Source organism: Symphodus melops, assembly GCF_947650265.1.
Source record: "Symphodus melops genome assembly, chromosome: 9".
Classification (NCBI taxonomy): Eukaryota; Metazoa; Chordata; class Actinopteri; order Labriformes; family Labridae; genus Symphodus; species Symphodus melops.
Genome location: NC_136699.1, coordinates 19,417,488 through 19,478,435, shown reverse-complemented (window position 1 = coordinate 19,478,435; position 60,948 = coordinate 19,417,488). Strand labels below are relative to the sequence as shown.

Below are 60,948 nucleotides of genomic sequence, written 5' to 3'. Positions count from 1 at the left end.
TTTATTTTAACTAAGAATTGTGTTCATGCTCAAACAAGTGTCTCCAAGTCTTGATTTCACAGGACTGTTGGATGTCAGGCATATTTGATGTCATACGCATTTAGAGGCTGCAAATACCCCCCCCCCCCCCCCCCCCCACTCCCACGCACGCACACACACACACACACACAATAGAAGTGTAAAAATACTGCAGTGCATGCTGCACATATTTCCTTATTTTTGTGATGTTGACTCTGTTGTTCAACACCAGAAGAACCCTGTGGCAAAGACGCACACACTCATAGACACACAGATAGGGAGAGAAAGGGACCTACACATACACAGAAAAACATGCAGTCACACAGTAGCTCGGTGGGGGGAAGGTTTTAATAAACCCACAGTAACATAGATCTATGGGGGCGTCTCGGGACCGAGCCAGGAAACCAGATGAACGTACCTGCCCGGGGGCACAGAGAGAAACTGTGAGGGTGGGGAGGGGAGGGGAGTGGAGTGTGTGTGTGTGTGTGTGTGTGTGTGTGTGTGTGTGTGTGGGGGGGGGGGGGTGCCGAGAAGCCACAGGCACATTATGTCTCCCATTGCCCTGACTTTTTTCTCTCTCCTGCCATCAGTCTCTTCACTCGCCCACTCTGTCCGTCTCTGCTCACATCATCAGCCTCATGAAAGCAGCCGTACCAACAAACAACTGATGTGTTTGTCAGGGAAAATGCCCAATCACTTTAATAACATTTCATGCCATCTCTGCTTTCACAGAGGACTTGGAGTTTGTCCCTCAGTTAGCTAAATGCAGACTGTAATTTCAGACAAACGCAATGGAAATGCAGAGTGCAGCCAATCAGATTTAATCACGTATGAAGAAATGTAATTTTGGAGGACACCAGGGCAGAGCGGGTTGATACGGGTATTAGTTACTATGCAAAAAGGCGTGTCCACACTCCCCGAATATGAATTTATGAAGCCTGTCTGTGATTTCAATCTGACTAATGTATCAGAACCAACCCATCTGTGCACCACTGACCCCTGAGGTGAGGGGGGGGGGGTTTTCGGGGGGGTAAGTAGTGTGAGTGTAGGCGGCTGGTTTATACTCCCACCATGAAGCAAGGTGGTCAGTGAGATAGCAAATGAAATCTTTTACCCACATTTAAAGCTTAAAGGAAGAACAAAGAAAGAAGAAATAAATAAAAACATCTCTCCAAAACATATTCCATGGGAAAAATTTTATTTATCAATATGCGGTAGTTTCCAAACTGGTGGAACGTTATTTCCATTGTAGCTGGTGCCAATAGGTTACGCTGAGAAGCGGCGAGAAAGTGAGTGGCAAAAAGAAAAAAAAAGAAAAAAACTTGACAGTTATGATTCAAACAAAGGGAAACAAATTCAACAGGTTTTGCTTACACATGCACACTGAAAAATAATACTGTGGCTTTGAACAATAGTAGAAATCAACCTACAGTGAGGCTCAATGCTATGAGCCAACCTCTTTGAGCTAAATTAGGAAAGGAGGGAGAGAATAACTTTAAAACAAAAGACCGCCTGGGAGATAATGAGTGTTGTAAACCGGATGATTTATTGGCGAGCGCAGAACGGTCACACTCTCATTTGCGGGCTCTTTTCTCTCTCACTCTCCGTCTAGCCCGATAGACTTATTAAAACTGAGAAAAGATTAATCTTTCCGGACCAAAAACGTTTTTTGTTGCATTTAATAATGGAGTGAAAAGTGTAGGTAACTCAAAGGCAGTGGAATAACACAGTCTTTATATGCAGAGTTAAGTGCTGTCTCCAACAGGGACGTGGTCTTATCATTCATAGTTTCAATGACCTATCCATTTCAAAGCTGTGCGCTGACAAAGCTTCAATCCTGAACAGTTTCTGAGCAACTAGAATCCTGTTGAATGGCGATGTAAAAACTCTGAACCCCATTTATTTAAACATGTGTGGTAACAAAGACTTTTTTTTTGACAATACTGGACGCTGCGAAAAAAAAGACAGCTCATGTGTCCGTTGCAATATTTAGTTGAACTCTAAAAGAAAAAGAAAATAAAAACGTATTGCAAACAGAGACAAAAATGCAAGGAGTCATACAAAACACACTTTAAAAAGACAGCTATTTACAAACATCCTCCATTACAAAAATCTATTCTTAAATTTTTCTTATGAGCAGTGTTCAGGTGAAATTACATCTTAAATCGGGCTCTATCCATATATTTACATTTCTCTCATTTTAATTTTTTCTTCAAAAAAAATTGAATAACATTAAGTGGTCACAAGAATGAATAAAAATGAGATATGGTTGGTGGTAATTTGGTAATGACTCCCTTGGCTGGTGTAGGTGAATGGATGCGCACCGATCCGAAACAAAAACATTTGATGTAGATGTGTTTCACAGAGGGCCACTGAGGGCTGCATGCTGAGTTAAAACACAGGACCACAAAAAGCACGAGCAGCTGTTTAGGCTGTTAACTCTAAGGTTAACGACACGCAAAAGCCACTGGAGTCTTCCCCGAGTCTTCAAGCTGGGCCGCCTTTTAACTCAGCAGTGTGTCTCCGTGGATGGCAATAGTATGTGGCAGCGGATGATAGGTTTCTGCCGGTGAGAAAACATCGACTGGCAGTCTGACCGTTTGACTGGAGATAAACCTGGACCCGTCAGTCTCGGTGTGTCTGTGCGTGTGTGCACATGTGCGTCAAACGTCAGCTCGTGTCTGTGTGCTGAGGAATAGCTGTCCTTATCTGCTCCCCCTCTCCTCTCACACATCATTAACTGGGACTGCAGCGCTCCATACTTTGGCAGCCACACTGTTTGGAGCACCTAGTTCCAATCCCAAAACAAGACTGTTTGTCTGCCCGACCACAGAAGCATTCACAAACACACACGCACATACACAGAAAAAGTTGCAAATATAAGCACAAATGAGCATTCACACATAGATGTACCAACATGTGCACACAGACAGATTTGAACACCATCAGCACCTGAAAGCCAGCTTTGGCATACACACACATGTGCACACACCCAGCTGCTGTAAATCCTGTCATGGTGCTGCTGCCCTGGGCTGTGTGATAGCTGAGCTGCAGTGTCCTCTTCGCTGGCTGAACACCTTGACTGTGGAATATCCTGCACAGCATTTTTATTCACAGCACAACTGGTGAGAGGATGGAAAATTAATGCTTAACTACCACTGCCCAACACATCACCCATCACCCCCTCTTATCCCCATCAACACCACCATGTTCCTCTCAGGTTAAAGTCACAGGAACATGTTCTCTCTCGCTCTCTCTCTCCGGCTGGTGGAGTGTGGGCACTGAGATGGCACATAGATTAGTCACACGCCGGCGAAGCCACGACTGCGCACTCCACCGAGTCATCTACAGATGGCAGCCAATTGGCATCTGACAATACTGTAACCCACCCGTAGCTCTCGCCATCCAACTTATATTTAGGGCATCCTACCTATGTAGGCCAGCCAATCAGCACCAACCTACGCCCACCTAGCCCAGGCAGCAGGCACCAAGCTAACTGTTTGATGCTAACACCATAGCACCAGAAGCCAGAACAAACACATTTGAACCTGCCTGCTGTCTTAAAAACCAGCTCCCAGAATGCTCATCAGACACATAAAACCATTGATGGGTGCCAACTGGGGCACTGGAAGGGTGTTTAAGATCTGGGGCTTGTCAGCCTGTCTTGTTTTTGTAGCGATACAGTAACTCAGTGTGCTACCACTAAGCTAATAAGTCTGCCCAGATACAAACTAGTCCTGACATGCCCAACATGCACACACTGAGGGCACACCCTGAAATACACACAAGTCATAAATACCAGAGTAATGGTAAAACTCATATCAGACCAGAGGAGAAGGGAGAACTCCACGCAAACACATACACACCTAGATATCAACAGTCCAGGTCAAGGTACGTGATGAGAGAGGGGGGGGGGAAAAAAGAAGGATGATATGGGTGGTGAAATATGGAGTAATATTGATGATCTATTCAACTCTATACATTGTGCACTTGTAGGAAAAGTCTAACAAAATACAACTGCTTTGTGAACTGAATCAGGGTTCGAGGAAATCCTCCATCAAAAATAGTAAGTAAGGCAAACATCAGAGGTGCGAAGGGAGAGGAACACATCATTTCACACACTGTGTCTGATACCTGAGCTATCTGGAGAGTTCCCTGGCCCAGCACGGAGCCCTGACTAACACACACACACATACACACATTTTATGCTTGCACACAAACTGCAGGCTGAGTGGCATTTGGGGCCTGTGTTTGCCTGCTCCTGGCTAGTGTGCTCTGATGGTGTGTTTAATTGGGTGTAGCACAGACTGTACTTCAGGGAACTGAGATAAGTTATATCCTGCCCGTTATAGGGGACAGTGAACCAGGAAGCTAGAGTTCCATCTGTTGGTTCAATTCAGCCCCGCCCCCCCTTTCAGAGCGCATCGAGGAGGTGTAGAAGGTGGGAAGTGAGGGAAGGAGGAGGGGTGGGGGTGGGGATTGTCAAACAACCCAAACAAACAGAATAAACCTCTCTCAACAGTCAGCTCACAACCCCGCTGGTTACTGGTCAGTGCGTGTCTCTCCAGATTTGTGCAGCAGGTGGTAGAAATAACAAGGGCTGGAAGAAGCTTCAAGTCCCATAAAATGCAAAGGAAAGTGTCCTTCCCAAGAACATAAATCAAGCGCTCCTCTCATCCTCTCATCCTCTCTCCTGACGGGGTGGCTGGCTGTGCGGAGCATGTCAGACTTTGTAGTAAATGTTGGCAGGGCTCTGCGGGGGCATCTCTTGGACAATGTAGACAGGGTGGCCATAGTCGCCGCTCACCTTCTCATAGTGAGGGCAGTAGTTGTTCTCTGTCCGCAGCGGAATGATGATGTCACTGGGCTCCGTGCCAGCTGTGCCCCCGGGCAATTTAGGATTGGACAGCGTGCTGAGTGACAGCGCTGAGGGGCGGGGCTGCGAGTGAGCATTTTTCCTTGAACGCTTACGCATCTTAATGAGCAGGATGACAAGAAGGAGGATGAGAAGGAGGAAAATGATGCAGCCGGCACCAATGAAGGAAAACACGGCCACTTTGGAGCCGAGGATACCGTCCGAGCTTGCAGAGGAACCAGACTGGTCCTGATTCATGTGGTCTGGAGAGAAGAAAAAAAAAAGAGACAGAGAGTTGGCTTAGAGGCTGCGCAAAAATTATGAGACAGGGTCAAAAAGGGTAAGGATAAAAGAAAAATACAGTGATTTTTTTATTTTTTTTATATCTGTGAGATTTATAATATGAAAAGAGATAATAAGGACCATCAAACAGAGGTTTTCATAGAGGTGCTTTTTTGTTGCTTAGCATATGATGAAAGCTCAGTTCCAGGTTGACACATCTGGTGATTATAGTTACAGTTCAATTAGCTACTCATTGTTCATAAATAGAGAGCAGCTGTGATTTCACAATTATCATAGGACAGAAATAAAACCTTGCAAAACTTAATATAGCGTTGTTTTCTAAACATAGCAGAAGGGTCCAGAGAAAATGTTTATAACATTAAGGAGGACCTTCTTTGCTTATTTGTAGAAATATTTGGCAACGCTCCCCACCCGAATAATTTTCCGACATCCCCTTGGAGACTGCACCAACAAAGATGCAGAAACAGTAAGCCAGTCCTGACCTGTCACGAGGAAATCTTACTGTTCTGTGCCTAAATCAACTCTGAACACAACCCCGTTTGTTGTTTGCTTTACATGACTAACAGCCCCATTGATGTAATCTAATTGAATTAGATCCATCAAAATAGCCCACTAATGAAATCCGCAGCCATCACTCAACACAGCAAAGATTCCCGCCCTGATATGATTGAGCCCGGTAACTTGTATGACATATCGAGGCCATGTTTCTATGGCAAAGGCCAAGTGAGATATGAAAAAAAGTAAGGGGGGCATATGTGAACATCTGATTTTATTTTATCCTTTTGTCAAGGGGGCAGGAAGGGTTGGGGGGGGGGGGGGGGGGGGGGCTGTTACTGGATGAGAGAGAGAGAATGACTGCCTCCTCCAGTAACTGAAATCCGAGAAGAACCAAATCTGTTTTCCATGTATGCATGCAGCTGCTGCCAAAGAGCAGCACTCCTCCCACCACCACCACCACCACCTCTTCACTGTCCACCCCCCCACACACACACTTTACACACACACACACACACACAGACTAACAAAGGCCTCATACCTCCGGAGACTGCCATCCCCACTAATGACTGTGTCTCCGCACTCTGCTGACCATTCTGCACTTAACCATTTATTGAGCAGGGGGGAAAACTGCTCCTTACGTCTTATCACGTCTAAATGACATCACTGAAAGCTACTGATTTGAGCATTATCAGTGAAATCAGACGCGCAAGGAATGTAGTACATTCTGGGCAGTGGGAAGAGCCGGAGAAGTGCTGTCAGAAATTTCATTCCAGAAATATCAGCCCCTCAAACCACAATGACACGTCCTTCATTCCACCCTCCACTTCTTCTTCACTTGACATAATCACTGATCTAACAATGGCAGACAGGTAAAAGCCGGGGTTTAGGGAAAAGTGACATTAGGAAATCTTTTTATAGAGCAACTAATGTCAAATAAGCAACTATTAAATGAGGACGGCTTATCACATCAGGACAGGCAGAACAGCTTGTACTTGGAGGAAGTTTGTGGCAAAGTTGTGGAGTAAGTCAAAAAGTTGACGAGTGTTGCCTCCTGTGGAAAGCAGCTATGAAATGTGCTGTGAACACAGGAAACAGGGAGGGCCCAGAGCGTCCATGCAGGCTCGAGTGACTGCTTCAATTATCTCCACTTTTAATCTTCATTTATTTGCAATTCTAATGAAGTTTAGAAAGATATATCATAAAGAGCTGTGTCTTTGAGTCTCCTTGGGCGCAGCACAGCCTTTGTGCTCAGTATGAAAGAGGAGAGTGACTCAGGTTGAGCTGCATGCATTTAAGGTGGGGTTTTCTTTTTGTTTCAAAGCAAGCGGCTTTTTGTGACTATTTATTTTACACCTTTTAACCATGTTGACCCCCAAGAAATCAAAGGGAATGCCTGCGGCATGAAAAATCCCTATAAGAGACTGCTTACATAGGAAAACTCAACCGTGATTTTTATTTTCACTTCTCAGGCTAATTGTGATTAATTATTAGAGGAACCCTTGGGGCTGTGAATATTCTGTTTTTACATTTCAAAAGTCTTTATTTTACTAAAATATTTGCACTCTAGAGAGTGGAAACGCATTATTCTAAGAGTCTGAAGCTGCAGTTTATGTGTATAGGGTTACTCTATCAATCTGCTCACCAGGGTTTCCTGGCATTGCAGGTCCAATTCGATCCTGGTCAGGCGGACTGGGACTGGATTCCGGTATGGCATTGTCTTCTGGAGGCTCCGGCTCTGCAGGGTTTGCGGCGTTTGGGACTGCAGGAAACAAAACAAGAAACACTCAGCAACTCAGATTTGGCGAGACATGTGTGCTGAATGACAATCACTTGTTCCTCTGCATCCAGGATTACTTTGTATTATCTTTTGATATGTCTTATACACACAGAGAAGGTTATCTTTGCATGTGTCTCTTGAAGTGGAGATGAAAGCACAAAGAGAGGAAGGACAAGCTAGCGAACGTCTGTGAAACACACCAGTATCCCTGTCCTGTCGTAAAAAACGAGCTCACATCGACATCAGCAGCTCCTTCAGCAAACACTCAGACAGGCATTTCCAACACTGACACATTCATGAGAGCAGAGCGCACACACAAACACACACACACATGCACACATATAAACCCACACCTTGGATATTCTTACAATACACTTAGGCATGGCAGAATGAGGGTAAAGTAGTTATATATTAACTTTTTATTGTTTTACATTATTCATCACGTTAAAAGGCCATAATATGCCTTATTTATTGCCCTGGCTTTAACTCTGCCTGAAAGAGGCACACTTCTGAAGAGGAGCACAGGAAGGAGCAGGGGGAGACAAGGAGAAGAGGGGAAGAGGAGAAGGGAGGGAGCCGCATATGCTCTGAGGGGAACGCAAAGGAAACAGACAGTTTATCTGTCTGTCTGTTGTGATTTCAGCACACACACTTTGAAGTCTTTGAGCGGTAAACACTGGTGGGTCCGCGGCGTGGCTTTTACGAGTGCAAGACCGGCAGTTATAAACTATTACCGAAGCCGGTCTGATGGATTCCACAGTTCCCTATCAGATGCCTCTCCTCTATCTGGCCTTATCTGCATCTGCCCGAAGGCCTGCTCAAGGGGTGTATGTGAGAAATGGAGTGGAGGGTGTGCGGGGAGGCAATTTACATTTTAGTCCCTCTTGGCTCGCATGTGGCCGCGCATAACTGTGAGTGTGTGTGTGTGTCATTTAAAAAAGGACCTGACAGTCGAGCAGACTACTTTCTATTTCCAACACAGTTTGAGCGAGACTGGGGTAGAGGAATGATTTTGGTGTGTGATGTCTGGGAGACATGAAGGCAGAAAAAAAAAAAAAAAGGAAACAAGGAAAGAGGGAGACAAAGAGGGCCATAAATTAATGTGCCGCATTTTTCTTTCGGCGTTTGGCAAACATAAGCACACTATTAACAAATTGATCCCCTCTCCTCCTCTTTCTTCCCCATGTCCAGACAGCTGCAAAGCTCCACACTGATTGCAGCAGTGGTGAACTTAGCCGTGAGCTGTTTTGCACCGTCAATAATTGATGAGAAAAGACAGGAGTGAGAAGTGGCAACATTCACGCGTGGCAGGGGATACGAGAGGACACAGTGATCTGATTCACTGCCGTGCATGCAGCCCCAACAGTGTGTGTCACTGAGCATGTGCAGAGAGCGTTCTAATGTTCTGACCCATTTTTCTGTGTACTGCTGACATTTCCCTTAGCTATGCAGACAGCAACTACCTCAGAACTGCCAAACCGCCAGAAGGAGGTAGAAGGCGTTGGGGGTGGGAGGAGGGGGAGGAGGAGTGATAGAAAAGAGAGGGAGACGATGAGCGAAAAAAGAGGGAGAGAAACGTGTTGGGATAGGTAGAGGGAGAGAAAACAAGAGGGGGGGGGGGGGGGGGGGGGGTATGAGAGGCGGTGAGTCAACATATTTTTAATGAGCATTGTGACACGATGTGGTGGAGGGGAAAAGAGAGTGCAGAACAGCGATGGATGTATAAAATATGGCCTCACTGTACTTCCCCTTCAATCAATTTCACTTCCTCTCTTACTTTATATTTTTCATAAAGACAAAAGACGGAACACGAGGCATTCAAAGTACAATTAGATATCGACGTGTCGGAGTGCATCATTTCCCCGAACAGATGATTCAACGTGATTGCGTTTGGGAGTGTCGCCACAAAAAATGTAACAGCACAAGAATGTGCACATTTTACACTCTGTGAAAGTGAGTCACCAAAATAAAATCCATAGAGCAAAGTGCAGAGAAGCGCGGGTGGACATATGGGGAGATGTTGGGGGACTTGGCCACAGGAAGTGTTGGCATTTAGCTGCAAAGACGGAGGAAATGTGGCTTAAACACAATAGCAGCTGGGGTCAAAGCCAAGCAAAGGCCGGATTCTTTTTGTGCTTGTTAAAACAACACCTAGTGTGACTGCAGGTAGATTTATAGTCCTTTAAAAAACCACTGTGCTCAGCTCTGATTCATCTTTGAAGGGTTGTCATGAGAACTGTGATTTAGCTATTGGACTTTAAACAAGAGAGACCCCGGTATCATGTTTAAATGACAGTCATAAAAGTTCACAAGCCAAATATATTATATGTTTGATTGAAAAAAAATGCAGAACAAAAAACGCATATTTAAATTTTTTTTAAGATAGAATCAAAACATATTTTATACTTTGTTGCTTGATCAAAAACATTTTTTTAAGAGAATTACACATTAATGATGGTATACATTGAATATTATGGCTGTTTGCATGAGCAGTGGTCTGATGATATTTTCCTTGAGCAAAGGAAGTAATTCCACAGTTTAAAAAAAACAACCTCGGTAAAAGCAAAAACCAGGTCTGTATGAATTCACTTTTATGTTGGACTACAATTGGCATGTTCCAGTATTTCCTGACACAGAAAGATTTATTGATTAATTCATACAATAATCTGTCCCAGCAGATGAATAAATCGTTCATCAAATCATTATGTGCAGCCCCAAGGGTAACGCGTTCCCTTTTATGGGAAAACAATCACTTCAAGTGTGTACACAGCAGCTCAATCTAAGTTTCCATCGATGCTCTAATTCATCGTGTCCTCTCCTCTTATAGTTACTGGGTTGGATGGTCAAATTATGCATCAAAAATTCCTCTCACAGAAATAGAATTAAAAGTAGTAGCAGCTAGGACGACAGCATCTTTTCTATCAAGGTTTATAGGGCGCACTGATTGTGAGTGACAGCTTCGGACTGCTTTTGGAAATGAGCGCACAGCTTTGGCGAAGTTGAGGAACAGCCGGCAGCCACAGAAACAGTGTCAAACTGAGAGGAAACTTTCCTAGAACTTTCCTCGAATAAAACATTTTCCTTTCAACTCTCATTACTGTGAGTTCAGGGATTTGTTTCTCTCGGAGTTAATAGTTTTGTGTTAAAGCCTGCATCGATGCAGCTGTGTTGTCATTTGGCGCGGGTGTTGCAACCCGAGGATGTCGGAAGCTCAAATTGACCTACATGTGGAGATAATGCAATGCCTGTCTGTTTGTGAGATAGCTGTGGGTATTTTTCACTGTATCTGCTGAAATTGTTCCGACTCAGACCTTGCTAGCATCAGCAGCTTGTTAGCTTCTATTCTTACACTGACTGCCAGGATGCAGTGCTGTCATCCAGCCAGCCAGCATTCAAATATCAGTACACAAATGTGAACACACTGACGATTTCTCAGCTCGTCTCATTTTTATTTCTGACATGTTGATATCCACTCTTAAGGTGGAATCAGATCATGGTGGTGAGCAGATGTTCCTCTCGGATGACCGTTAGTGTCTTTTTTTTTTCACCCGGTCAAAACAACCACAGTTAAAAGATGGGGGGGAATGTTTACAGAGTAACACATCTGTGTACTGTACTCTGTCAAATGCAGGATATGGACGTCCACATACTGAGTAAAACTCCGTCTAAAAGTCAAATGCATGATGCAAACCAAATGTTTTGTCCAAGGATATCTAAACAAAGCTTGCTTGTTTACTTTCAGCATTTTTAGACGACTTACCCGGACCATTCACTGACAAACTGAATTCAAACAACCTTCATTCTGTGACGACTGAAAAACAATCAGGCTGAGAAACAGCTGAGGAACATCAGAGCCCTCGTTACAATATGGAAGTGAACCCATGACTTATTTGGATGTTATTTCTTAATGATCTCACTCTGTGCGCAAACTGTTTACGTGTGTTAAAAGGTTTATTCAGCACTACTGTAAGAGATTAATAGTAATGTTTAGTTGATGGTTAAGTATTGCTATATATATTGTGATTTTTAACGGAAAATGAATTCAGAGACTGATTGCACGCAGAGCACACAGATGGGTCAGGAGTGTTTTACAAAAGGAAGACGTATTCTTCGTTAAATACCTAACAAATCAAGGAGCTTCATAACAATTGGGCAAGAAAGCTGTAAATCCAGTGCTGCAGTCCATTAAACAGTCCAGCTCGTTGATTTGTGACATTGTTTGTGATCACATTAAACAACCGAGTTTACTCAGAATTAAATCTTAAAAAAACCTTTGAAGTTCAAACGTTTTAACAAGTGATTCGTGATTCTCTGTTGTGAGCATTTTTATTCTTTGTGACAGTTTTTTTGAACAAATTATTTTTCATTCCTTTTTGGGTTTCTACGGAGCCCCTGAAGTTAGAAAAAGTAAAAAAAAAAAATTAAAAAAAACATCTGATGTGCACAAGGCAGTTGTTAGTTTTCTTACAGTTTTCTCTAAGTTTTAACATCATGACAGTTTTTAACAAGCTTAGCTAAACCTAAAAGAAGCATCCACTGCTAATATATATTTTATAAAACACTGTTGGGATTTGTTCCTGTGTGTAATTATATGTCTTTAAATATGATTACAGCGGAGCTTCAGTATATCACTCTGTGCTGTGATTCGTTCATTAAAGTGAATTCTTGCCACGTTTTATATGAATCTTGATTGATCTTGATGATAAATGTCAATCAATTGATGCAATAAATTGCTCATTTAATGCTACATAGTAAAGTGTAATATGCTAATAAAGCTCTTTGAAATGACATGATCTAAAATGGCACTATGTTTCTGAGGGCATCCATATTGTGTTAAATGTGTAAAACCTAATTGTGCAATCTGACCATGGGTTTAGTATATATTTATTTTTTATCTAATAATTCAATAGCTGAGAGAACGGACTGACATATTTCTCTCTTAATCTAAACTTAACAGAAATCCAGATTTATAAATAAGACGTAATTATAAAGCTTAAGATTTAAAGGAATACATGTTATAAATTGTTGTGTATTTGACCAATCAGAACTCTTTTTTGTGTTTTTTAATCATACTTTGAAAAGGAATAATTATTTGAACTGCATATTTTTTTAATGATAGAAGAATAAAAGATTTATGTTTGACATGCAACACCACTTCAAACAAATCAAAAAAAGTGTCATCCATGGCAACAAGGAAGTAAGTCATCGGGGAAAAAAATCTGTTGTCACTGGCGTCCAATTCATTTTACAACTTTTCCATTGTAGTAAAGAAGCGGTCCTGTCAGAGGCCGGTGGCGGACAAAGTCACGCTCGGCACACATGGCGATAAATGAGAATGTCACACCAAAGTGAAACATGGCTTTAAGGCAGCAGCCATGTATTGTATTCTACATGTGAGGTGAGCACACATTTACCTTGTCCGACTTTCATGATGACTTTCATGGCTCGGCTCTTGCACACGCCTCCCTCCCGGTTCTCCAGGCCCTCGACCGTACCGTTGGAGGTTGCTGCAGGAGGGAAAGAGAAAGGGATTGAAGGAGGAGAAAAGGGAGGAAAAGGAGGAGGAGGAGAGAAGATGACACACTGGTTAATGAGCACGTCCATAACGCACCGAGCCAATCAATATTTACGACAAGCACTGATTAGCTGTTCCAGTGATTAGCCGTTCTCACCCTCAATCAAGCGCCAGCTCCTCTCTACGGTATCTCTCATTAACACAATAAAGTGAAGTCAAATAAATGGAACAACATTAGAACCTACAGAGAGGGAGGCTGGGCGCTGAGGTGAAGACAAGCAGCATGGCCAGACCTGTGTGTGTTTGCATGTGTTCTGTCTGAACATAGTTAACTAGTGAGACATGCCAGTGAGAGTTCCAGCTGCTTGCCAAGTCCCGGAGCAGCTTACTCCCTCAGAGCCACATGTGTCATTACTTGCTGCTAGTGTTGAAAGCTAAATGCCTCCTTAATGTTCGTGTGTGCAAGTGTGTGTCCATTTTTATGATAAAGCATTTATTTGTGTGTGTGTGTGTGTGTCCGCCTCTCTCCATTTGTCTCAAAGTGTATGTTCAGCTCGGACTTGAGCAAGTAGCTGAGGGTCGAGGGTTGTTTATTCAATGTCACATTCACTTCAGACGCGGTGACACAATTGGCTGTCTATTTTAGGGCCCATGATAATGACCTAGGGAGACAGCGTGACTCTGACCTTAACATTGAGCAGCAACGCATAAGGCAGCCCTGAGTGTGCGTGTGTGTGTGTGTGTGTGTCTGTGTGTCTGTGTCTGTGTCTGTGTCTGTGTGTGTGTGTGTGTGTGTGTGTGTGTGTGTGTGTGTGTGTGTGTGTGTGTGTGTGTGTGTATGTGTGCGCCTTCCCTGTGTGGGCGCATGCGATGGCAGCTCTAATTTTGGAATTCCCCAAATGATCTCCATCTCCGCTTAGTCTGCTGTTTCAACTTACTCCCTTCCTCCGATATGCTTTTGTTTCTCTTCCTGCTCTGCCCTTCTTAGTCTCTCTCTATGCTCTCGCTCTCTGTTTTTTTTTCTTCGCTCACTTCATTTAGTTTTTATCTGCGGTATCTAGCTATACCCCTCCCCTTCCCTCCCTCTTAACTCAATGACCATCTCCCTGGGTGATTGCTTCAGATGGCACCCTCATTATGATGAGATAGTCTTAGAGAGGGTGCTTATCTAATGATGACACAAAGGGAGGCAGACTAAGCTACAGGCTGTAAGTGCGGGGTGGGGTGGTGGGGGTTTTTTGGTCGGGTCTGAACAATGTTTCACAAACATTGTATCGCTCAGCCGTGCTAGCATGATGTTTCAATGTTTCTACACGCATTTATAGACTGATGGTGCATCAAGCGGTGTTGAAATCTGGCTCCGCAGCGACGGAAAAGCTCATCTAGTTGATTCATGCCTTGTCATTCCTTCGTGTTATTAATGTTGACATTTGTTGCCCTGTGGGAATTCAGCTTTGAGCTTCGGCGAAATTGAAGAAAACTAAATAATGAACTGCACTAATATTTTGTTTCATTATCAGATCATACTCGGGCTCTAAATTTCAAGCAGTACCACAACATTTTGTTAGTGTGGATGGAGCAACGTGATAATTTGTGAGCAGGATTATGATAACATTGTGTCAGGAGCTCTTTGGCGAATTCCCCCCGCGCTGTAGACTCAACACAACTGAGTGAACCGGACGCTGAAAGACATACGAGGGAGGGGGAGGACAGAAGAGCCGAGAGGGAACAAAAAAGATTCCAAATTTACGTGGAACTTTAATGTAAATGAACACTCACGGGCTAAGTGAGTCTTGTGATTAATGTTAATCTTTTCAGGGAGCGTGCCTCTTCTGAAGGGAACATTCAAAGACGGTGAGGTGAACAGGCCCGTTCCACTCTTAAAGGCACACACTGTCTCGCAGCGCTGAAAGGCCCAGATGCTACAAGTGCTGACCTCATCGTGCCATTTCCCCCCAATTTCTCCTCTTCTTTTAATTTTTTAAACTTCCAGGGCAAGGTTAGGCAAAAAATGAACCCTTTGAAGATCGAGCTCAAAGGCGCTAGAATAATCTGACTAAGAGTGAGTGTCTTGCTATGAATTTTATATTCACTCCGGGAGAGAAAATCTTCCGAGTGTTAACTTCCTTCTGTCATCTAAATTAACTATTCCTTCAGGCTGGCTGAATGGGCCCCGGCATCACTGATGTGGCATGGAGATAAGTTGGCCCTTCTAGGCTTCTCTTTAGGCAGACAACTGAAAATGAGCTGGATTTATAAAGAAATTATCACTTTATATGTTGTTTGTGTTCAGGCCCTTTACATGTCAAATAAATCAAGGACTTTACTGAACTGCTGGAAATGTGTAATCCGATTAATCATGTCCAGTTTTAACTACATTTCCTTCTGTGAATACATCTTTCAAACGCTATTCAAGATGGAAATCATCTTGAGAGTGCATTAGAGACCCAAACAAAATGTAAAGCACAACACTCCTGTTGTAATCAATTCTACCGCTGACTGCTGTCTGTGTATTTACATCTGTCATGTCACAGTTCACTCTAATACAAATGATGCCAGCCAGGTTTCTCAGACAGTCTAACCCCACTAGACAACAAGGACACAGTGCCAGCTTGTTTATTTTAATCTGAAAGCCTCTCACTCCCTCCGCTTCTCCTCTCTCTCTTGCTCTCTCGCTCTCTTGCTCTCTCTCTCTCTCTCATATTTCATCCCTGCGTTCTGACGTTAATCCAAATCTGGATTTCCAGATATTAAAAGGCCGACGGTCATGGCATGTTTTGGAAAGAGGAAACTGGGGAATTGGGTCTTCCTGTGTGTCTCGATGGAGATAAAAACACGAGGGGATAAAGCAGCGACAGGGCGAAGAACAAAGAAACTCCCATTCTGCTGGTAATGATTTGGTGGAACAAACCGGTTCAGCATTCGCGGTCCAGAATACCAAAAGAACTGGTCATTGCATGAAGGAATGTTGATTTTTTATTTTTTTTTAAATAAAGTGGTCGGCTCCAGAGTTTGCTTTTTGTATGATTTAAGGCTCTCGTTGTGGGTGTGGAAGCATTGGCCACAGAGAGACTTGAGGGAGAACAAAAGATCTACAGCTGCTGAAGTCATAAGAGAAACCAGGTGCCAAAAGTTGATGTTGGGAAACATCTACAGTACAAATGTATCAGCCAAGAGAGCCTTACAGGGGAAATAACTGACCTTCAAGACAGGCTCCTGTTCCAATACCACACATATATCACCACTGCTAGCATATTAACATGCATGCTTATATGCACACGCTTGCATTTACCCAAATACACAGATTTCACAAAGACATTTGGGGTGGAGCTGAGGGACTGCTCCCGTGGGTGCCCCAAAGGGAAGCATTGAAGATGTGTGAAAGATTCAGAGCTGCCTGGTTGAGACCACAGCAGCTTAAGCTATAGTCGAATGTGGTGGTCTATATTTATTCTCAGGTCTGCTAAATGAGGTCACTCAGGTGGTCCTGCTGAATACATTCCCCATCTCCATCATGAATCATCTGCTGCTTATTATTCCTGTCCAGCCCAGGGGGGGCTCACTTTCATACAGCATGATGGGCTTTGTGTGTGTGCGTGCATGTGCTCCCCTGTCTATGCAAGCCCAAAGCGGCGATACAGCCCATGTGACAGACAGAGAGCAGGTTGTTTAATGAGAACGTGGATGAGAGGTGACATTCATTGGCTACCTTTCACACACCACCCCTCGTCCTCCGCAGCATTCACACTTCCACTTAGACGAGTTGAGCAAGCGGCGGGTAGTCACTGTAACCACAGGCAATGACGTCTACATTTCCACAAAAATATAAAAAGCTAAATGCATAAACAGGCACAAGCACGATCTGATCACTCACACTTAGCATCAAGGAAAAAACAGCAGCACACAGAGCTGTTTCATCCATTTGAGGCAAAGCAGGGAGCTAAACACAGTCGTGTCAGCCGTGTCTGAGTCTGTATCAAACAGAGCGGCACAACTGTATTGGCTATTTCTCATACCTGAGATATTCCCTCTCCATTTTTGTTTACATTTGTGAACCAGACTCAAAGTGGGGGAGAAGGAAAAGAGAGGCTATTTGCAAAAATATTTCACTCCTGAATGAGCACAGAGAGGGTTAGATTAGGTTTATGGGCCTGATTCCAGAGATAACCCTCCCCAGCAGATCTGGCTTGCATGCAAGCATGCATGTGCACACACACACACACCCATACAAACACAGAGTGAGGTTGGCAGACTGGAATAATACTGGGGGATCTAGATGTTTGCACTTTGAACCTTTTCTAATCCAGAGTATTAGGACATGGCTAAAGCCTGATTATGGCAGAATGAAATGGATCTAAATAGATGTCCCAGCCCATCAGCCTCCCATTTCTTTGTCCTCGAAATAAAAATGGAAATCAGTAATCAACCTCCAACCCCTCACCCGCTGTCTCTCCCACATAGCCTCGTGTACAGGGTTGGCTTCAGCGAAGAAAATTCATTCAGACTATCATATCATCTCGGATGAATTAAGTGCGCTCAGCTAGGCCAATGTTTTCTTCTCCTGTTTCTTTTGAATAATAAAATCTGGCAGACAATATAAAAGAGTCATAAATATGACATTACAGCTGGATTTTCAAAATCCAATATTGAATGTAGGTTAGTATAAATGTGGTTTTGAATAATGTGCATAGACACAGCTGATTTTCTCATCGTCATGTTCAACAACAGTGCTCTTTTCCATTTAGCTTTTTGGAAAAGCATCACCTTGTAGCAGCTCTAAGACGTGCTGCCTGTTCCCAGGAGCCGCTTTGTGCGTGTATGCCGAGCAGGTAGCAGCATTAGTGTCAGGGTTTAAGGTGGTTAGTGGCCCACTGCACACAACTGTTGCTCAGCTCACTGCTTCCATATACAGCCAGAGGGGGAGCTCCTCTCCTGATTACACTGCTCTCTCTCTCTCTCTCTCTCTCATGCACACACGCCAACAGACGTGCAAGCACAAAAGCATGCACGGCTGCACACACACTAATAAGAGCACACTTGAAAAGGTTGCGAAAAAATGTACAGACATGTAAGCATCTGGGCCAACAGCAGCGAGCACACACTGTGATGTGCGTGCGCACACATATACATATTCACACACGCAAACACACACTGGCTGCCTGTGTAGCCAGAAGATCAGCCAGGACTTAAGAGCTCCTTAGGCACCAAAATTACAGGGTACCTCTAAATCCTTCCAGCAGAGAGCACTATGGGATAGCATGGGGGGGGGGGGGGGGGGGGGGGGGGGGGGGGTGTTGCTATGGGTGGGTGAGGGAGGGAGGTGAAGTGGAGAGGTGTGTGTGTGTGTGTGTGTGTGTGTGTGTGTGTGTGTGTGTGTGTGTGTGTGTGTGTGTGTGTGTGTGTGTGTAGGGGTGAGGTGTTCAGAGAGGGGTTGGAGAGAGCAGTGCAGGGTGAGGGAGGGCAGGAGAGGAAGCAGGAGATTCTTTTTTTTTTTTTTTTTCGAGGAGGGGAGAGTGTGCGAGCTGGGGAGGAGTGAGACTTGATCTGTCTGAAGTGTAGTTGCATGCAAGTGTGTTCCAGTTTGTGTATTTGTCTATGCGCTGCACTGGATGGGGGTGACTGTGCGTGCCTGCATATGTCAGTGAGGGAATATGGAAGGAGGAGATGAAGTGAGGAGTTGAAATAAGGAGGAGGAGAACTCAGTTTGGAGAGAAGAAGAAGTGGGAGGTGATCTCTCGCTGTGAAGCAGAGGAAGCATATGCGCGTGTGTTTATGTATAAGTATATGTGCATGTGTGTGTGTGTGTGTGTGTGTGTGTGTGTGTGTGTGTGTGTGTGCGTGTGTTGCCAGCTTGCTTCTGCCTCGCTTACACACACTTTTTCTTTAGCACGCTCCTTGGTGTGTCTCGTTGTGTGACTGTGTTTTGGCCTGTGTGCATGTTGGGGCTGATATGTGCACGATCATTCGCTTATATTTCTGCATGTCTGTGTTCAAATGTGGTGTTTTTGCGTATGTGTGTGTTTGCGTGCGTGCGTGTGGTCCTTTGCACATCAGTCAGTCCCAGATTACGGAGCCAAAGGTTGGGCATTATGGTCTTTCGTGTCCAGCACCACTGGGCTTGTGCTTCAGAACTACTTATGACAGCTTTTAACCTCTGCAGAGGACCTGTCAGCGCCTCCCAAAGTGTCTGTGTGTGTGTGTCTCAAAGTGTGTCTGTTCAGAATCACAGCCTGCAGACAGAGAGAGCTTCTGCATCATTTAGCCGCAGGTGTCTTTGTGTCACCTCTCCCGCGAATCCAGCAGAGCAGATTTTTTACACCGCTGCACTTTCCACTCTCCATTTCCCATCTCAGCATGCTGCGAAACCCCCAGCTCCTGAACACAGCACAAAACTTCCCATAATGTCCGTACGCGCACACACACACACACACACACACACACACACACACACACACACACACACACACACACACACACAGAACATATATTGCCCTATATGTGCCAGCAAAAGGAAACACCAAAAGACAGGCCACATTTTCCTTTAACCCAACCACGCCAACACACAAACAACCAAGAGTACACACCGGGCGCAGGCCGTCTGTCGGATCAGGAGGAGATAAAGGACGCAGAATAACAGGCAGACCTTGGGGAGCGGAGCAAGTCATCTGTCTCAAACATGAACAGACTGAGCACACTCCGACATGACAGATGCAGACAGACTCATCTTAGAGCACATTGCATCCTCAACCTTTTCTCCTGCACTATTGCTTCCCCTACCACCCCCTTTCCACAAACACACACACAGACACACAGACACACAGACACACACACACACACACACACACACACACACACACACACACACACACACACACACACACACACACACACACACACACACACACACACACACACACACACACACACACACACACACACACACACACACACACACACACACACACTGATGGAGTGGAGCCGTTCAAAATGTGTGAGCTAGCTCTTGAGCCAAAACCTCACATAATCTGACAGGTGTGCACCGAGGGAGTTCAGATCATAGAACTTTGTAAGCGGTCGATTGGCACAATAAAACAGAGTAACCTGGGGGAGGTAGACTTACAGGGTATAATACCATAAGCTGTTGCATATAGTATTAAAGTTATGAGAAGCAGCGACAGCAGCTGAGGCATCCAATAATAATTTCATAACCACACTGCCTGTAAAATTCAAGCCTACCTCGACTCTCCCTCTTTCAAACATGGAACATTTTTAGATATGAGCTATTTCAACTTTACCAGCTATTTCAGCGATAATGTATTCTGTTGTGTGGAGAAGTTGCCAGTAGCCCACACAACCCTCCCTAATGACAGAGTAGCTAATTGGCTATAATGGCTCTTTTCACCGATATCATCGAGCTGCAGCCGCAGAAAACCTCAGCAGTTTTACACAAATCATGAGAAGAGGAAGAAAACAGCCGGAGCATTGACTTACAGTAACTCTTTTTTTCTTCAAATGACCAGCAGTTTTATACTACTAAAAAGCACATTAATGTAACCATAAAAGGAGAAATACCAGTCCAGGCGATGGAGACTGTTAGTTTCCTTTATTTGTAGTGAACGTCACTTCTTATCCACTAGATGATTATTTAAAAATAAAAAAAACTGGCACAGCCCTGGTGGGCACACACATTAACACATAAATACACAGCACTAGCAGGTGAACAAACACGCTCTTAGAGCTACAGTACACACACAGACCACACAAACAACACACACAAACCCCCCCCCTCCACCCCCGCATACACACACACACACACACATGCATCGCAGACAGTGCATCATTTGACTAATAGCAACTGAAATGTTGCGTGTTCAGAGAAATAAGCAGAAGGGAAAATAGGTCAGAGAGAATAGACCAGCATTTCACCTTCCTATTGGTTCAAGCTAAAGGTTAGAAGACATGCAACACATACTGAGACACACACACGCACACACGCACACGCACACACACACACACACACACACACACACACACACACACACACACACACACACACACACACACACACACACACACACACACACACACAAACTCCAAAAGCTAAAGGTTAATATTGTTCATGTGGGAGTTGGTGAGTTACTGTTTATCTCATTCTAAACCAATGTGTGTGTGCTTAAGGCTTGTTTGTGTGCGTGTGTGTGTAGCTGTCAATGAGTACACAGAGTTTCATTCTTACTAAAGACAGAGGGGGGTTCCACTTTAGTGTTTCATTAATACCCTCATAAGCACAGTGTTTCCCTTATCACAGGTATTAGCTGGCAAGATGCCTTTTCCTCTCAAACTAATGCCCACTAATCCACATCAACAATCAGTCCACATGACTTCCTCTCCTGCTCTTTTTTTTTTCTTTTTTTCCTTGTAGTGCTAGTTTTTTGATCCTCCATTACTTGTCATTCTTCAGTGAGCTGACTGATCACTTCATGCTGCCACTTCAGATGAAAAGCTGCACACCTCAGCCTTATCCTTTGGCCTTGTCTGAGGTTAAGAGCATTCTGGGAAGTTATGCTCAAAGAAGTGGAGCACAGTATCCAGTTTTCATTCTCCATTAACCATCATGGAGAGTTGGGCAATATGCCAAGAGAAATGGTGGACAAAAGAGACGAAGTATGTGTATTGACAATATAAAAAGAAACTGTCCTGAACGAAGTGGCTGTAATAAATATGTCCTTAAGTTTAACAAATAAAGACATATTCAATGAATGCAATATGTGCCTCTATAATCATAATTCTCCTGAAAACAAATAGATCTTCCAACTTTGGGTTTATTCAGAATTTAAAGGTTCCCTCTATCCAATGTATTCATTCAATTCAATAATATAAACTTTAAAAGAAAAAACATAGGTGCAGTAGTCTAAGCACCTTTTTTTATTGTGGGTAAAACGCAGATTTAAAAGCAGAAAGAGTGAGTACTGGTTTATTAAAAGTCCTCTGTATTAATCCTAGCTAATTGTGAATCCAAGAAGAAGCTATGTTCTCTTCACATGCAGTAACATCCCCGTCAGTGGGTGGTATTGCTATCGTCGGGTTACACATGTGTAATCAGCTGACACGTGCACACAGAAGGTCTCATGGTGAGCTTGTTACTCAGCAGGAGGCTCATTGAAGTTTTCGTTTTGCTTCATTTGCACTGATAATCACACGAGGTGAACCATGGTTCACTCGCTAAATCCTACCAGATGATAAAACTGATCCTCCGAGTCTTCTCTTTGGCCTTTGTGCTCGTCTACAAAGGTGATTTGGGACCCTGGACTCTGGAGAGGAGTCGCCTGCCTCGAGCCGAGGGTCCACGAGCCACAAATCAGCCTGACCGGGCTGATAAAAGAAGCGCTGGGATGGATCGGAATGTGGTGGGAGATAGTGGTGGCATGTCAAAGGCCAGAAGGCAACTAAAATCTACACGGACTAAAAAGTTAAACACACACACACACACACACACACACACACACACACACACACACACCCGGAGGAAATCAGAGCTGAAACCCTGGAACAAGCTAACCAACATGAACGCGTAGGACTACATTTCCTCTGAGAACTCGCTGCCTGTGCTGGTGCCTGTAAAAACTTGAGCTTGCAGCAGCCCAGAATATTTCTGTGCACATTTATGTAAATGTGTTTTGATGCCTGAGTGTGTCTGTGTGTGAGGCTCATTTATGTTTGTGTGCGACGCTTCCAGACTATGTCCATTCATTCTCTTTGGAGAGGGTGGCATCATTTTCACTGACCTTTTCAATCTGGCCTCCAGAAGAGAGTTATGACAACTGAGCCAGCCGTGTGTTCCTCCGCACAATAACACACATCAAAGATGGGGAAACAAACAAATAAACAAACAATCACTCTTACCGCAGGCTGAGCACTGCCGATTGCAAATAGGCGACGCAAAATGAACTCAGTGAGATATTCGGAGCAAGGGGAACGATGCAGTGATGCAACGTGCAAGGAAAGACAAGCTGAATGTAATGGCTCAGGTAAAAAAAGAAAAGTGCCATCAGGGTAATGAGGCTGCCAGGGCGATGAACAGGTCAGAGAAACACAGTAGGGGAAAGATTTAGAGCTGAAACTCACTATTTTTCCCCAAGTAGAGTATTTCTTGTGGATTCATGGATTTCTGTGGCCAATAACGTGCCAGAGAACAGTGAAAAATGGCGACCACAATCACAAGGTCGTGATTCACAAACGGTACTTCGTCCAGCCAACGGTCCAAAAACAAAAAGATGCTCAATTTACAATAATAAAAACAGTAAAGGCCAGCGTGTCCTCACAGATGAGAGGCTATAGAGAGAGTGAATGTTTGGAGGGTTTTTGTGCTTGATGAATGACTGAATGGAAAAGCGGACAAATCATTTCAGAGCAGCGGAGATTACAGCGCTGCAGCGAGGCAGGAAGGACAGCGAGATGGACAGAGAGAGAGAGAGAGAGAGCGAGAGAGAGAGAGAGAGAGAGATGTCAGAGACAGAGTGAGTGACAGGCAGACAGACAGACAGACAGTGTACTTGTTATTATAGAGAGAGTCGATGTCAGCCCATCTGCTGTCCGCAAAGGGAAAATCTGCAAGAGGCAGAACAAAGGCAGAGAGAGAGAGAGAGAGAGAGAGAGAGAGAGAGAGGGGAGAGAGAGAGAGAGGGAGAGAGAGAGCGAGGGAAAGAGGACAGTGCACATGTGTGGGCGTGAATGTGTCCCTGTGACTGTGTATGTGTGAGCCTGCCTGTGTGCCTAAAAACCCTGGGGGAATCTCCTGTACCTGCTAACATGGAGGTGAGTGAACAAAGCTGACTGCAGCCAACATGGGACCCCAGTCAAAGCAGTTCGATCCCACACAGACACACACACACACACACAGATGTACACCAGGTGGCAAAGAGGGAGGCAGATCTATAATAGAAAGAAATAACTGACGTGTAAAGCGCCAGAGCTCCAAGCGCAGCTCCAAACCACAGCAAGGCTTCTCCAGCTCAGAGGCCATGCAGGCTGCAACTAAGAAAACAAGAACAGAATCGCACTCTTCCTCGCTTCCCCTGTTTATCGCCAAAACCCCAATCAGAGAGCACAGCCAACCACAGAGAAAAATGCTGCTGATTACATCCTAATACACACAAAGCCAGCAGCTGACGCACAAATACAAAAACACACAACACACACACTGATTACATCCTCTCTGGTGCTCCTCGCTCCTCATCCTTGGTATTGGTTACATGGTAAAGCCGTGTCGATCATGGATCAGTGTTTTTTGGCGTAGGGCAGTGAAGGAGTTTGGGAGCTTAACCTCTCGACTGAGAGCGGGGAGAAAACTGAGGCTCCGGACCCCCTGTACCCCCCCCCCCCCCAGCACAAATAAACAGCTACAAGACAAAAATGTCTGGTAGACTCGAAACAATTTCCTGAAGGATCTGTCACTGTGCAGGCGAGGAGGAAGAGAGGGGGGTTTTTTTTAGATCTGAGACGGGGGGGAAAAAAATAGGTGGAATGGCAAGCGGGAGAGGGAGAAAGATTGAGTTGCAGAAGAAAAAAGGAGAGAGGATACAAACGAGAGAGGGAGAAATTGGACCCGTGTTTGGAAGGTAGAAATTGTTCCCTAGCCGTCTACAAAATCATCATCTCACTGTGGCGGCCTCAATACCCAAACACATCACGCTTCTTTTTTGAAGACGTGGTTCTTTTTTTCTTTTTTTTTCCCCAGCATCTATCCATACATCCATCATGGTATGTTTGCACAAACATTGACAGCACACACACTGACACCCATGGGACGGCTGACTGGAAATACCTTATGCTCAGCGAGGATCCAGTGAATTGAATGTGCAACAAATGTGCAATGGATTCAGCAGCTTCTACTATGCAAGCAAATGGGTGCAGATAGAAGGAGGATGGACGTTTGAGAGTGCATTGTGTTTTTCTGTGTGAGCATCTATTTGCATGCTAGTGCGAGCTTATGAGAGTATATATATTTGAATTTGCCTATGTGGCTTTGTGCTTATTTGTGCCTGTGTGTTTGCGCGCACACACACGCCTCTTGTGTGTTTGTCGGCTTCTGTTGCTGTGTTTGTGCGCCTGTGGTTGCGCTGGAATGGAACATGGACGTTTTGCCACCGAGCTGAATTCAGAGAAACGGGCTTGGTCCCGGCCTGCAGAGCAGTATTTAGACTGTGTATTTATGCGTTGGACAACCACAGCAATCTCTATCACCGCCACGTGATTCATGTTTTGTTTGCTTTGCTTTGCTGATTCGTTTCCATCAAGAAGATCTTCTTTCTCCCTCCCCCTCCCCCAAACCCCCACCCAACACTGTTTTTTTTGCAGAAATGTTTCACGCCATCCACGGTCAGAGTTTCATCAGCCGCCGTTCGTCTTCGTAGCTGACCAAGCATTCAGTGGTTTCCATAGCAAGGATGCGACATTAAAACTAACAACCTCTATAATTACACATCAATATTTCTCCGATGAGTTTGTGTAAACAAGCCCAGGCTCCAGCTCGGGGAGGCGGACTTCTTGGCAGGCCCAGGCTGAGGGTGCAACTGAATGGCTGTCGGAAAACAAAGCCATTTCAGAGTGTGCCTTGGAAAAGAGAAACCACTGTTCTGGAGATGGTGGAGAGGGAGAGCAAGCTCCTTCTGAGAGACAGAGAGCTGTGATTTGAGCTTAGCTTTTGGCCGGAGAAGAAAGACACTGAGAATATGTGTTGTTGGCAAAGCAGAGGGCAAACAACCTCAGACATCTCAGATGGAAAGGGAAATGTGCTTTTCCAGAGTGTTTTAGATTATAGGTTGTCTTTGTTTTATCTTGTACTTGTGTTTTTGAGCTCAAAAATGCAGCATTGTCCGATACAATTTGCCTCATGGACAACGCTGCTCCCTCCTCCCGTCCCACATTTACTCTTCCTAATCACCATCGACTCCACTCCAAACATGTATCCCTACAGGAGTCTAAAGAAGCTTCCTTTGCTTTCGCCTGAAGCCGTTTAAGGGTTGCAAAATCACAGAGATTGTGTCTGCATTTTGAATGGATTGGAAAAAAAAAAACCAGAAAGCTACTTTTAATAACCAAAAGTGGTTCTTAGAGAAAAGAATCGGATTGCAGTTGAGTTAGTGTTAGTTGAGAGGGGGGAAAAAAGCGGGTTTTTTGCTGGGAGTTAGTTCTGTGGTTTCTTTGTGGTTTGTGTGCTGAAAGGAAATCTAAGATATCAGTTAACAAATATGAGTTGAACCCAGACTTCCCCCAGCACCTCTATACACACACACACACACACACACACACACACACACACACAGAACAACTTCTGAACATGAGAGCGGCACAATGGAAGAAGAAAAGGATAGTTGAGGAGTGGGAGCGAGGGATGACAAAGTAAGAGGTTTCACAGGATAAAATATTCTAATAAGATAAGCACGGAGCACCGCCGAGGAGGGATGAGTGTCTGCATTTGAAGATGCACGAAGCGGACTAATTGAGATGAATACATGAATATATCAGCTTCATCTAGCAGAGTTCAGCCCGTATCCAATGGTTACCATTCACTTGTACAGCCACGTGAGCAGCCCTCCCTCTAAAAGAAAGTCCTTATGCCCCCCCCCCTCCCCTTCAAAACACCCCCACTCTAAACAAACTCCTCTGTAATAAACGAAAGGCAATAACCAGCGACAATAACGCTGTGCCTGCTAACCCTCTCTGAATGAAATATCCAAAGGAGAAGTAGCAGAGGCAGCCTCGATAGATTTGCAAAGCAAGCACAAAGTCATATATTACACTGGCACTCTAATAAACACTGGGCTATATTCCCTCACAGGGGGGGTTAAATCTCCTTATCCCAGGCCATGCTGCTCCACCGGTGCTAACCTGACCTGTTAGCAGGGATGACTTTGAAAATGGAATCCTTTCAAGCTTACTGCTTAAAACTCTAATCTGCAACATCAATGACATTACTTGAAGCTGATTTTCTCGGTAAAAATCTTAAAGCATCATGCTATTCAATGCATTCTGCTAATTGAAAAACACATCTTACACAGGAAAACAGTAATTACATTTAAAAAAAAAAAAAACAGCTAGTAGAACTCACTTTGAGACAGTATCTTCAAGACACATGATACAAAAATAACATAGCAAGAGCGTTTTTCCGTCCACTTTGAGAGTTTATATGTTTCGTCTGTTTCGTTTCCCGACAAAACAAATCATTATTTCAGGTTTTGTGTGTGCTGCACTCTGCTAAATATGCAACAAAGCAATTCTTTGTTCTTGACTAACATGTATTTGAGAGAGTCCACAAAATCCTGCAGTGTCTCTTGCTTGTAATTAAAATATTTCAGGGTGAATTTACTGAGGGAGGTTACCAGATGTTAACAGTTATCGTTTCTCAACAGAGAAATGCGTTTAATTGCGAGCTGGAAATGTGTGAGTTATTCGGATCCCTATGATCTGACAATCAAAATGCCTTTGTCTTTCTCAAAAGCACTGCGCTGACAAATGCAGCCGCCTTTTTTTACAAATAGCTGTGATTTGATTATGGTAATTTTATGTTAACTCAAGCAGATGACATTTAACACTATTTTTTTTTTGTTCTAATTATTGTTATTACACTGCAAAACATTGTGGCATACACCTGCAACTGCTTAAATGTAACAGTCTCTGTGTAAGCTTTCATTCGTATGTATTTCATGTATAACTAATGTGAGTTCCTCCATGGAATCGCACATGGAGTGTTTACGTCTTCTCAAATGTAGGGCAGGCGAGGATCTTATGATTCACTTTAGCCGGGCCAGGGATTTCAACCTTGACCTTCAACTCTCCCAAGGGCAAATAAAAGGAGGAGAAATGCAGGAGAATACTGCACTGCATGTATACTATCCAACAGAGTAGGATTCCTCTGGGGGTATCTAGATATAGGGGTGCATAATGTGTAGGTTGGCAAGCAAATAGCATCTATACAGAGGAGAGCCCACGCAAAAGAGAATGAATATTAGAGATATGCAACGTGCCTCCTCACCCTAAGCCTTTCAGGTGAGAGCCTGCAGGATGATTATCCCACAGCTGCACATGCAGTTTGTCAGATATATGCTTTGTTTCTCAAAAACTTGGTCAGCACCTATGTTTAAATGTGTCAGGAAAAAGATCTTTTCCATTATAGATTTATCCTCTAATAAAAATCACTTTGTGTGTGCTTTCAGCCTGAAAAAAAAAAACACCTGAGAAATAGGACTGAGTTTTCTTGAAATGTCAAATAAACGAGGTGACAAGAATGAAAACAACCTTGCTGTTTGCCGCAAGTGGGCATTATATATGTCACTGAAGCAATCTTCAGGAGGCGAGATAGTAGCCCTCTCCACGGCTGCAGTATTCTGGTGGAGAAGTCTGTGTGTCGGAGAGCACGATAGAACACTGAGATGGAGAGTGACAGCTGTCAGTAGGGATCAGGCTTACCCTGCCCACTACACAGAAAATAAAGGCAGAAGACGAGTGCATGACGACAGGCTGCTTCTGTTTACTGCCTCATGGCCTTCCCCTTATATAGAACAGGGACACACTGGCCCAAGTACCCACTGAAAATATATCACCCAGCAGTCATGGTACATTATTGCAATGAGGAGCGAATGGTAGACAAAATGGGGGGACTTTTTTTTGGCTCCACTGGGGTCATATAAAGACTGAATATATGAGTTTGTATGTGTGTGTGTGTGTGTGTGTGTGTGTGTGTGTGTGTGTGTGTGTGTGTGTGTGTGTGTGTGTGTGTGTGTGGGTACATATGCTTGTCCCTTCCTTCTCTTCCCGCTCTGTTGCTCATTTTCTCCATTATATTTCCTTCGACTTAAAAGCCTCCTGTCTAAAATCACTTCTCTCCTGACTCTAACCTCTAAACACAGTGCGGCCATTTTTCTTCACAAACAGCTCATTCCATATCCTGTGTTTAGACAACGCAATGAAATACAACCAGTTTGTTCGCTCATACACTTGGGGGGGGGGGGGGGGGGGGGAGGAGGTGTATGCCTGTGTGAGTATGTGTGTGTACATAGGGGGTGGGAGTGCTGATGGACAGCACAGGCTGGTGCCGGCCTGCGCTTTAGATCAGTGCAGGGTTATCATTACGGAGCCCCTGCTGTGTTTCCGCGACCCCTTGTCCGTGAATTCTGACCTTTAACCCCCCCACGACTCCTGTCAGCTCGGCTGGGATAGACGGGACCGAGTGGACGGGATCCCCTGCAGTGACACCAAGGCAAAGGACACCCACAAATATATACACACACGCACCATTTGTTGCTTACTTTACCCACACCTTTTGTTGCTTATTCAACCCCATGGATGGGACAGAAGTAATGGTGGGGGAGGGGTTGGGGGGTGATCAAGGAAAAGACAACAGAGCCACAGAGTCAAACTAGGAGACCTGGTGTGGACAAGAAAAAAAAAAGACTGCCAGAAGATTCAGTGGAATGTCCACTCCCAAGGCGTCTTCATCTCAAACAGCGGCTGCCACGTTTGACCGTTAATCAGGCCAGATAAGCCGGGTCTTTATAGGCCGAGCAGATTTACACCACTCTGCTGGCCTGTTAGACCGCATTCCCGGCAGAGACGGTGGGATAACGCACTAACATCTTCTAGGTGGGGATAAGCTGGCCTAAAGGGGGCCTCCAGGCACACACATGAACACATGTACACACACAGGACTCTACTGTACAGGACGAGCAGGAAAAGTGTGCTCAGAGCAGGTGTGAGCTGTCTCCCTCGTCCTCTCTTAAGAAAACACACATATATTAAAAGCCCATACAGAAAACCAAGCATGGTCATTATTTTAATGATAGATGAAGTGTGTCATGGTGTATGCGCAAGCTGCAGTGAAATAAATAACACAAGCTCTTCCTGCAGCAAAGGACAACAACATTAACATAATACCAAGACAAATAGTACTGTCGATTACTGCTGACGCGAAAACGTTACTGCATATGAGCCTAATGATGATCCACAATCAGGCTGAGTCCAGAATCCAGACTCCCCTGTGACGGATTTATAACTGGCTCTGGTTGTGAGTGCACAGTCTGAAACAGTATGGAGCTCATTTTAAGTATTTTTTTTTAATGCTTGCATGATAGCATAAGAGAGCGTCGTTTAAAAGCTAATTCAAACTGAGGCAAAGTAGATGTTTTCTCCTTGATGCTGGTTCTCACTTTAGTCAGGCATGCCCACGCACATGACACTAATAGAGTTAGTTCAAATATTTATGATGTAATCAGGAGACAATATGTGAAGAGGCACCGCAAACAGGCGGCGAGGGAAAAAGTTGGAGCAGACGCCCAAACTGCCCAAGGTGTTTTCTAAAGACACGTGGGTGTAATAAGGCACACGGAAATATGTCTTAAAGTCCACTTGATGTGTAGTTACAGGAATACCCCCCCTCACTAAAACTGTCGCTTGATAACACCACAGGCTCCATGGCTCCCTGCATTCAGGCTTTGAGGGTGAGCTCACAAATATCGATTGAACTGCTGCAGATCAAAAGAAACACATGTGAGATTTAATTAAGCATGGATTCTTTTTGCTTCAGTGGGGGACAATATAAAGAAGAGCTATTTTTAATCTAAGAATAAATCATAGCTTGGGTTTCTTTTCTTCATATAAGGGAGATTTTATTGTTTATCTTTTAAAGTATTTTAAAACTTTTCAATCTTAAATAAGTGGTTCAAATAAGCACCATATATATAGATATTCATTAAAAATGATGTGATCATAAATGTAAAAATAATGATGGATTTTTAGGAGGGTTCATTATTTCCAACTTCTCTGTATCATGCTGTCCCTGGAAAACCTCAGCTAATTCATGCGGGATGATTGGTGCAGAATTGATTCCTTATTTCCCACAATGCCTCTGGGGACCTCCTGCCAGAAGTTCTCTGGAACAATGAGCTTGTTGCATGTTAAGCGGAGACATTGTCTCCTGTAATGTCACAGTCATCTCTGATCATTCAACTATTTCAATGAGGAATCAATCAGAGAATTGGCAGCGCAACACACTGACAGCATCGTCAGGCAAGAACAACCACAACACATGTAACGACTTAAAAAAAACAAGTAGCTCCAGGAAATGTAGGAAAAGACTAGCTAAAGGAAAAAAACAGATAAGTAACATCCCAGAAAATAATAACAATAATGTTAATAATAATTATACTTGAGATTATGTGCTTCTGCTCCTACTGAGCTGCCAAGATGGGGAAACAGCGTCTAGACTTCCTCATACATCATCCCATCAGATTAAGTTGCTTTGGCTTTGCCAACATGTGACTTGATTCATTAGGAATGCTTTATCGCATAACTTTCTTGCGGTCAAACAAAACATGAGACTATTTCATCTACTCCTCGCGTAGTGGTCCTTTTGAGCGCCTTAACCTTTGGGGACAAGTTACAAATCATTTTACAACTCGTGCAATCAATTCTGAAAAAAAACAAAAAAAAACAGCTGACAGCTGGATTAAATTATCAATTTTTCTAGCTGTTTAAAAGTCTGCTTTTTATAGTGTATTTAAGGAACACAAACATTATACACAGAATTGACTGATAACAAACTACAGCTGGTGTCACTGATAAGCATAGTAAAGAAGCATGTAACATAGTGGATGTGCTTTATGAGTTTTTAGGGACAACAATGAAGGTTTGTGTCAAGGGGTATACGATATATTGTGCTTTGACTTTTCTGTAAAATGTGTATTGCGAGGATCAATGTATTGCTGTCTTAAATCCTTTCATGGGATTTGTTGACAATAAAATATAAAATGTCAACAGCCCTACCCTTTACAGTAATATAAAGAAGCTTGCAGAGGATTTAATTGAACTGTCCACATGTAACTAATGATGCCTCCAGGCAACATCAAATGAATGTATGGAGACCAAATCTTTTATAAATACACTATTATGTATGCAGCATTACACAGCAGTGTCTGCTTATAGGTTTTATACTTTACTTCAACGTGTCAGAAATGTTACATAATATAAGGAGCTCTGTTCTAGAATTAACAAGAATTCCATTCCACAGTTTATTCATCTTCATCCAGATGTCACTCCGTCCAGTTCTACCTGAAGGACTGACTACTTTTGAGTTTACTCTTCAAAGGTACACTTTTTGTTGTTTTGATGTGTCTGTGTTGTGATATGAAGAAAAAAAAATACAATGACCGGCCTTGGAGACGTTTCAGGACTCGACGCACAAATAAAGGTTGGTCAGAGGCTTTCACATTTTCAATTCAAGTCTGGAGCTTTATGCACTTTAGAGATTCACAATAAGGTATCTGAGAAAACATGCAGGAGCATGACTGAAGGGAAGCGTCAGATTTAGAGACTTTAGCTCAGTGAAAATAATAACACCATAAAGAGGAAACATGTATTTACAAGTAAATATGCTGCAAGTACAACAGAAGAGTGGTCAGCATTATGGGTCTGTAGCATTATAAGTTCTCATCAGGTAGGCTACCACACTTTTAGATTTTTCTTCATTCTTGGTCCTAAAAAAAAAGTATTTATGGTACTAATTACAGAAGGAGTGGAAATTAGGCCCATAAGTAAAGCAACTGTGCAAGTCCCTTACCACTGGGAAATAAGAGTCGCGTACACAGAGTATTCACTGCAGCCTCCTGAGAGCACCTTGAATTGTGCATGGCAAAAGCTGAAGCTAACTTTCTGAACTCAAGGTTGAATTCACAAAGGATGTTACGCTTATGATGTTCCAGCACAAACAGGCCCATAAAGTTTTGCAGCTCAGCGCAATTTACTCTTGTTATGCATCTGACTGTAGAATGGAGCCATCAGCACCTCTGCTCTCACGCCGACAGAGTTTCTTTACGCGTATACAGACGATGAGTTGAGAGGGGAGAGGGGCTGCTCTTGTTCCGCTTTCTTGTGAATCCCAGAATGGACAGTAAGGATACTATGTTCACCTTCTATAACACACACATCTTCCTGGAGTAAGGAATCAACAGCAGCTGTCCCGCTGAGTGTGTCCACACGACGTCAGAATATTAAAGACAAAGTGTGTTTATAGTTACATAAATGTTTCAATAAGGCGTCATTATTGTAAAGACCTCTACCTGACACCTTTATAAACAAATCACAGTAGTTACATCCAAGTATCAATTTTCAGCACTTCAGCAGTGCATGGCTGTGAGCCCTGGTGTTTGTTTTCTAATTGGATGTTTTTGATCAATAAAGCCAAAGGTGACATTGTATCCTCAAATTCAGACAAGAAAACAGCCATGGAGCACAAAAAAGCCATGCTCTGCAGTTAAGTCTGGGAAACGTAGTACCCTTTGCAGCTGCTTTTAAAACGAGATGTTTTCCTTTAACGCCTTTGAACAGGTTCAGTGACCACAAAGACTTCACAGCTTTATGTCCAGCTGACCTGCTTTCGCTTTTGTATCGCACAAATTTATTAAGTTAAGAAGCACTTGACTTGACTAATATGAATTAAAGTTTGGGTTTGTATCTTGACCCACAAGTCCACTGTGCCGTACACAAATCGCGCCACCTCCAGCTGTTTTCGATGGAGCCACTGCAGCAGACATTAATATACAGTGTTTAGTAGGAAACTCCCAAGTGTGACTGTGTGTAACTGAGTGTGAAACAGACATTATTACCCAGATTGTTCAGCCAGGCTTCTCTGGTAAATGAAGGTTAGAAAGCTAAATATGAACAATAAATCATCTTTTGTGTCAGACTTACAGGTGATGTAGTAGTTGACGTTCCTCTTGAACTCCAGGCCCATGTAGTTTGGACTGAACTCCTGGAATTTGATGGTGAACTTGATGTCCTTCTCTGGCTTGTTGCAGTTGACCAGGACATTAGGATCCAGGACTGTACTGCAGCTCTCGGCCTGCTCCCTTTTCACCAGATACAGTTTGAAGAACTCATAGTCTCTGCCCTGGTCTGCTTTGGGGCAGATGATGTCCAGTTTGTCCCCGATGTCTGGGTAGATTACTAGGCCCTTTCCAGCCAGAAACCTGAGGGGGAGAGGGGGGAAAAGGACACCATGTTACGATCACATAAGAAGGGAAGTCTTGAAAAGCACCTACATAATTCAACAACAGTTTATACAGCCGTAATACTTTGAGCTGTAAGAGTTATGGGTTTAGATTTGTCTGGCATGGGCTTTAGGCAAAGTGGAGTTAATTTGGCCCCACTAAAAACACTGCATGTAGCAACTTGACAGCATTCAGCAACTGTCTACAGACCGTTTCACACAAATCCTTGAAAGTTTCTTTTGATTCTTGGATCTGAATCAAAGCATACCACAAGAGTGCAAGGAGGGAAACAAAATGGCCAAACACAAAATGGCTGCCACAGAAACGACTACAAATGGGATTACATCCAAAGTATGCCACAGATTATTTTTTCATATTTTTTGGAGTTCCAAATAAGTCTGGTTTCTCCACATAATACCTTTGCTCCTACTTCAGAGGGCTACATTTTGGGAAGAAAATATTTCTCAGGGGTCAGACGCGAGGTTAAGGCTTCCGGGTTCATCTTCCCCTCTGCCATGATCATCGAGTGGAGGATTAAGATAATCCATCTGGCCTTACTGTACCTCTCCACCTCGCTCTCTGCTGCCAACTCAATCAGATCAGCGCTTGTTCTCTTTTATTCACAAAAGGTGGGGAACAGGAGGAGACCCACTGTGTGTGTGTAAGTGTGTGTGAAAACAGGGGGCGGGGGTATCTGAGTACTTGCAGTGTGTTTGGGCAGTGGTGTGTATGTTTATGCCCATCTGTGTGTATGTGTGCGAGTCGGTCAGCAAAATGGGCTGAGGTTGCGGTCTGATGGGGGGGCAGACGGGCTGAATCATTGTTCTGGACTTGTTTGAGGCTTAAAATGTCAACATGGTTCAGCTCTGCTGTCCCAGTTAGCCAAGCATTAACCCAGACAGCCGGACTGACCACGGGTGTGTTGATGTACTTGTGTGTGTGTGTTTGTGTGCGCATGTGTGTGTATGTGTGTGTGTTGTGGTCGCAGACAGCGAGCACAGCAGCGGGGCTATCTGCTAGATCTGCCCATGCCAGCGGATTTAAGCAGGATTTAGCAGCGCGCAATGCATGTGTTGTTCTTTCTGATCCCTTGCGTTTTAACAAGACATCAGGGGCCGGGCCCCTCTCTGTCTATCCCTTCTTTTTCTTTCAGAGAGCAATCTCACCTTATCTACAGCCCCTCATTTCATCATCACACACATCATTTCACCACTAAATAACTGACTCTCCAGACATGCCGGGGAAGGGAGGACTGTGAGGCCTCCTGTAAGAGACTGATAGAGGAGTGTGTGTGTGTGTGTGTGTGTGTGTGTGTGTGTGTGTGGGGGGGGGGGGGGGGGGGGGGGGGGGGGGGGAGGGGGATTACAATCGCCATCCTTCCTCATCTAATGTTAAACACTGGCTAACGGCCAGCCATTGTAAGAAACGATCATTTAAAAAGTCCCATTTTCTGAATAAATACCCCCCATGAAAATGAACATGATTGGATTAACGTTCAAGGCCATTCTTCTTGGACAGGGACATTACCAACTAAATTACTTCATTCACAAAAGAGATAAATGCAACATGAAATTTGCAAAACGGTCAAAATCCCATCCGTCAGGGACCCCATTTTTCGCCCAAATATGATGTCATGATAGCAAGCGTGGATAGGGTCTCTAATACCAGGCTTGGGAGCGGGTGAGACGTTATTTCCACGCTATTGTCTGATGATCATGGGGTGATGAGGGGGCCAGGGGTGAGAGGAGGGGTTGCGCTAATTCAAGGGCTGATAAGAGAGAGAACGCCGGGTATCCTTTGTCCGGGCCACCCTAACAATTTGCTGCCTTTCAGGAGCAACACTCTGCATATGCCTGTGTGTGTGTGTGTGTGTGTGTGTGTGTGTGTGTGTGTGTGTGTGTGTGTGTGTGTGTGTGTGTGTGTGTGTGCGTGTTTGTGTATATCCATAGGCCTACATATGTTTTCATGCATGCGTTTGTGTGCGTGCCTGTGTGTATTTGTGCACCGTGCCAGGGTGCACGTGCATGTGTCTATGAAGACACAGACACAATCAGTCTCTAATTGGATCTACAAGATGCATCAGTGAGGCATAAACAAGTTTCCATAGCAACATTAGGCTTTGTTGCTGACCACCCCCTCTCCTCCCCATTTTCTCTCTATTCCTCTCTCAATCCCCCCCAATCTCAGCCCCCTCTATTTCAACTCTCCAATCTCATTCCCTCTAGCTTTATCCTTCCCTCTCATTCACCTCCTCAACATCTCCCTCATTCTGTCGTCTCTCACCCGCCTCTCCATCCTCCCCCTCACCTCCCCCCCCCCCCCCCACCTCTACACATGAAAAACACCTACAGAAAAACAAGCATCAAACATGAGAAGAGGGAAGAAAGACCAGGCAACAATCACAATGAGATGTTGTTTTGCTTCACTCTACAAGTTGGGGCTTTTCTTTTTATGTGTGAGTGTTGGCAACTTTTTCTCTCAAATGTTAGAAATTGCTTTAAAACCCATTGCTCAAATAAAACATTGAGCCTTACACCCCCATTTCTTGTTTTACAATCCATTTATTCATTATCAAAGAAAGCCATAACAATTTAGATGAATAATTAAGATTTCCAAAATCATAATATCCTAATATCCCTGAAGGATTTAATCACAAGCCGGCCCCTGTCATTGATTCAATTTTCTGAGCAGGCCTCCTACTTGGCGGTTAGATAGCTATCCTAAGTGAATTCTCTGCTTCTGTTTCCCAGCCTTTGTTAACTGTCTGCTATAATGAGGCTCTGGCTGCTGTGGAGGTCTGGAAGCGCCATCGCAGATGGGAAAGAAGCAACATAAAAGAAATAGGGCAGCAATTAGTGTTTAGCCCAGTTTAAAAGCCCTCCACTTGGCAAGCTGCAACCCAGCTCCAGTCCAGGATGTGAAACTAAACTGGTGGGTTGGGACTTTGTCTCCCGTTTGTCTCTCTGTTGGCTTAATCAGCGCCACTCCGGTGTTACACACAGCCACGCAATGGAGAGGAGGAGACGAGTGACTGAAGATTATTGTACTTTTGAGAAGGTCGAAAGGGAAAAAGCGGGGAAAAGGGAGGTTGAATTGCGTCTTTCATTCATGTTGTCTGGAGACCTGTTGATGAAAGAAGTTTGAGTGCACAGAGGAAGAGCCGTTCAGATACAAACGATGTTTCTGGGAAATGACCCTGAACGGAGAGCGCCTTTATTCCCCTCATGTCAAACGAGGTGGATCTGCCTGGACCAAACAAAATAAAGAGAATCATTTTCAAAACAACCAAATGAGGTTGGTTTTGTTTCATCTGGATGGCTCCTCAGCGTGCTCAATCCTGTAAAGAGCTTATACAAACAGGACTCTGCTACAGCACAGCAGAGAGAGAACAGAAAACAACCAAGCGGAGGAAAAAGAGAGGAGAACCCCCCCTTCTCTTTTTACATTCCACTGGTGAATATGAGCACATGATCTCACATATGCTACCGCCCCCCACCGCCGCCGCCGCCACCACCTCCCCATACACATACACGGATGTGAGAGCACACAAAAGCACTGTGGGGTGCATCCTGGACCTTCCCAGCACAACTTCCCAGCCACCCCTATTCAGACGCCCTGCCCTCACCAACTTTCATATAAAACGCCGCCTACACTCAGGCCCACTCAAAGCCCCTTACAGAGCCTCAAACCGGCCCTTCCCCCAGTGCTCTCCACCCCCGTCCAGTCAACTCAGGCCTCTGCCCCTTGCCTAGCACTGGCAGGCTGCCTCGGCCGCTGAATGAATGGACCCGAGACACAGGAACTGTGAAAGAAAGAGGCAGAAACAGCTCATATCCTCACAATTGTGTCAAATTGATTTGTTCCTCCTGAGCAACAGCATGAAATGCCATCATAAAAATTGAAATCAATTATCCTGGACTACATATCGAGATCCTCATCCATACAAGAGGAACTTGCAAGCACACAGGATGCAGGTATACCTCTTTACATTTCTAGATTTCAGCAGCCCAGCTCTTAATCTTTCTCTATGGTCTTTAAAACACATAAGTGCATCAACAGGTACGCTATTCCCCGAGCTCTCAACACATAATTATCACAACAGGAAAAGTGTTCCCTCACCAATTATCATTTCTCTATTACATTATGCACAAAATCACTGAGGCCACTTCCCCCCCCCAACCCCCAACCCCCTATTATTACAGAAGACACTTTCCATACAGCACCCATATTTTAAGCACTTTCCATCAGTATTCCATATGATAGATTTTATGGCTCCTTTGGAAGTATGACAGTAATTCAACCACATGACAGGTTAACAGTTGAGTCTGTAAAGAGCACAAAGCCGTTTTATGCAAAGAGCATTGTCGTTGAGCCGTTGGGTAATATATATAATGGTGGGGATTTGCCACCAATTCACTAGCCTTAGGCCGTCTGTGTTGTGTGTAATCACAGGGTACAAATACATCCTGTTCTCGTTCAAGTCAATCAATATTAAATAATTGTCTGCAAGCAGGGACTGTTTCAGTCTTAAACCGCTTTCAGATCCATCAAGATAGCGCCGCACGCTGGCTGGGCCTCACAATGGAAACATTCAAGCAGCAGCTTCTGAAATGGTTTCCCTCTTGATGTGTGGTTAAGATCCTCCGAGAGATGTTGACACAGTGTGATCATTTCATTGTAGGGAGAAAAGCATGTATCATCAAACTGTCAGTGTGTTTGCATGGCTCCAGAGACATTCGCCACATTTATAGTAAAGCTGTAAGGTCCTGTGAGGTGTCGACTGTATGACTAACAGATCTGAAACCAGTTTGACCAGTCTTCTTGTTGGATTTTAAAAGGCACTGCGGGAAGGAGAGCCGGTCATAGTTCTGCTCTCGTAGCCCGGGGCTCGACCCTTGTGCTTGTATACATAGCTGGCTTCTGTCAGGCTGTCGCAGGGGAAGATGTTCTTAGGAAGGCCTGACTGTAAACACACACACATAAACACACGCCCCGCAGTGTACACAAACCGATTTCCTCACATGTCAAACACGGTAAACAAGTCGCCTCAATGCTGGTGCAGGCCCCACACACACACATAGCCACACAAACACACAAGGAACCTGAAATTAAGCAAAACAAGGCCCATCTGGCTCCAGAATTGTTTAGCAAAGCAGGAAGGATTTGACCCCTATTATAGAAAAGCAGGACAAGCTCGCCAACGTGTAGTTGTATTGGATAAACTATAAACTCAATCCAAGTTGCATTTAAACTCCAGACTTGGCAACGGTGACTTGCTGGAAAGCAGAAAGCTCGGTATTTTCCCTCCATGCTGTCCCTATTAGGGGCGCATAAATGAAGATGTCAGAGGAAAAAAGACAGACAGAATATCCTGAATTCCACCCCGCAGAGAACAGCTTTTGTACGTGTGAACACAGACACCCTCTCTCTCTCACAGACACAGACAAACACTCTCTAGCTTCAGTTAGCTCAGTCAACATGCTGGCATGCAGAGCAAATCACATTCAGCGTGACTCATAACAGTTGCACACAGGCGAGTTATATCACACACACACACACACACACACACACACACACGAGTGAGGCAGACACACACCTCTCATACTCAGTTCACCAAACAAGCTCTGTATGCTCGCCCTCAATCACTGTCACATGAGGGACTTGCATCACACCGTCAGTGTCAGTAATAAGCTAACAAGATGACGCCCAGATGGCCCCGCCACGAGGAGGACAGAAGTGGACGTCGTTGCTAGAGGAACAGGCTGAAGAGGACTGTTGAGCGAAAGGAGTGTCAGAAGTCATTAGGGAGGAGAAAGAGCATAATCTGTTTCTTCTTATGGCCGCTGTGGTTTCTGTCCATGCTGAGCCCATCCCTCTCTAAGAGCAGGGGAGTTAAACGAGCATGGGTGTATGCGGTTGTGATTGAACGTCATCCACGGTATCACTGACAGCGAGAGAAGGCCCAGACTGTTGCTCTCTGAATCTCCACTTATTCATCCAGGAGCCCAGGGACTGAGCTCTTCCAGCTGGAGGGATGGGGGGGGGGGGGGGGGGGTATTTGCCTCCACAAGACAAGAGACTTTGGGTCACTTTAAGTCTGAGTTTAGCCCTCATTCTGGGGTTGTTCTGCGACACAAATACACATAAAGCCTCTTTCCTCCTTTGCTAGTTCCTTCACTGGCCACCACACAACATACACATGCACATACGTACACAAACACACACACACACACAGACACAGCCAGCTGCCTCCCATCACTGAGGAGCAGCCACAGATGGGCTCTGCATGCTCCGTAAAGATCTCTCCACAGGTCCAGTCTACAGTCGCTGCCAAACCCGCCTGGCCCGAACCCACTGTATGTGTGAGCGTGTTTGTGTGACTCTGTGTGCAGATATACGTGTGGTCATATGTGCTGGAGTGGGTGAGAGTGTGTGTGCGTGTGTGATAGCGTGCCAGATACCCAAAACATGCCAGAGTTTGTATGAGTGCGCGTATGGTTGGGGGGCTGGACAGCAGTTCAGAGAGGAATCCCCCAGGACGAGGAGCTGCAGTGCACAGAGTCAAGAGCTGGACCAGGATGCAAGGTTGTAATCAGCACAGAGCAGAGCTGGAGACGAGAGCAGGCGAACCACCCAGATGAACAATAGCATCTCTCAAACTCACCCAATTGTGTTTTACTCCCACTTGGGGGAGAGAAGGAGCAACTAAAGAGAAACAGAATCCGAACCATAATCAAACCCACACAGCTTGACCGGCTTGTGAGCTGGTGGACATTTTCTACTCTGTTTCTCTCCCCTCATCATCGATAAGTCCTCAGAAAACTACCCTTTAATGTTGCTACTTAATCAGCAATTACATATGCGGATACAAACGCAAACAAAAACAAAGCTAAACCAGTTATTTAATTTCAGTTTGGCTCCTATTCAGCCAGTCATGGTTAAATTCATTTTTTATTAATTGCCCTCTTCTCTCAGCATGGTTAAAAATTACTCGAGGGATTGAGGCTTCAGACTTAATAATGGAGCAATGTGAAAAGCTCACTGAGGATGAGAGTCAGGCTATGGTTTGAAGCTAAAGTTAGCTAATTTTTCAAACTAGTGCTGAGAATGATTTGGCTCTTTGACAGACACCAGGGGGGAGAAGGTTTAATTCCATGCTCAGCTGTATTTTGGCACCAACACATCGAGGAATAAAATGTGAAGTGATCAAACACAAGACATCTCCCAAACAAACCTGGCGTCCATTACTAATGTGGGTGTCCCACACACATTTTGGGATCTATTGCCTTTCTTGCCCAAAGAGGGACAAGAAAAGTGGATACTGATCTCATATCTGTGCAAAATAAATGAACTTGGACCAGAAGCTTGTTAGCTTAGCATAAAAACTAGAAAAATAATAAAGGGGAACAGCTTGCCTGGCTCTGCAAGAATGTAATAAAGTCTGACCAGCACCACCTGTAGCACTGTTAAGGGCCCGTTTTACACTTAGGTTTTTTGCCAAATGAAACAAATGGGATAGTATGTTAATTAGTAAGCCTCAAAGATGCAGGGAGAAAGGGGATAGAGCCAGACTCGCCGTTTCTGCTGTTGAAAGATATTCAGACAGGGATGGCTGGCATGAATGGGCTAGCAGGGCTAAGCCCTCCCTTTCTTCTTGTACAATAAAGATGTGAAAATACTCTTCAAATTAATCCAACAGATTGTTTTAAATGTTGTTGGATCTGAACGTTGTAGCAGAGCCTAACAGTTACAAGAAAAACTGAAGTTATCTCTCCATGGGCTCTTTTTTTTTTTTTTTTTTCACAGCCCAGGCACTGAAGCCTCCTCTTCCATTCTTTTCTGTCAATGGGTTACAGGTGTTGTGGCTCAACCCCTTTGATGCACTACTCATTTGGACTGAATTCATTCAGCCAACACGACAACCATTTTTGACTGTTGACTCAACTATAGCGTTCCTGGACGTAGAGATCATATGAAACTAACGTAGCATTTCTTAACCATCTATTTTACTTAAAAATGTTGGTAAAATAGATTAGTTAGTAGATTAGATTGTTTCTGAAGTAAAAACCCTACGACTGAGAGCCTTTCTAGTGGCTGTTTCTGCTAGTTTTCTAGTGTTAAAGTAGCTGTAGCTTGAGAGACTTAAAATGTAGGGAAATCTATCATTTCACAGTGGGTAAGACAGCAAAAAAAGGGTATTTCTCAAAATACTGAACTATTTCCTTTGCAGTAATAACATGATACTTGATCCTTGAATTAGTTTTACTAAAGGCAGACGTGGGGTGGACTACTTTTTCAGATACAGATTAAACTGCTTGCAGTCTGAATTTTATAGCAACACTTTATGCTTAAGGGGGAACTGAATCGATAGTTTATGTGTCTGTATGGTGTTAAAAGGTGTTAATACAACACAGCTACGGAGAGTCTGGAACACTGGAGCTAAACCAAAGCCTTCCTGAGAGAACAAAGGGAAGACATGGTACACAGCAAGCAAATCAATCAATCTCTGCCAGAACACGTCTGGCTTTGACAGCATGGTTCTGAACCCCGAAGTAAAAGATAGCATGCAGCAAAGTTCAAAATACTTCCATTGTTCATCTGTCAGTGAGGAAGACAATTGCACGAGAGAGGGAGGGAAAATACTAACACAATATTTATCTTGTGTCCCCTTCCCTCCTGACTCACTCTTTTTTTTTTAATGTATTCCTGCTATTGTGAGGAGTGCTGGGAGATGGATGGGTAGGGGAGTCCGGTAGGTGATATGTGTCTGCTACAAGCACAGTGCAGTCACTCACACATTTCCCCTGTCTGCAATCTCGAGCAAATGCAATAATTCAGTCACCAACAAACAGCGATGGGTTCTCGTTTTTCATGTGGCATTTCAATTGTGGTGGTTGGTGGTTTTTCTTCTGCATTGTTCTCGAAACTGCTTCCCTGGGAAACTGGGAAAGTCAAACAGCTGACGAGATGTCACCTCATGAACTCTCTCCTAGGTTTCACACACTCACAAACAGCCACGTTGGCGATCTGACACACACTCTCCTTCTGAAGCATTCTCTTTTTTTCTCCTTAGACACACACTCACACACATCCACACACACACACACACACACAATTGGAAGGATCTCTCATCAACTGCTTGTCAAGCTCAACGGCACATAGGGCTGTCGAAACAGGCCGCGAGCTGCAACTTTGCACTGACTGTTGCCTTCCAACGCTGGTGACTCTTGATCAAATCATGTTGGACTTGTGGGTCTTCTGATGGCTTTTGCCAAGTCACGGTACATCACGGTAATCTAAGGGATTTCCGTGCGGACACATTCCTCTTAACTTAGTTTTTCATTTGCCCTTCAGCGTCCCAAGGTTTAGAGAGTGTGTGTGGTGCAATAAAACTCAGCTTTAACAGTCATTTCCCTGTGGCAATACTTGTTCTCTGTGCATGCCCGTACCTGGGCCCCACACATGCCTGTTGTGACTGGTCATGCGGTGCTATATGGGGAGCATGTATGAACTGAGGAATTATCCTGTGTTCCAACAGGGACATATGCATGCATGAGTGCACATACACACATTCCTGCATGTGCATGTATATTACATACACGTACATTCTGTAAAAGCCAACAGTAGCGAAACAAGAGAAGATAGGCCTCTCTGTGTGCAACTGACAGAGTGAATTACACGCTGAGCTAAAACACTAGCTTCCTGTCTCACACAACTGTGCTGGATGGCTTTCAGATGGATTTTTGCTGAATCTTGAACAAACAGTGAGTCAATAATGGGGTAATGGCAAATCGTTGAGGAGGAACATTTTAGGAGTGATTTGCAGAGAAGATGTGTGTTTAGGGCACTTTGCACCCCGGTCTGTCACACAGCCATAACAAGGGTGTTCTGCCAATGGGTTCCATTTGCAGGGCTTGACACCAGAGATGCATTCAGGCACCTGAATATTCCTGAGCCTTTACTATGTGACTCGATATATACCTCATCACAGACAGGCCTCGGAGAAGGAAAATTCCACTGATGGAAAGCTGATAGTTCTGTCGCTAACGATTCTAGCAAGCAATGAAATCAATGACAAATTTGTGTTATGAGCAAACGTACAAGACATTTTAATCCTTCACCACTTTGCGCCTGATATTTATGACTGTCGCCAGCGCTTTCATTATCATAAAGCGTGTTTAATATTTCTCAGCTGTGTGAGAGGACTGCCACACTACAGATGATTGAGTGCACGAGATTTAGTGGCTCTTTCTGTCTCCCATTCTCTTCCTCCAGCTGTGTCCACGTACTTCAGGACCTAAACACACGATAGAGTTGACTGGGAGAAGACGGCAACAGAGAGAAAGGGGGGGACGGGGGGGCCGGGGGGGGACCATGCATGCGCTCAGGACACGGTGCCAACCAGAGAGGCCCACCGTGCCTCAGTCCCATCTCTCCAGCTGAGGGCTTTGATTCGCCTGATTGTTTCCAATATTGAGACACACAATAAACACAACACTTGGCCGCCATTTGCAATTCTAATCAGACGCTCTCAACTGGCCCGGACAACCCAGCTACAGCCCTCTGGGATATCACTCATCAGACTGCAAAATAATGACACAATCATCGCCATGGCTACGCTCCTACTGCATCCCACGAGCAGCAGTGCAGAGGATATTAATACACAGGAGTGCTTGAAGGACTAAATGAATTAGCTAGGAGATTAGCTGGATACCAGGTTAATGAACGTGCCAAGGAGCCAACTTCTGTTGTCTCGCATTTTGGAAGTATTCCTACCCCCCCCCCCCCCCCCCGCCCCTAAAATCACCAGCGGCAAGTAGTCGAGCTCGCAGGTCCACACCTGCTTCGGCCGGGCATGTTACAACAGGATTTCAATAAACCATCTTCTTTCAACATGATTTTCTGCCTATGTAAACTTGCGTTGATTGTGCCGAGATAAGATAGCAAGTTGCAAACTTCAGCACTATCCGATTTAGACATGCTGTAACGTGACAATAAACTAGGATGCAGGCTCTGATATGATCCTTATCCAACATAAGTCTGTTTATGCTCAACTGTATGAAATCATTTGTTTACCGGATGTTGAGAATGGTAAATGAATCTAGTAAATAAAGATGAGCTTTAAGATAAACATGGTTTATCTTTAACAAAAATGCCCCTTAATCAAACATCTGTGGTATCTAAAAACCCATCTGTTGGCTTTTTCCGCTGCTGTTTTCAATGACTTGACAACATGATGGTAATGGATGCTTCCAGATAAATGAGAGCAAAGTGACATGCAATCACCCACGTTTTAGAAGCCTTGATGTATTTGCTTGAACAGTCATCCGGAAGATGAGGAACTCAAATTTATTTCACAAAATAACAGGCACATCTTATGAAACTGGCTATTTGACTTGCAAATCATTCAGATGATTCATAATAGCGACCGTGCTCGCCTGCCCTCGTTTTCAATTGAGCACGAGAGCAAGCCTACACGGCCAAGTCTGTGTGTGTGTGTGTGTGTGTCTGTGTCTGTGTGTATGCAGGTTTTTATGTGTTGATGCTTGCAGAGGCTTGTGACTGACAGCCTGTCAGTGAAAGAGATGTCATTATCAGGCTGATGTCTGTTTGAGTTGTGGCTGGGTGCAGGGTCGTATCGCTGGTGTGGAGCTGACACTCTGCGGACAGGAAACATTACTTTCAGATTTCTCTCTTGAGGGGAAACACTCTTGTCACAGTCTGCAATGCCACTGTTCGACCTCAATTAGAGGTTACACACCAAGAGACGTGACAAATGTGCGTTAGAAAGGAGCACATGAAAGATACCGACCTGAAATCTTTTTTTTTTAAAGCAGTCGTCTCTTTTTTTGAAATCATAGGGGATTTCTTTTCTTTGTTCCCAAGGCCTTATAGGGAGGATTTCTGCTTAAACTCTCCCCTCCCCGCCCTTAGCCTTTGACTTTTTCTGTGTAACAACAATACACAGGTTTTAGTTCAGTGTCCTGTGGTCGATCTGTTAGGGCGCTGATAAGAGAAGCTGATGGATAGGTTTAATCAGCCAAGCCCAGGGATCAAGACCAAAGAACAGATCAATCAAATGCTGTGTGGTTTATAAAAGAAACAGCTTTTATCAGTGTCACAAGGGTCTCTGCTTTTGCCTCTTTTTTTTTTTTTTCAAGGAAGAAACCAGCATGAGAGTTGTAAAATAAATGAGAAAAAAAGACAGTTTGCCCTCTTGTTGAAAGCTGTGTTAATTTAGTAATCTGACTATTAAGTCTAATGCTGTTAAAGAAGGAGAGGTAGTAGAAAAAGGCAGATCTATTCTGTAATCACTATGCGGAGACTATTAAACTCCAATGGCAACTCTGGGATAAAGCATAAAGCTAAATGTCCCTTGTCTCCAACATACTAAACACCTCCCGACATAAACTGAGATGAAACTGCAGCTCAGCCCCATCTGAACCATAAACACTTAACTGGATCTGAAATTGCGCAGAAATCAAAACGGAAAACAACAGAAAGAAAAGGCTGAAAACTGTCTGCACCGAGCAAACAACAAATCTCCATATTACAAAGCACCAGACGCTGTAATAACTAGGACACAGTGTTTTTAATACACACAGCTGCCTTCTGTGCGACTTAAAAGCAGCTTCTTATCAGAGAATCTGAGTGACAGGTCTATTCTCTGCTTACAATCTCTGCACATGATTGTTTAAGACAGCAACACATGTCCCATCCAATCCAAGACAAATTAGTTGCTCTTTCTTTCTTCCCTTGGATGGGAGATCTTATCCAGGCGGACATGCTTAAGTTGTCAGTGGGTTTCTAAAACCCATATTGAACAGCATATTGACTGATGCAATCGCAGAGACACACATCATTAGGCTCATTAACAGTGAATGTAAAAGGGGAGGACGGCCTAACTGGTGCAGCGGGAGTCTGTGTCTCCTCTGATAACACTCGCCTTTAACAAGCCGAGCGGAGGCAAGATGCAGGCTGTCGGTGTTAAAATGAAATGTGTGTGATGTGTGTGCTAATAAATAGCTTGTTTGACATGATACTATTCTCGCACACACAGTTTGCTCTGCGATAACCGGGCGGATTGTGGCCTCGTAAAGACGCTCCATGTGTTGTTTTAGGAAGCCATTACAAACTGGGCCGTCTCCATTACAAGGGCTATCTGATCATTATTACAGCCATCTGTAATGCACACTCAAAGCTTAATCTGTACAAGGCAACCACAGCTGACTCCTGAGCTAGAGTACACACACGTATATCCACACTGACTTCCGCTGCGATGTGTGTGTGTGTGTGTGTGTGTGGGGATTCAAACGTGACACAGTCGCCGTTCCCCTCGTCACATTGCTGCTCCGGGGTCAACACGTTTCAGTCGACCCTCTTTAAGCAACGCTGAGTGGAGCGCCGCAATCCTGTTGAAGCCAGCCGCTTGCAAGTCTCTTTTCAAGGCCAGTACCCCAACACCCATGCAAGGCAATCGCAATCTCCCAGCCAGAACTGCCCGCACCCTTCAAAGGCTCATCACAGGACACACATCTAATGCAGAGAGAAGGCCGGTTAAAGCCTCAGCCAGGCACGCTGCTTTGAAGCGACGGCTCTAGCTCCTCAAATAGGAGCCAAATCATTTCCCTTCCCTTAGCCATTCCATTGTGTGAGCGGTGCACCAGCCGGCTCTATTTGGTGGCCGCATGTGGGGCGCCTTCAAGGATCACGCCACTCCATTCCAGAGCAGGGCCACTACAGGAAATGAGACTCTCCCAGATGCACAGGACCTTCTCCACAATAAATATATTCATAAATTCATGTATATTTCAAATAAGAATTTGACTCAGGCCGCATAATGCACACGGAGAGGTGCAGACTTTGAGATTCTTGACATGCACGAGGTGCTACAATCAGAAATGTATAAATAAATCAGAATATGCAGCAAACAGCTACTAAAAGCGGCAACACAAGCATGGGCCGAGTGCGCAAAAAAAAAAAAAGAGGGCTCATAGAGGTTTGTCTGCCTAGAAGAGCTTTCATCTGGGAGACAGGAGAGGAGAAGAGAGGAGTGATGTGGTGGAGGTTTGTGCTGTCATGTTTCACAGTGGGGGGCGGGAGAGACAGATGAGGAGAATAGCTAAAAGTAGTCACCATTTTCAGTGCGGGGGGGGAAAATAGGAGATGAGACAGCAGAGTGTTGAAAGAGCAGCCCACATTAAGATCAGCGAGTTAAAATCAGTGTGAAATATTATATGAGCGAGCCTCGAGAGGAAGAACTACCACGGTTACCCATTAAAAAAAAAAGTCAACACGGTGCCTTCAGTCTCATTCTCCGTATAGTTCATAAAGCGAGAGGGGAAGTTTGGGATATTGTGTTTGCTTTAGCAGACCTTCTCTCCTATTTCCAATATCGGAGACATGAGAGGCTTCCATGGCAAAGCACATCATGGGGGAGAATAAACACACACCTAATGGGAAACATGTGTGTGGGGAGATGAAACGGCCTCCCTCATATGAATGGGATGAAATATAGACCTGTGCCCCGCTGCGCTCCAATCATGGCCGTAAGAACTCGGCGTGGAGGGGAAATGGCAGACCCCCGACAGGCTGCCTCACTCAACATACACACACACACAAGCTGCCAATATGGCCACTCTGGAGCGGATTCATGTGGAGGCCAGAGTCTGACAGTGACATCTCCATTCACTCTTGTATTCTTTTTCTCGTCCCAACATGCACACACACACACACACGCACACACACACACACACACGCATCACACACACACACACACACACTCACACACATACATACGCAGAGCCAGAGGCCATGGGAGGAGGAGCAGCGCTGGGGCATAAAAAAAAAGCCTTTCTCCCTGCCGTGGGTCTCTGTGGGGTTTAGCATGGCATTATGGGAAGATTAGACTTTAGAGTGCTCTACTATCTGATGTCATTGTGGGTTTTACATTGTCTGGTTGGCTTGTGGAGCTCGGACCTGATGGCAGGCACATTTCTCTCCAAACAAAATGCTCGGAGTTGCAGTTGTGATTGATTGCAGGTTCCTATTGTATCTGTCTGGTATGGAAGAAGAATTAGTGGGACAAAAACTCATGGAAAACGCTGCACATCTGACTCCATCAATCAAGTCAGCAATCAAAATAATTCAATTAAGAGACTTAAATCCCGCTGGCTTACGAGTCCCTGCTCCAATAGCCCTGAGACAAACTCAATTTACCGACAATCCATACATGATAGCATTAACTCCACTTTTAGGCTCAAATCTTTTTCCATTACTTACATTTTTCTAAATATCAAGGGAAATGCAAAGGAAATGATTTAGTTGTAATGTTTACTTGAAAAAAAAGGACAACTTAGAAAAATAGACCGGATCAATTTAAAATGCATGAAAAAAAAATCAGACAGGTTGTTCAGACAGCTAAACTAATTTGCAATGTGTTTGGAAAGAGGAGTTATTTGCAAAGCAGATCAACTTTAGAAATGTTTTTATAGGTCTGGTGAAGCGCCGTACATCAGAACTGCAGCATTGTGGAGAGACTGAGAGAGGGAGGTTGCTGAATATGTGTGTAATTGTCTTTTTCCCCCCGTTTCCGAGGTGTGAAAGGGAATGCAGGGTTGCACTGGGGTGTCCCGGGGAGAGGCGATTGAAGCGTCAGTCACAGCTGCCACACAGAGCCCCGGCGTGCAGCAAATCCCAGGCCCGGCCCTCGTGGGCGGAGGGGCCGGGGCCGAGCCTGGGAGCCGCAGGAGTCCCTAAAGGCCTTTTCTTCCAACTCCTCTCACCAGCACAAGGGGGACCGGGATCATGCTGGGAGTTTGCTTAGAAAAGGCTGAGCCGAGACTTGGCAGAATGGGTTAACGGAGGAATGCATGCACACTCACACACTACACACACACACACTCACACACTACACACCACACACTCACACATTACACACACACACACACTCTCACACACAAACTCAAATGCTTTTGGGCTGTCTGTCTTTGCCTGTGGGTATGGTGGGAAAAAAAAAAGATAAAGTAGGGAAAAATCAAAGATAAATCTGAACATCTGAACATGTACAGGCACAGACAGGAACACCGGCACACTCACACCTCCAGACTGAGCAGAATGGGACTGCTGGAACAAGATTACTGGAGAAATTAGTGCTTTTTGCTCGATGCCTGGGGAGCCTAATAGTGGTAAAGTCCTGAGGATTATACACTGTGCCATTTTCATGCTCCCCCTAATAGTCTCCATGTCCTGCCTCTGTATGCCATAGATGGATTATGATGCTTTATAATTAACATGGGGAGGGGGGGTTTTTACAGACCGCCCATCTGCCATACTGACACACTTACGGGGGGTATCCCCTGGGAAAAGGGGACTGCTACCACATTACTCCATTACTTTATCATTTTATCATTCTATTATCCCACCACTCGATTCAATTACACTGTCACTCCATTAGTGAACTCATAACAGTGAACAAAGAGCTCGGAGATGATCATTAGTGATACGTTCAGAGCTGGCAGGGTTCGGTCATGCAGTCTACAAAATATTATCTGTGAAAAAAACTTTGGCTCACTCTGAGCGCAACAGGTCAAGTGATTTAACAGTAATACTATCACATCTCATATTCACTTAAATCATGGATATTAAATAATGTACAATTATATTACTTTATATTTGTACTTTGAGTCAAATGTCCACATTTATGGTTGACCTGAGAAAGTCAGACTCAAAATAATCCTAATTCAACATGTAAGTATTTTGGGACCAAAATATAAAGATAAGTTACGCCCTACCAAAAGAATATCATAAAAAAGTTTTCTTCATTTTTTTTTCCAGATTACTTTGTTTAAAAAATAGTAAAGTTAGTAAAATAAACCTAAAGTACCTCTTTTGGTGTTTAGCCAACATTACTGATGTAATTCAATAAATTACAGATTTGACCTTGAAGTGATCTTTTTTGATATATTTATAAAGCTTAAATTGAATAACAAAATATCTGGTTAACCTAGAAATGGACCTTGAGTGAAGACTTTTTTCTTTATTACATCCTTGATGGTTTGTGGTTTGAACTCCAGCAAAGCTGCTAAAATTACAAACCAAGCTTGAAATTGAAGTTATTTTAAATTAAGGGTTTTTCCTAAACTTCTGGAGAAAATTTGCCAAGATTATATTTTACAGCCCACATTCTTTCAGCTTTACCATGACTTTTTTATTTGTCAATAAACATGCTCTCCAACTCCCATTTCTCCCATTTTTGTCATTTTGTTGAAATCCCTTTACCCCCCTCCCCAAAGTGCTGGCACACAAACCTCACACAAAAGTCTTTGGAGCGCCACAAACGTGGGGAAAAACAGATCCCTTGCCTCCTGTATGCTGTTGACAACTCATGACGTCTTTAAAAAAGTTGCAGTGCAGCTGGCTGTAAAGGTTGCCTGCTCGCTGTTTGGGCCTGGCGTCTGATCAGGTCTGCCTCCACAGCACAGAGGGGTTCTCTGAGAAAGAGTTAATTCTATGAGGTCAGTCCAGAGAAGGAGGTTACGAGTTCCCGAGTCGGAGCCGCAGGGGTAATGGTTTTAGAGATGGCTGTCACACAGATCCGTTCCACTGTCCAACACCACCGCTGATCTCCACCAATCCAAGTCCGCTGGCTTTTCAATCGCTCAACTTCTTCTCTCTCCCTGTCCCCTTTCTTCCTTCTCCCTCTCTTTCCCCCTCGCGCTGACACATGGAAGTAATCTGGGAGCTCTACGCCGGACTGAAAGGATGTGCGGTTGAGCCCAGGGCCGCGTTTCAACGCTCTACATCAGCTTCCTTTCCTCTCCTGTTTAATCCCCTTATTTTCAGCTCCTCTTATGTAAAAGAACTAAGATGGCAAACAAAAGGCAGACTTTTCCCTACTTTTGCCCAACGTATTTTCTTCACTTCCTGTAACTCATGCATCCCTACGTACGCGTTTGATTCAGTTGGGGCTCAGACAAGAAGAGATCTTAAGGGAAGCTTTCCAGCTCCAGCTCCAGAGCCTGTGCTTGGCAGCATCAGAGCTGATGGGAAACTTCCAGGCTTCTGTCTAATGAAGCCGGCTCGCTAACTGCCTGTAAGGAAGCCACTGTTCAGCCACTCCACACTCGTCCACCGCTCGGCCCTCAACACTTTCACAGAGGGCACACTGGCACGCTTCTAACACTTCCTTAATGCTCCTCTGTGGCCGGACAAAGAACAATGACACAACGGCATGCACTCTTAAGCACTCATTCACTTCCATAAGCTCATACTTGTTCTTTTCATAAGAGACTTAGTGTCCTTTAATTGCAGAAGGAAGACATAAAAAGTAAAAATTAAATGAGCTGCAAATTACGCTGCAAAATAATTGAGTGATTACTAACAAGACACTGCTGGATAAAGTCCAAATATTCAGCACTTTGTGTTTGCTTTGGCCCACTTGAGTCTTTAATAAATGTGGTTTTATTACACCAATAATAAGAAGCACAAAGTTTCAACAGGTTTCTCAGAGTTGTGTAACTCACAGCAGACAGCATAAGCCCATGTCTGTCACTCCTACGTAAGAGTCTGCTCAATGAAATCTCTGGTGTGCAGGATTAAGTCAATGGATTATCGGTTATCGGTTATGGGGCAACAAAAAATCCAAACAATTATTTTAATGTTCAATTATTTGTTTAAACTGATTAGTCATTGAGTCTATGAATCTCTGCAATTTAGGAAAGTAGAAATATGAGACCTTATTACAGCCCAAAAGCTGGAAACAAAAACTTGTCTAAATCCTTGGAAGTGACTCATTATTAATTATAGGTGGGGGGTTTGGCAATAAATTACCATGAGATGAGATTAATTTTTCAACAGAGATTTCTAAGCTTTAAATTATTTAATTGAACTCTTGTTTCATGTAGTTGTATTAACAGGATTTTGTCATAATTGTGACAACGCATTTTTAATTCTCTTGATAAATTAAGAAAGAAAAAAAAACAATCCCGAGCTCATTTGTTTAAGCATAAACCGTTTCTCAACTGATTTCCTCAGAATCTATGAAATTATGGTTTATACAGTAACAAACGATTTTATCAATGCTGCCTCACCCAGATGGACTATCAAAGTTGCTGTTGATTGTTTTTGATCAGCTAACTGATGGACTGACTCATGTTTTCCATTCTTCTTCAGAGTGGTTCATGATATTCAGCTGCTCTCTAGGTTGTGAATCAGTCTCCATATGTCTTTAAAGAAAACCACTTGTAACTCTTTGTCTTGAGCACCAGTAGGATTCCTACATACATGCAAATGTAAAAAATGTGCCGCAAATGCAACTCATCCCAAAGCAGGGGACTGTATCTGGGTATCACATTCACCACTGCATGAATTTAAAGCAATGAACGCATCATAACACACAAAAAAGCAGAATGATCAGTTTTCAGTGATGTGGCAGCCAAACCACCAGCGGATAAAGTGAGTCCATCTGGAGAGAAAAACCATGATGGAAAAATTGCATTTTTTCCCCCTGAAATAACCTAAAGCTCTGGAACCCCTTTCACAGCCCAGGTGCCTCACACTGATAACCAAATGAAGAGTCTGACACTGCTCACCGCTGAAACAACAGACATGTCCACACAGAAGTGCACACACATAAAAGCAGACGCAGCTGTCCTCAGAGAGAGACACAGGGAGCCTTTACAGCACCGTGGGCCAGTTGCTTTCCACGAGTAATTCTTATTGGTGGGCCCTCTCTCTTTCTCTCCGAGTGGGGCTCGGGCTCTAAGTCCTCTCTGTGTGTAATGAGATCTTTATCAGAGGGAAACACGATCAGAGTCGAAAGAGGGAGAAAGGGGGAACTCTGAGAGGATAGGAGAGAGAAGGTGTGTATCGCGAGGGGTAAAAAGGGGCAAGCAGCAGGGCACAGGGCAGGGGAGAAACAAAAACAGGCCTCTGACCCTCTCAGCAGTGACCCACTCTGCAGCCGACAATGAGGGGAGCGTTCTCCTAACTCTTAGCAAGGACCCAAAATCAAGTTTCTAGTCTAGTCCTGAAGTTTCATCCGGCTCTCGTTCAACAGGTTGAGGCAGTTTCAAGTTTTGCTGTTGCAGTTTGTTTTTTTAAACCTTCTACTGAAACCCTGTGCTGACATTTTGAGATGTAAATGTCAGCACAGAATTATGTAAAGAAATTTCACTCTTTAGTCAAAGTTATTCAGCGTTTGAGAACAAACCTTTTGAACATTTGTTTTGATTGCATACATCAAGGATAAAGCAGACGTTTGTTTGTTTTTCCCCCTAATTGCCTCCAACGATTTTTTCCCACCAATTATCTTATCGGAAAAAAATCTAATTATGAAAAACAACTTGAACTTTCATTTGGCCTTGTGTGCACCTTAACTAATAATAACAGCTAAATTAGATTTCTTTTTTTTCTACTCTTAAGTTTCTACCTCTGTAAAAAAAAAATATTATATCCTTTTTTTTTCCATACCTTTTTTCTATTTTGGAAAAAAAAAAAAGTCTTTGGCTAAATGTCACTGAATAACCAAGTGTTAATCAAATCCAACATAATCATCAAACTCACTCAACCTTTAAACCACACAATCACGCTATAAACCAAACCAGTGAGCTGTTAAACTGTGAGCCAGGCAGCTGAGGTCAATAGGCATCAAAATAAGATGAGTAAGTAAAGACCCGCAGGAACAGAGGCTTCAGCCGACTCTTATCGACACAAACGCCTCTCTCTGTCTGTTTTGCTACTTCGTGGGCTTCAAATCTGACACGGAGGCCAGAAAATGTCTGCAAACTATTTTCCAAGCCACGCCGAAAATATGAAGAGTTTAAAACCAGTGCGGCAGAAAACCCGGCCCGCCCGTGGCTGTTTCCTCGCTGAGGGTTTTCAGAGGTGTGCAAGTGTGTTTCCCATCTCTCTCCTATCATCTTGTTTGTCTCCTGAGCGGCTTGCAAACAGGCTGCGGTGGCTTCAGGTCATGAGGTAAATATTAGCAAAGGAGGGTTAGAGGACGTGCAGGAGCCAGTCATAGCAACCTTGTCAGATTATCATTAAATTGGCATCACTGCAGCATTCCCGAGAACACAGTGAGTGTGTGTGTGTGTGTGTGTGTGTGTGTGTGTGTGTGTGTGTGTGTGTGTGTGAGTGTGTGTGTGTGTGTGTGCGTGATTATGATGTCTGCCTGTACATTGCTGTGCTAGCTTCAGAAAAACCGATGGGACGTGATCAGTCATAACAAAGTGACATTTTCTAGCGTAATCCCACTCAGCTAAATGAGAACTAATCCGATTTGCTCTGATCAAATGTTAGAAGGTTCTTTACCGACCGGGGACGTTGACACATCCAGCCTTCTTCTTCACGGCTGCTCTTTCACCCCCGGGAAAAAAAAAAAAAAGAAGAAAAAAAACCTCTGCTCTACCCGTACGCCATTTCTCTCAACCACCCTCGAATTAAATATTAAAAATGTCTCAAACATCCTGCAGGAAAAGTTTAAAGTCAAGGATGGTTCTCCTGCTTCTTCGTCTTTCTAGACGGCACCACAGTGATGATGTATGTTGCCTGTTCAAGCATGCTGGGAGGAAATCAATTAAGCAAACCCCAGTTATTGATAATGTAGGAGCCGGAGTGATCGAATCCTCACATGGAAATCCATAGCAGCAGGACCACTTGGAGGGGCCCGCTCGTAAGCCTGCACACACACACACATAAAAATAGAAAAAACACACACCCACCATAGAGGCCCAAACCTGCTGGTTTCCTATACTTTGTCTCATAACTCATGGCCTGTAGGGAGGCGATGGTATTGTTATATTTTGTGTGTATGTAGTACAGTGTGCAAGCAGAGGGCCAGATTAATTTATTAGCTGAGGCAGCAGTGCTCCCCAAAGTGGGAACAGGAAGTAAGAAGTCGTAAATCTCGATAAGTCACCAGATAGTGTACTGTACATTTCTATAGGCCACGCTCTCTCTCTCTCTCTGTTATCGCTGCGCTGTAATATGGGCTGAGACAAAGAGATGGAATTTAAAACAACAAACAGTGAAGACTGATGCTGATTGCTGTACAAGTATTCCCTTTTTTATTGCCTATCGGACGCCGCTGCTGACTGATACATTTCAGAAGAAAAACAGGTTTGTCTTTTGTTATTGCAAAGCCTGCACACAGCAAGATAATTGTCTATTGTTTTGTAAGCGCGGAGCAGCAGGATAATTAGGTTGAGAGAACACTTTGCGGAGTGCATTATTGTTCCACTGTGAACTTTATGAAATATTCAGCCAGCATGGGGATTTTACAAGGAGCAGAGTGGAGAAACAGATGGAGAAATGATCCTTCAATCCCGAAACCAGCGTGGCAACCTTCTAAGACATTCCCTGCAGGTGACATCATCAATCAATAAATGTCTCCCCCACTTTTTGTCATCCGTCTTCCCATGACTGACACAAGGTGTGGGTTTTTGTGCATATGGGATATGTGTGGATCTTATATCTCTGTCTGATGAAGCTCATTGTTCCACTACCTCTGCAGCCTTTAGTCAAATAAAAGCTGATGGGCCGTAGTAGTCTTACCATTAGGACCAGGCCACACACACACACACACATAACCATTGAACGTGGCAGCAATATTCATACCCACTGACTGCACAGCGAGCACCAATGACATCTGACATTTGGGGGATAAATCATGGATTCACTTGAACGAGTAAATTCTAGTTATAAGCTGGTCGGGCTACTCTTCATTTCCCCTCAGTGCTGTGAGCTCACATGAAGGTCAGCTCCTCAGCCTCATGCAGACATGCAGGAGAGGGTTTTATTTTTTTATCCTTTTAGAGTATTTTCCCTTATGTGTGCTTTCCTGCATCGTGCAAATGTGGGAGTCAAGTCTAAGTGGGTGATAATTGTTACCAGAGCGGATTTTTTTTTTTTTATCAGCAGTCTGGGCTCATTTGGCGTGTTTTTAAGGGGAATAAAATGAATTTTAAGAAAAGTGTCTGGCTTCAGCTGTGTGCGTTTGAGAAACTTGCCCCTGTATTTAATATAGAGTAATTAGACTGGGTCCAAAGCCAGACCAATTAAGGAAAAATAATTCATTTCAAGCGTTCCTTGGTCTTATATCTGAGACCATCTAATCACACATTGTGTGTGGGCAACCTAAATTCAAACAGGGTAGAGTTGGGACGCAGTGTGGCCCTCTCCAAAGAAAGCAGACCACATTTAGGGCGCCTGAGACGGTCTGAGAGGAGAAAATCATCTATCTAGTTTACAGGGCTACACCTTGACACACTTGGCACTCTTTCCTGGACTTTTCTCCTTCGTTGTCTGCTCAGGTAATTACATCATTTACAAGAAAATGAAGGATAAAGTAAACACACTTTTACAACTCTTGGATAGTCGTAAATGGAGTGCCAAAGCAGACTTCGCCCTCAATCTGTCATAAAAAGGTGACTGCAATATTGTCAAAAAATTATCATAATTATCCATCTATCATTGTGTTTTAAGTGAGGCCTACTGTTTGGTGTATAAGCCTGTATCTGCTGTTTCTGTGGCGTTGGGAAATTCCCCACTGAGAATTAAGTCAACACAGAACTCTGTGGAACGACAATTACATCTAAATAAATTATGATCCTTTTTTAAGATAATTGCCACATTTAACAGAACATTTAACCCAGCACACAATGAGAACTTTTTCCAGTAATGTCAGTCTTCCATTGCGCACACACCCAGTGAATATGGTATGCTTGTACAAATGAAATATGAGACTTACTTGGAATTCTGCGAGCTCCAAATTATAGTCTCCAGCGATTTGGCAGAAGGTAACGCCGACCTGCACATTAAAATAAAGATCCAGAGATAATACTTCCAACAGCCGAGTCCCGCCATTCTGCTTTATGTACAGACAGTAAGACGATAACTCAGAGCGTCGGACAGTGCGCCTGGCTGCCTTTATCTGTGGTTCGCCCGGTGGGAAGGTGAGCTACGATCAGTCAGGAGCATGTGAGGTCGATATCAGATACATGTCCTTCTGTCCGACTTCTTGAAAATCTTCTCCAGGCCCCCGTGTCCTTGACTGAACTGTCCGCAGGATGTGCAAAGAAGCCCCCGGTTCTTGAAGGAATCTGGGAGGGAAGCAGCCCCCCGAGTGTCCTGGTTGACCTGTAGCTGAGACAGAAACAACCTTCGCGACCTTATTACTCAGTAGAGAGAACTCGAGGATACGATCTCATGTGTGGTGAAACAGATCTAAGCGATCGCACAGTTTCTGGAGCCACAATGTGGCGATGCGGCTGCCGATGAAGCGCTGAGTCTTTGTCAAAGCTCCCCTGATGGTGTCTGTACCTGTCGCTGTTTATAGCCTACAGATGACCACATTCATCCATCAGTCACAACTCCGCAGCACGCTGGGAATCCCGAGGTCCACTTCATTCCAGTGTTATCTTTCACTCCTCCTCCCCCCTTTGCTATTCTTCTGCGCAACGGATTTGAGTTTCTATTGTAAATATCCCTCCCGGCTCTCAGCGCCGTTCCGCGTGCGTGTTGCGCTCCAGCAGGGTCGCCTCTATTCCAACTCGGGCATGCTGCGTGGCCAGTGCGTAAAACACTCACGTCTCGGTACCTTGTTTCGCGTTGCTGCTCAGTCACAAAAAGTACCGAGGTACGGTTAAGCCTGCGCACCAGTCCGCTTGGTGCCTCTAAATCCGCCTGCCAACGTTTCCATGCCGGTGTGTCTGTTTTTTTTGAAAGACCGTGGACAACCGTCTCAAGGCTTCGATGCGTACAGCAGCTCGAGCTCAACTGTAACCCGAGTCGAAGAGAGCGCAGGGGGGACAGCCCACAGAGCGAGTCGCGGCCAATCACAGCGCTCAGCGCTCTGTCCGAACTTGGGAGCAGGAAGCAAAGGCATTTATGGGGACGTGGAGGGGTTGGTGGAGGGTAGAGCGAGGGAGGGGAAAGGAGTCTGTTATTGGGTTGACCCCACATCTCCACTCCCCCGCTTCTACCACCACTACCGCGGCCCGAGCCGTCGACCCAAATTGAAATGGACTTTGAAGTTATTCGTCATACTTAAAGCTTTAGTGAGGAAAAGGAGCGTGATAGGCTATTGGAGCGTGCGTAAAAGTGCTTACAGGAGAAAAAGTTTGGCCCCTTTTACGCGTGGACCTGCTTGTCCCTGTAGATCTCGCACGTAACATTTATGCCACAATAGGGACTTATAATCATGTCTGTCTTTGTGAAATAGTCCTTATATAACTTGCCTATGATTTCAGTTTCATACTACAAACAACTTCTGTAATTATATTCGTTGTTTATTCCTGCAACAATGTTGAGAATTTACCGTATTGTGTTACGGTATCTGTTATTTCAGTCTCTTCTTTCTTCCTCTTTGAAAGGAATGATGATTTATGGTCTCTTTGGATCTGTTTCTAGTTGTTCCCATTTGGGATAATGAACTGCATGAGAACTCCGTTTCCAGTGTCAATAGACAATAGCCGGTCAGTAGCCTATAGTCATTGGGCCATTCATTCATTGAGGAAGAAATGCTTGACACATAATTGATCATGTCCATGTCTGTGCCCCCTTTGTGTGTGTATGTGTGTGTGTGCGTGAGGGAGGGAGAAGGAGAAGCAGGAGAGTCTCCCTTTTTTTGGTGTATTTATTCAATCAATGCCGCCCCCTAACGGTTGTGATGAAATCGATTCATAGAATACAGGAGGGGAATTCAGTGTAATTGGAAAGGAAGGATAACAGGCATTTAAAGACACGTCTTGTGTTTCCTGGAATTATTTTTATAACATCCTGTTGTGCCTTGACAGCCCATAAATCTTTGTAAAACAATAATCAACTTCACACCTGAATGATTATGTGCTCAGTTTATCCCAGTGAATTTATGTGTGTGTGTGTGTGTGTGTGTGTGTGTGTGTGTGTGTGTGTGTGTGTGTGTGTGTGTGTGAGGGCCACAGAGGTTTCAGTACCATTGCTGCAGAAGAGTATGGATTTCTGGCACAATGTCCAAGGTGCATGCAGAGGGTAGAAGGTGCTAAGAGATCATAAAGTTGTTCTTTGTACTACAAGTGCTGCTGGAGTTTTGACATTGCTGCATCCTCAGAAGCCTGCCTATAAACCATCGGAGTGTTGTCACAGTAACAGCAAACACAGGCCAGTTGCCACAGAGCTGGCATGTCCCATTTGAAGGCCAGGATGTCTGGGCTACCTGATACCTTACTGACCAATCACATGGTCACAGAGAGATACCTGATCTGCTGCGAGCCAATGAGACGTCTCCTGCATACAGTCAGCTGAATGCCACAGCTGCAGCCAGTGAGTGGCCAATAAGAATATGTGACAGTGTACATACCATCTTGTTGTTGTAAGAGTGTGATCAGACCACAGCCTGGATTCAACAGATTAAAAAAAGTGTGACATAACACAGAGATTGTTTTAAGATGGAATCCAAACTAATGTTATACAACAGTACACGTGACAAAAGAAAAACACATCATATACAGTGAAAGGAGATTATGAAGGATAAGTTGGAGATAATGGGCTTTCTACATAACACTACATAAACAGAGCAGCTTTTAAGTACAGCTTTGAATCAATGTGCTTGGATGTTTCACAAAGGAATTTATTGAGCAAAGATTTTATATCCAGTCACACACAGAAAGCATGAAAGGCAATTTCATTTTCTTTTCGGTCCTTAAGACAGCCACCTATGAAAAAGTGGCATTTTCAAGAAATGAGGTCATGATGTTAATGTGTATATGTGGCTGTGATTAGCGGTTCTATTAATAGTCAGATGTACTTTCATACCATGGAGCTCGTAAGCAGACAATCTTCAGACCCTTTAAAGTCAAGTCAGGCTGAAACCAAAGAATATGTTTCATTATTCATAAATGTTTTTTATTCATGAATTAATCATTTGGGTTTATATGCATAAACTTGGGAAAATACCAGT

The 60,948-nt window shown here is 44.2% G+C and overlaps 1 protein-coding gene across 1 annotated transcript; it reads right to left on the bottom strand.

Moving 5' to 3' along the window:
• Window positions 1–1,199: 1,199 nt before the first annotated feature.
• On the bottom strand, window positions 1,200–58,858 carry efnb1 (ephrin-B1). Its single transcript, XM_079352404.1, has 5 exons — window positions 57,760–58,858; window positions 33,709–33,986; window positions 12,866–12,958; window positions 7,317–7,433; window positions 1,200–5,136 (listed from the first exon to the last, which is right to left on the bottom strand). Exons 1-5 carry the CDS (start codon window positions 57,873–57,875, stop codon window positions 4,742–4,744), a joined length of 999 nt encoding a protein of 332 aa, XP_079208530.1. The 5' UTR covers window positions 57,876–58,858; the 3' UTR covers window positions 1,200–4,741.
• Between the last annotated feature and the right edge of the window lie 2,090 nt (window positions 58,859–60,948).

Excerpts from the sequence above, each read along its gene's own strand:
- efnb1 (XM_079352404.1), bottom strand. The coding sequence starts at position 57,875 with ATGGCGGGACTCGGCTGTTGGAAGTATTATCTCTGGATCTTTATTTTA. Across the intron at positions 12,959-33,708 it reads CGTCAACTACTACATCACCT|CAACCTCCAACGGTACGGTC; the intron begins GTAAGTCTGACA and ends TCCCTCCTGCAG. Across the intron at positions 5,137-7,316 it reads TGCAATGCCAGGAAACCCTG|ACCACATGAATCAGGACCAG; the intron begins GTGAGCAGATTG and ends TCTTCTCTCCAG.